The sequence below is a fragment of the Carassius auratus genome, chromosome 41, assembly GCF_003368295.1.
Source record: "Carassius auratus strain Wakin chromosome 41, ASM336829v1, whole genome shotgun sequence".
Taxonomy (NCBI): domain Eukaryota; kingdom Metazoa; phylum Chordata; class Actinopteri; order Cypriniformes; family Cyprinidae; genus Carassius; species Carassius auratus.
In genome coordinates this window covers 13,658,513-13,720,129 of record NC_039283.1, presented here as the reverse complement: position 1 = coordinate 13,720,129, position 61,617 = coordinate 13,658,513, and the positions used below count along the sequence as shown (strand labels likewise).

Genomic DNA, 61,617 nt, shown 5'->3' with positions numbered 1-61,617 from the left:
GACAGAGATGCATTATTATACACACTCCTAAAGCCTGGGAAACAAATTCGACTCAGAAGCAGGGCGTGTTTGCATATTCAAATTTGAAATCAATTGGGACTTTAAAATTCAGTTCTCTGAAATTCAGGGACGGGATTATTAACATAAACCCGCTATTTAGCAAATGTAGGGACATACAGGTGCTGGTCATATAATTAGAATATCATCAAAAAGTTCATTTATTTCACTAATTCCATTCAAAAAGTGAAACTTGTATATTATATTTATTCATCACACACAAACTGATACATTTCAAATGTTTATTTCTTTTAATTTTGATGATAATAACTGACAACTAAGGACAATCCCAAATTAAGTATCTCGGAAAATTAGAATATTGTGAAAAGGTTCAGTTTGAAGACAGCTGGAGCCACACTCTAATCAGCTAATTAACTCAAAACACCTGCAAAGGCCTTTAAATGATCTCTCAGTCTAGTTCTGTAGGCTACACAATCATGGGGAAGACTGCTGACTTGACAGTTGTCCAAAAGACGATCATTGACACCTTGCACAAGGAGGGCAAGACACAAGAGGTCATTGCAAAAGAGGCTGGCTGTTCACAGAGCTCTGTGTCCAAGCACATTAATAGAGAGGCGAAGGGAAGGAAAGGATGTGGTAGAAAAAAAAGTGTACAAGCAATAGGGATAACCGCTCCCTGGAGAGGATTGTGAAACAAAACCCATTCAAAAATGTGGGGGAGATTCACAAAGAGTTGACTGCAGCTGGAGTCAGTGCTTCAAGAACCAGCTGTCGCATTCCTTGTGTCAAGCCACTCTTGAACAACAGACAGCGTCAGAAGCATCTCGCTTCAAGAAGGACTGGACTGCTGCTGAGGTCCAAAGTTATGTTCTCTGAAGAAAGTAAATTTTGCATTTCCTTTGGAAATCAGGGTCCCAGAGTCATGAAGGAGGAGAGGAGAGGCACACAATCCACGTTGCTCGAGGTCCAGTGTAAAGTTTCCACAGTCAGTGATGGTTTGGGGTGCCATGTCATCTGCTGATGTTGGTGCACTGTGTTTTCTGAGGTCCAAGGTCAACACAGCTGTATACCAGGAAGTTTTAGAGCACTTCATGCTTCCTGCTGCTGACCAACTTTATGGAGATGCAGATTTCATTTTCCGACAGGACTTGGCCCCAGTACACAGTGCCAAAGCTACCAGTACCTGGTTTAAGGACCATGGTATCCCTGTTCTTAATTGGCCAGCAAACTCACCTAAACTCACCATGGTCTATGGGGTATTGTGAAGAGGAAGATGCAATATGCCAGACCAAGAATGCAGAAGAGCTGAAGGCCTCTATCAGAGCAACCTGGGCTCTCATAACACCTGAGCAGTGCCACAGACTGACCGACTCCATGCCACGCCGCATTGCAGCAGTAATTCAGGCAAAAGGAGCCCCAACTAAGTATTGAGTGCTGTACACGCTCATACTTTTCATGTTCATACTTTTCAGTTGGCCAATATTTCTAAAAATCCTTTCTTTGTATGGGTCTTAAGTAATATTCTAATTTTCTGAGAAACTGACTTTAGGATTTTCCTTGGTTGTCAGTTATAATCATCAGAATTAAAAGAAATCAACATTTGAAATACCAGTCTGTGTGTAATGAATAAATATAATATACAAGTTTAACTTTTTGAATGGAAATAGTGATATAAATCATCTTTTTGATGATTTTCAAATTATATGACCAGCACCTGTATACATATATTTAATGCAAATTTCAAACAAATAATAAAACAGCTAATAGCAAATTTTTAAAAATAAACAATTTACTTCAAGTTCACCATTAAATATTACAATATTTAAAAAAAAAAAGGGGGTTTTAAAATGTTTTTGAAAGAAGTCTCTTCTGTTCGCAAAGGCTGTGTTTATTTGATCAAAAATAGAGTCAAATACAGCAATATTTTGAAATATTATTACAATAATGGTTAAATATATTTTCAAATAATTTATTCCTGTGCTGGCAAAGCTGAATTTTCGTTCTTGTGTCACATGATCCTTTATTCCTATTCAGAAATCATTCTAAAATGCTGATTTAATGCTCAAGCAACATTTCTTAGTATATTGAAAACAGTTCTTAATATTATGTTTTGTGTGAAAGTTCCTTTTGTTGCAGGTTTACTATGTGACTGAAACTTCAAAGACAGTGAAGATTATTTTGATTTTGTTTATTAAACTGATAAAATAAAACCATAAAAAGTATGTACAAGGTGTTTAAACAAAAAACATCAAAACATCAACATACAACACGATGAGGAAAATGTGTAAACTATACATTCATATAACACAAAAGGTAAAGAGTACAATGTAGCATTTGGGCCATTCTTCAGTGTATGCTATTTGTTGTGCATGCACAACAGTTTTCCTAGAATAAGAGTGTCTATATTGATCTCTGTGATGTTCAAATATTAACCAAGAACTGATACAGGAAAAGACAAAGCATGCAAAAGTCTGGTAATTTTTTATAGGGCTTCACACTGTTGGCCTCAAGGGGGAGACAGCACCTCAAAGAAAAAAGCCATTCAACCTGACTGGCGTATAATAGTGCTTTGATAGAGCATTTTATGTGTTGTTCAGACTGTCCATCATCAAGTTTATTTAAACAAGTTAAATGCACTCAAGTGCATTCCCAAGTCCACGACTTCCGAAAGCAGTTTCCTCTCCTAATACAGAGCTCATAGGAACCAAACAGATGCACAGAATGAATTGTGTGCTGCTTCAGGGCAACTAAAGTCCTCCCAATAGAAGTGTGTTATTGTGACGCTTAAAATCATTTAGATTTCAGTGAGAGTGACCCGGAAATAGTCTGCCTGATGATCAATGGAAAGGATGAAAGTGTCCTCGTTGCAGTAGTGCTCAATGATGTTGTCGTCCATGTTGACCAGGATACTAGTGGTTGAATGAAAATGACATTTTAATTCAAAATCATTTAATACTTTCATTACAAAATTCATTTTAGCACTGTTTACTCACCCTTTCTTGCTCTTCTTGTAGATTTTAGTCATCTTCTCCATAGGAACGGAATATTTGCCTGATATCTTGAAAAAAAAAAAAAAAATTCCTTAATCCAAACAGCAGTTTAAACAGAAAATCATCTGACAAGCCTCCATGGATAGCAGCTTGTTTCTAACTCTAGTGTTGTATTCCATGGAAAGTAATCTGATCTGCTATTAAATGCAGTGTAATACCTAATCACTTTTGTCTGTTGCGAATCAAAATGTAAATCCCATGTGCTGCATGGCACAGTACTCACTGCCTCAAGCAAACTTCTCAGTGTTGGAGACCTTAGCATCAGTGCATCAAAAACCTCATCGGTTTCTCTCCTTACGTACAGCAGGACTGCTGAAAAATATCATTAGAAATGTATAAGAAGATTGGGACATTCTGTTGACATGTAAATCTCACAGCTATGCAGTAAAGCATACCTCTCTTTTCCTCTCTGCTGTATTTGGCGGGTGGAGAAACATCATCCTCTGATGACCGGAACGGTCTTTTCATGACCACCCTGCATGAGCAACAGATAAACAAATTTACCATTAGAATAATGCCTTTCAATGCAAAAATAAATAAATACATAAAATACATTTAAAACACACTTAAAGCCAATAAATGGCTGAAAATTTAAATGTTACATTAATGTTTTATTTTAATTTATTTAGACAAAATAAACATCTAAAACAGAGCTGCTTTACAGCAGAGTTTAATTTCATTCGCACTACCGACACTGTTTTTGCATTTAACCTAGTAAAGCTACTTTGACACAATCTGTATTGTATAAAGCGCTGTATAAATAAAGGTGACTTGACTTTTATAATTAAACCAGGATATTCACAGTGAATGCACTGACCCATCACTCTCCATTTCTTCAACGCCAACACTGAACACCTGTAAAACAAAGAGAGAGAAAACAGGGTACAGAGACTTAAAACTGCACATGCTTTCACATGGTGCTCAAAAGTGTGAACAGAGCTTTTGAGAATTCAGTTCACATCCATTTGAATAGTTTAAGGAACTCACTATGGTCTAGTCATTATTATCACTACACATCAACATCCAACAATTTAGCATCACTCTGAGAACTGCATTCCTCCTCCTCCTCCTCCTCCTCCTCACCTGACCAGCTCTCTGGAGGTTGTTCAAATGGACATCAGGGATGAAGAGGACAGGCTGGGACTCCAGGTCTGCCATAGTTTTGAAGAGCGTAATATCCGGCCTCTTTTGAGTTAAAGTGGCGAAACTTCCCCTCTTACCTAACAGAGTGAAAGAAAACCAATGACAAGTCAAAACCAGCAAGCTGACGCCGAGAACCCTCATAGTCATGTTTCACAGACCACAGGCTCATAGTCGTCACATATAAGGTCAAAACTTGCAATGCAAAATAGTTTTAGTCACTCTTATTCATCACAAAATTCCTACTGTACATGCATTTGATCCATAATCAGAGTCAAGTGATAGACACGACATCTATGGATAAATGGCGCTATATTATATAAATGAACGTTTGGTTGATTGACAGAACTCTCACCGTTATGACCCTGGTTGCCAGCCGCCTGACCTTTGACCTTCTTCCGAAGCTGCTTTTTCTCCTCATCACGAATTTTTCGCTCAGCTCCCTGTACAGAAGAAATGTTTGCGTGATCATACTGGCTAATGTTATTGTTACATAGATTTTTAAGTAGTTCATTCCAGTGCCAAATGAACTGCAATACAAAAGCAATGACACCACGCGAAGGTCACATCAGTACAGTTACTCCAAGAAATGAAGATGGCAAACACAGATTTCCACTGAACAAATTTCAACTGCAATTCTTGTGCAAATAAAACGATTCATGCCCTTGACTCAAATAACCCACAACAATGGCACTGACGCAGCACCAACCTTGTCACAGAAGACCTTGATCTGTGAGCAGGCTCTGTGAATGGGTCTGTTACTCCGGTTGTTGTAACTGAAGGTGTCAATCTGGATCATGAGTGGAAGACCTTTGACTCCCTTTTGTGAGGAGAAATCGGTGCTCAGACAGTTCACCGTAATGAAAACCTGGGGGGAAAAAAAACAAAACAAGACGCATACGCAAATCAGCTTGACAAAACATGCATTTCTGAGTCTGGAAAAGGTCAAGTATGGCCAGGTAATCATGTCTTATTATCTTATGACAAAAGAGCCAGGGGCAGTTTTTCCACCAAGCAGCTCCGCTATAAGGAGCCGTTCACGTATAACCCGTTTAGATTTAAAAACAGGAAACAGTACTGTAACGGTCCTTTACACAGAACATGTTTTTGCATTTAAAACTAAGGGGCTGTTCACACAATGTGCTTTTGCATTTAAAACTAGAAAAAAGGGAAGTAAGCAGCCAGTCACACAGAACACTTTGTGCATTTAAACTGAAATACAGCACAATAAGGGGATGTTCAAAGAGGATTTTGTACAATTTATATGTAGAAAACAGTGCATCAAGGGCAACGCAAGTTAAAAACTTCGCTCTTTCTCATTCCACTGCCCTGCACCCCTTGTTTTTGTGCACCTACGAGTGTTTTTTTTTTTTACACTTCTTTCGAATGAAATGCTAGGTCAAATACATCCACCTTGCACATTTACCAAAAAAAAAAAAAAAAAAACGTGTCCTGTGACAGTCAGCCCTAAACTTATAACAACTTATCACAGCATTTTGAAAATGCAAGCTGCCTATAAAAGATGAAAAAATGCGCTGCTATGCTCTAATATTAGCCTCACTTTTTCGACCAATTGCATACTATTGGGGGTAGGTGTGTCTATCTGTTCGACCAATGGCAGACATAGGTCGCTTTTGGGGAAACCTGTTTGAAAATCATTATTTTTGCAAATCTGTTTGGTGATGCTAGTGATGATATTAGTGAAACCACACACCTCATTGTGTGACCCATTGTTTAATAGTCTAGGCCTAAATAAAAAGCTATTATTGGATGGCCTCCCAGACTTTGGGAAAATGGTGAATAAAGCACAGCAGCACGTTAAAAATCGTTTTAGCACAAGTCTAGCTTTAATCTCAAAAACACCCATCAAAAACAAACCTTCGATCACTTGTGTCCTTCAATAGTGAAAAGTACACCTTTCCCAATCTTACACATTCACAATCTCCAAATCTCTAAAAGGCAGCTCTAAACAAAAACCACACAAGCGCTCTATCATTGGTTTATTCAAATAGTAAGCAAAACTAAATTGATGTGAAATATCCCCAACTGTAACCTGTCTTATGCCAATACATCAAGAGACACTGGAAAAACGACTGTTGAGGGATGAAAGGCAGCGAATCATTCAGCCCGAGGTGAAAATAGTTTCCCACTGACGCTCTCCCGTGCTTTCATGTCTGTGCCTGTAGCTGTTGTTTCATAGAGGCGCTTGTTGTTCGCTGTTATGAGAACCACTTGCTTTCTCAGGGTCACGTGATCAATTCTGAGAAGAATCAGTTAGCAACTGCAACTCTGGCCTTTTGGGTGCATGTGGGTGCATGTGCGCAAACGATGGATGAACAAACACAAAGTAACGCTCAAATCTTACAACATCCTTCTCCATTATCAAACCATCATCAGTTGGCTCTTAAATTGAAGGCATGCAAATGTTTAGATTTCTGCAACCCTTTAGAATTCCCATGAAACACTGTGTCTTTTATATACATGAACTCAATTAGAAAACAAGCAAACATAATCCAATAAAATCAAATAAAATTTCTAGAGGAAGGGGATTTGCAATTAAGTCTTACTTGCAATTACACATCAGGTTACTTCAAAAGTCTAGTTTTAAAGACAAATATTGACCGTGAGCCCTGGGTGGACCTCCTCCCTTAAGTAAACTTGTTAAGTACTGGAACTAAGAAGGAAAAATGCTCCTGACAGTGAATAGCATGCTGCAGGGAAGAGGAGGAGAAAGGAACTGATGTCTCCTCAGGCTCAATGGCTGTTATCAAACAACTTCAGCCTGACCTGCACACAGCAAACTCAGTATCCAGGTGAGACCTCTGAGAATCGAAGCTGAAGTCTCACCTTTGCCTCCTCATTGATGTCCCAGGTGAAGGACACTGCATTGTAAGCGATTTCTTCAATGTTGCCAATGGTACTGAAGCTCTCTTTATAGTCAGCTGAAGGGTGAAAAATGACATTATTATTATCTTTATCTAATCGACAATATCTGGCATTACATATAATCTTTTCTTTAAGCCCTCAATACCCATAGACACACACACACACACACACACACACATACATATATATATATATATATATATATATATATATATATATTTATCTATTATTCCATTTTATTTTCTTAGAATTAATAATTTAATTATAATATTTATTTTAATCAGTTTACAAAATTTGTGTGTGTGTGTATATATATATATATATATACACACATATACATACGTGTATACATACACATAATTATATATATATATATATATATATATATATATATACACACATATACATACGTGTATACATACACATAATTATATATATATATATATATATATATATATATATACACACACACACACACACACAAAATAAAATTTTGGAAACTGATTAAAATAAATATTATAATGAAATTATTAATTCTAAGAAAATAAAATGGAATAATAGATAAATATTTTGTATACATAAAAAAATACTATATTAAAATGAATAAAATAATCTAAAAACAATTTATATAAAAAGATAGTTGATGCAAGATTGTATTTAGATAAATAAAATACTTAATTAACATTGAGATATATTGAATAAAAAACGGTTCACTTTTAAATAAAATAATAATTTGAATGAAATAAAATGCATATAATTTAATTTATATAAAATAATCTTAAACTTTATCTCATTGTGAATTGCATGTATTGTTGCAAAGTGAATAAGAAATACTTAAGATTCTACATCAGGTACGTGTCCCTTTGAAATCCCTTGATTTCACAGCTTTCACTGAAGCACTAGATCCTGTTGTGTTTGATTCTCAGATCATGCTGGATAACATGATCATCAGGTTTGACCAGCTCAAATGCTGCTCGTGTTAATGCAAAGGCTGGACATACCAAATACTGACAAATTCATATCAGTTTTCAAGTTCAACTTGTCACTCAAATTGTTATGCTGATAATATTAGCTGAAACAAAAGCTAGACTTTACACCCCACTGTATTTTCAAACAACATCAAGAAAGGATAAATGTAGCAAAGAGACAAATCTCTTGTTTTGCCCTGAGTAAATATGTATATTATATGCAAAGCTGCAAACAAATTTGAGTACTTCAGTTAAAAAACAAAACAAAAAAAAAAACAGCAGGCGAATCTTGACCTTAGACGCAGGCGTTCTGTTACATGCTTCACGTCTATGACACGGTACCTGCCTGCTGTGGGAATACAATGCTGTGCTTAAGTGTATGGCAGATGTTACCCAAGCCTTCCATTTACAAAAGAGCAGGACCCTTTCCCAAGCCCCCGCTTGTCTGAGGATCCAGCCTCCCCCCAAAACGGTTAACACTCCCATTCAGACCCTGATCTTCTGCCTCAGGCACTATGAAAATCCCTGGATACTGTTATTCAAATCAGGACAACATCAGCATCAGCAGATCGGGTTTCGGTCTTCCCAAATCATACCCAAACCACGTCAGGCTGCCAGCTGCCACAGAGAAGACCATCTCAGCGCCCCTCAGGTGTCAAAACCCCCCTTCCTTTAACCTGACCCCTCATTGTCCTTGCGTTTCCAAACTGGGAGTTACGATGGAATACTTTGCCCTGAGCATTGTGCTAGACACTGACCAACAGAAAACGGCTTGGTCTGAAAGTGAAGGTTTCAATGCTGCACTACTGATACAGACTTTTTGCCTGCAGCTATTGTGCACCTTTAATGATGTTAAAGATATGTGAAGCAGATTCCCACCTATGTCCAGGACTCTCTGTTTGACCGTGTGCTGGCGGGAGTGCCAGTACTTCCAGTGCTTTAACTGCTCATCTCGGCATTTCTCCTGTCCAAACACCACCATCACTACACTCTGAGAGAGCGAGAGAGGTGTTACAATGGTCCCGGCCCTTAATATCAACTATAGTACAGAATTAGGAGTGGTTGTGATGGGAACAGCAATACTCACCCGCACTTTGCTGATGGAATGGCGGAGGCCCTTGTTGGCCCCGCTCTCACTGAGAGTGATGGCGTAGAACTGGCCCTTGTTCAAATAGATCATCGGCCCCTCGCCGGCCTTCTCGCGGACTGAACGACTCGCTTCTATACTGTACTGAAACATGTCTCTAGGAGAGGAAGAAATCAAATGTATTCATAAATGCAGCTTTGGTCAGCATAAAGAGTCAGATTTTTGTCTTTTTAAATAAATCTTAAAGGGATACTCCACCCCAAAATGAAAATTGTGTCATTGATCACTTGCCCCCATGTCGTTCCAAACACGTTAAAGGTTCGTTCGTCTTCGGAACACAATTTAAGATATTTTGGATGAAAACCGGGAGGCTTGTGACTGTCCCATAGATTGCCAAGTAACTTATACTGTCAAAGTTCAGAAAAGTTTGAAAAGCATCGTCAGAATAGTCCATCTGCCATCACTGTTAAAACTGTAATGTTATGAAGCGACGAGAATACTGTTTGTAAGCGAAGAAAACAAAAATAACTGACAACTTGGCAGTCTATGGGACAGTCACAAGCCTCCCGGTTTTCATCCAAAATATCTTAAATTGTGTTCCAAAGACGAACAAAGCTTTTATGGGTTTGGCATTAATGACAACATTTCCATTTTGGGTTGGAGAATCCCTTTAAGCTTACCCAAACTTTTTAACTATAGTGTAAATGAAGATCAAGGGTTTGGCATGTTGTACTTACATCCCTGAATGCTTCTGGGAGAAATCTTCGGCCCCGAGTGTGGTGGGCACCCTGTACTTCTGAAAAACATTGTATGAAAGAAGTGTGAATCTACTGAAGAAACAAACTGACAAGTAGCTACCAGTGATTGCCGTAAACCGACAGAAAGCTCACCATAGTCTCCTCAGGGTAGGAGTCCTCAAAGGTGCTGTCTGGTGTACTGCACTGTTCATCCTTCATGTATCTGTCATGGCTGACGCTCGCTGGATCCTGTAAAGGCTGGTGGTAGGGCATGCACTGATACTGAACCCCCTGATGCTGGTGATGGTTGGAGAATGCCTGAGCATAAACCTCAGCCTTCACAGTGGCCACAACGCCCTCCTCAGTCGGCACTGAACCGAACAGGTCTTGTTTAGTTTCTGCACTGTGCACATCAGTATTCAATGAAAGGTTGACAGGAAGTGACTTCAGGACCTGGATACGATTCTCTGTGGAGTCAAGGCTATCTTGACAGATACGACTGAAAGAAAGTGGTTAGTCCAAATGGGTTAGTCCAAATTAACATGAACATTAATTCATTCATTCATTCCCTGGAAATGATGTTGAACATTAAAACAGGAAATTTATGGCATGAAATAAAGAAATATATAAGATTCAACATTCCTGCTGAATAACATGGATCACAAACACAAACACATATATATATTCTGAAGTTTGTTCATTGTTCAGTTCAACCTTTCACTCAAACTATTATGCTTTTAATAAGAAATTAACAAAAAAATGTTCTCAGACTTTTGGAATCACTTGTGTGTTGGACTGACCTTTTTTCATGATCATCTGGAAGTTTGGGTACTGGTAAGAGCCTCTTCTCTTTAGGAACCTAAAGGAAAAGAAATTGTATAACTTCCTGACAATATATTTTCATATACATTGGTGGTCAGAATTGTTGGTACCCTTGGTAAATATGATCAATAAAGGATATGAAAATAAATCTGCATTGTTAATACTACTGATTTTTTTATTTTAAAACTGTAAAAATATCAAACATTTAATTAAAGAACAAGAATAAAAAATGGAGGGAAATCTCATTATGAAATAATTGTTTTCTTTTTAATACACGTTGGCCAAAGTTAACGGTACCCTTAGAAAGTCGTGTGAGTAAAATATCTCTGAAGTATATTCCCATTCATATTTAACATTTTTAGCCCACCAGGATGATTATGAACATGAAATTATCCAGCCATGGCTTCCTGTTTCACAGGAATAAATATGAGGAGAAACAAAGGCCAAATTCACAATGAGTAAAACCAATGAATATAATTCTGATGTGCTGAACAAGATTGTTGAGCTTCACAAAATAGAAAGTGTCTTTCTCATTTCCACCATCAGGGCAATACTTAAGAATTTCCAAGCAACTGAAGTTATAAATCAGGTGTCAATGTCATCCTAATGCACAGTGAGAAGGAGAGTTTGAGTATCTTAAGGCTCTCCAAGGACCGTAGCTGCAGAATAGCAGAGATTATTAATAGGGATTAACAATGCAGATTTATTTTCACAGCCTTTTTTGATCATATTTGCCAAGGGTACCAACAATTCTGACCACCACTGTATATTCACCAGGGTTACATTTGTTTTCTTCTAACTGCGTGACAGAAGATCTCTGACCTTATAGTAATCATAAAGGATTCCCAGGGCAGCCACACTGTCCTCATCTCCATTAATACTCATCATGGCTTTGGTGGCAGCAGTCAATGGATTCTCCAAATAAGATTTCCATGCCTCATCTTCACTTGTGTAGGCACGGCGTGATGGAATATTCATCTCATTAGGGACCACCACCACCATACGCTTACTGAAAATATTAATCAAAGTTAATTAGGAAACACACACACACACACACACACATACATACATACATACATACATATACATATATGACAAATAACACAAAAATAATAATACTGTAAAAAACTATACATACATATATATATATATATATATATATATATATATATATATATATATATATATATATATATAAAGCTTAATCCCAATAAAACCACCTCTCTCTATACCTTAGGGTTTATGGAGTTTACAAAGGGTTGGAGCATACAACTGAAATTCCCAGCACTATCCTTTTACATTTTCCACACAATTGCTTTTTTTCCTGTCGTACAATGAACTATATCCTGCTGGATATTGATACTACAGTGAGGAAGGGTTGCATGGGAGGGGCCGTAAAAGGATGTTAGCCAATATAAGCCACCTGCCCAGGCCCACCGTTATAGATGTAATACAGCAAACAAACACAAACCAGAAGAGAAAAAGGTCATGAAAAAAAAAAATCAGTCTTTCACATTTATTCTTTAATATTGCTATTTACTGTATAGTTTACAGTTTAGAAATCCTTACACTGGTGATCATCTAAATAAATATTTAGGGAAAAAAACATTAAGAATTATAGTAAAATATAATGGAGTTCCTCAAGGTTCTATTCTAGGACTTCTATTAAGAACCATGGGATCAAAGCATGCTGAAACATTTACTCAAACAAAACGACCTGCTGCAATGAAGTAACATAGAAAGATAAACGTCGTGAAATTCAAACAACTCGTTGCTATATAACTGACTTAAATTTGCCATTTCTTATAAATTGCATTAGTGTTTACATAAGCGACTTACTTCTCCTCCTGAGCCATGTGCACTGCTGGGCTCCCACGGTGAAACTGGACTTTCAGGTCGGTGAAGATGCGGCAGGTGAGTAGCAGGGAACGGCTGGAAGAAAACTCGGACTACAGGTCAAACAACTTCTCGCATCCGACTCTCATTACAGCATCCTCCGTCTGTCCGCACAAAGAAGAGCAGCCAAAAATGTAATTTAAAGCGGAAAATTTGTGTTAATTCTGGGAAGTCTCAAGGTGACTGTTATTGTGAGCAAGCAAAGGTGCGCTCTCATTACCTGGAAGAGGGCACGAGCCAGCCAATCCCCGCACAGCGGCTTTGATTCGGCGACGGCGATTGGCTGTAAAGCAAAAAGAAGGCGTGGCAGCCACCTGCGCGCTTATAATGTTAAAACATGCATCTGAAATAGAAAATCACTTTCTGTTCATGGGAGGTTTTTATTGATTGCGCAAAGAGATACTCGAGAGGCGTGTTTTATGGGAAATGTTTAAATACTGTTTAATCTCCAAATAAGCTTTACATATATATATATAGCCTATATAAAAGAGGTTTTGTTTGTAAATGATTGATTGGAAAAGATACTGAGGAGCAAGATGTTTACGTATGTGCATTACATTGCATCTGGCAGAGCAGTTTACTATATCAACCAACGGAGTAACCTATAATAATATGGTTTTAGTTTCCATTGAGTTTTTCTTGTTGGGAAAAGGAATGTTTGTTCACTTTACCCTGTCTGAGCCTATCCAAATACAGGTATTGTTGACTAGCAGACTGCTATTTGTTTGTTAGGGCTGCAAATAAAATGTCTGTTAGACTAACAGGTGTGGCTCTATTTTAAAAGCTTCAAATGTGCTCTTTCTTTTATCGCATCTGGGATTTGGCTGGTCTAGGATGAGCTTCTGTACCAATTGTGCTTTTAATGAGTAGAATAGTAAAAAAAGACAAAAAGACAAAAAAAAAGACAAAAAAGAAAAGAAAAGAAAAGAAAATCCTGTTTGTCTTTCTTATGAAAAACCTCATGATTTCAGTGAGTACTAATGTAGCTAATAGTGTGGTCAAGTGAAATCATTAATGACCTGCATTTATCAGTCATGGGAACAGAAACTGACACCAGAGTGCAGAAAAATACATAATTTGACCCATAATTTATTTTTATTTTTTTGTAGTTTTAGATTGCTTGTCTTGTTCCATCATGATGTTCTTTTTTTTTTTTTTTTTTTTAAACCCATTCGGTTCTTACTTGATCCGCATCTTTATCTGACTTCATGGGAAATTTCACAAGAGGTGTGGCATGCCTGAGTACTCAAAAGAAAACGAACCTGTTTTGACCTGGAGAAGGGCTTCAGCTTCTACCCGTCTGACAGGTAACGATTCTGCATTGTTAGCAAAATGTTACATACACATACACACACTGAATTGACACATTTTACCAGGTTTACCAATCCAATAAAGGCTCAGCCCTCTGGAGAAGGTGTCCTCTGATAACTTAAGTATGCTCGTGTTGGGAACCTATTCATTTTTAGGAAATTCAAATAAAGCTGCACCACTTTTTAAAAGAGTTTATGGTTGCGAATGCTCAGTCACTTGCACATATAACATATTGAATGCAGTCTGATGGGAAAATATCAGCAAGCAATTCTGGACTAATCCCGCTAACTCAGATGATTCCCATGATGTCATGTCTTCCATGAGCATAAGAACAAAGCATAAGAACAATATATATATATAGTATATTAGTACTGTCCTGAGTAAGATAATGTACATAAAAGATATTAACATTTAGTCCACAAGACAAAAAAATTGCTGAAATTATTAAAATAACCCCACTCAAAAGTTTGGGAACCCTTGGTTCTTAGTACTGTGTTCTATTACCTGATGATCCTCGACTGTCTTTCTGTTTTGTGATGGTTGTGCATGAGTCTCTTGTTTGTTCTGAACAGTTAAACTGAGCACCATTCTTCAGAAAAATCTTTAAGGTCCTGCAGATTCTTCAGTTTCCCAGCATCTTAGCATATTTGAACCCTTTCCAGCAGTGACTGTATGATTTTGAGATACATCTTTTCACACTAAGGACAATTGAGGGACTCAAACAAAACTATTTAAAAAGATTCAAACATTCACTGATGCTCCAGAAAGAAACAAGATGCATTAAGAGCTATGTACAATATCCTACTCAGGACAGTAATAAATAAAAAATAACATGCATTTAGTATGATCTCTCTTATTTTTTGAAAATTACTCATATTTTCACAGATTCTGCAAAGGGTGCCCAAACTTTCGATCCCCACTGTTTATATATATATATACACAATTTTTTTTTTTTTTTTTACAAGCAAAACCACTATGCAAGTCAATGGGGACCAGCAACTGAACAATCCCTTTAAATGCTGTAATTACACAATGGTTATACTTTTCAGGAATGCTTCTCATGTGGTGGGTAGGAGTGGAAATTTCTAATTTGTTTCCCCACCCATCTAATCTCACATCAACTCAAAGACAGTGATATAGAGTTGCCCAGAGTACCACCGAGAGTGTCAGACATGTGGAAGAGTTCCTCATTGAACTGGACAAGACCTTCAAAGAGCACTCACAACACTGGGAAGAATAAAACGCTTTCGAAGTGATGGGGATTATAAATTAATATTGCTTTAGGAGATGCACTTTCAGGAAACATTTATTGGGAATAAAAGTAACACACTAATATCCAGGGAAATAAATATTTTAGAATACACATCTACACTAAAGTCAGATTCTTTGAAGTCTAAACTGGCTTTTTATTCATTCAGATTTTATGCTAGATCTCAAGCATGTAAACAATTAATCCACCTCAAATAATTCAACATACATTAACGTAAGCTGACATCCTGTGGCCAAAGCAGGTACTACTACATTTCAACCCATTTTGAGTGAGTTTCTATTAGTGGCTGCCACCGAAGACAACAAAAGCAAAAAGGATGACTCTCAGAGTAAATGAATGCTACGCAACAACGCGCTGTTCTCTCCAGATTTAATTTCTGCTCAATGTGATAACCAAAACAAATCTCTAGGTCTCAAATCTCTACAGCCACAAAATACAGATTACCATACAAAATCTACAAAATGCAAGAATTACAAACAATTTGTTTGACAAATAACAATTGTACAGTATAAATTTCCACAATACTGCTTTCATATTTTTGGCACACGACTGCATGATATTATTGTCATACAGAAATGTAATGTCAGATGTTTAAAAAGAAAACGGGGGGGGGGGGGGGACATAAAATATGCATAAACCATGAAATAACAGAACAAATTTTGATCTGCCTCTGTTTTAATATTTTTACAAAAACAGCAGTTGTTCAACGAGTAAGATAAAAAGTAAAATAACAGAATAGCAGAACCGAATGCACTGTGGTGAGGCATTTGGCATTAACAGGGACATTCAAGAACACTGAACATCAGTAGAAGCAGTTGGCACGTTTGATAAAAGCAGGGCAGAGGGTGATGCGGAAACTACTAGAAGCTACTAAATGCTCTCTACCTATCGTTGAATTAAATTTGTGCCGCAAGTGCAATGGATACAGGTGTGAATACAACATGAATGCAAGGGGCATTTGAAAAGCAATGGGTCCTATTTCCTCTTACACTCTTGATGTTATTTAGGAAATGAGCGTGTTCGACAAATTAATATATTAAGCAAATGGCCGTCAACATAATTACATCTGCTAAAGGAGTGAACGGGAAGAGCATAGCGGCTAAACTCACCAACAGATGGATCATTTTCATTTCGAGTTCAAGCAAATTTACTGCAACTGAGGCTTGATTTAAAAAAAAAAAAAAAAACTTACACAGGAACGCTTTGGAGTGTGTTTAAGGCAATTCAGTAACTTGATGATGCTCATGTGTACAATCCAGGGTTAAAGACTGCCTATAAAGCAGATTAAAGTGAGTCTAAAATTATATTAGCTTTGAATGAATAAAGCTTTATTACTTCTTCAATAAAAATGTTCTGCAATAATGCAAACAATGCAACACAACATCTAGAACCAGGGTGAGCAAACAGGGCTGTAACTGATATTAACCAAACACACACACACACACACACAACACGTGCATACAAATTACACAAATACTCTCCTGTCCACAAATGCAGATTAATTTATTAACATGCTTTTGCTAAAAATAAAACTGATCGCTGCATCCTAAGATGGAACTCTGAGTACAGTTTGGCATGCGTGTCTGATATTTCACATTTATATACAAGCCTACAGTTACTAGAGTACAAACATTAGAAAACTGGAAAAAGAGAATGCAGTTCAGTTCAGTTCAGGTCTTTTGAATGGCAGTCTTTCTGATTCAAACCAAACGAATCCACACGAAACTGGATGTGCGCTTCCAGCAGTAAGTAATAAGGCTCTGTAGATTGTAAGCACAACGTGGGGAATCATACAACTAGAAAATCTGCATGCCTGTTTTATTGGTCCCACTGAATAATAATACTGTGATCTGCCGATAATAAAGCTGGCCTAATTATGAATTGAGAGAAACTACATAGTCTAAAAGTTAAAAATAAGCCAAATACTGAAATCACTAAGGCTGAGTTGTTTACACACTATTGTCACCCGTTTGATCTAGGATTCAGGCATCAGATATTAAAAAAAATAATAATAAAGGACACAACTGTGTTTTATTGAGTGCATAAACTATTTCCCATCTTATATTCCGGTCTTGGTCATGCTTAAACTGCCTCAGCTAATAGAATTGTATTTTTTACCCCAACATGAAACCTCTTTTCTAATCAGGAAGTGATTGGAGTTCAGATAAATACTCTAGTAACCCTAATTCACTCCATCACAGGCCTCTTGCAGACCCGGTGTGGCTCCCTACAGAGAAAACACAGCCAATAACTCTGTGCGCGCATGTGTGTGTTTCTATATCTGGCCAAGCTCAGTCTGATGAGACCCAGATGCCCTAGTCTGGGAAAATAGAAAGAAAAGAAAAAAAAACCTGACCCTCCATCATTTCCCTGTGACTGGAAGGAGCGACTATATCAAAAAACGAAATTAAAACCCATAAATAAATAAAAGGTTGAAGCACGAGACGCTGATCTCAGAACTGTCCTGCACTGCTGGGGTCACACTGTAGCAGACGCACAATGGACGGGTCGCTCTTCGCCCCTTTGATGAACTCCTCCAGAGACAGTTTTCCTAGAATAAAATGTAAAATATTATGTTATGGAAACAATGGAAAAGATTTGAGTATTTCTATTAAATCAAATAAAATGGGTTAAAAAAGGGCAAGTATAATCTAACAGAAGCTAAACAAAATTGTGCCTGTTAATTTTCCCCTTTTTACCAAGGTTTTTTCGTCACTGATGGAGTTTTATTTATTTTGGTATAGGGCTATATTTTACTATAGGGACATCCCTAAAAAAACAAAAACATGCAGTAGTGCAAGAACCACAAAAGTGGCAAGTACCATATTGGTCAGTAGGTGGCACTGCAGTCTCCTTGCATTTAAAAGTAAGAGGTGGTGTAGGAATGCTAAGAAACGTTTGATATTCAGGAGTGTACAGGCAATGTTACCCAAAATGGCACAAGAACAGGTCCTCTCACTCATAGATGTGACTAACATTAGCATTCAACACACACCTCATTTTAGTCTGCATGGTATAATTTGATCAGAGGTTTTTGTACTTCAATTTCCTCACTGTGATTATTAAAGTATCTGTTTAAGAAACACACTTAAGCTGCGTCTGATCCGTCAAATACGCAAACATGCACACAGTCTCCATCCCTTGTGACTCTAGTCTTTCTGTATACTCCATCGTTTGGTTTTTGATCATCAATTGCATGCACACTCATTCACGCTGAAGTAGACAGTCCTAAACCTTGTTTTAGTGCTAATGGGGCTCTTCAAATCACTCAACTAGTTTATATTAGAGAGCAAAAAACAAGCACAGACTTCACAAAGAATGCACAGATTGCACACACCCAGATTTATATATATATATTTTTTGTAATAAATGTAATGTAAGAGTAAAAGGGTAAAAATTTTGAACTGTAGAATGTTATATTTAACGCACTGATTGATGCCTTTTAGTGACATCTTTCCACGACTGAAACAATGATTGAGTGATAAAACGAGACACCGTGACATCAGAGAAGCGCTGTTAAACTTCAATGTTTCTGTCATGATTTTATTCATGACCATCATATACGACTGCTTAAGAAGCTTTATGTTAAAGGGAGAAAAAGGCTTTACCATCCCGGTTGGTGTCCATTTGTCTGAAGATCTTTTCTGTTCTCTTCTCAGGTGTGGACTCATCCTCCGGCATCTTCATTACGGAGGACACCATCTTATAAATCGCCTGAGGGAGAGGACACACAAAAGATTCCCGTCATTCAAACATCTCCTCATAATTGTTGCTGATCACACTTATATATGTGATATATATTCGATAGGCTCTCAAGAGGTGATGCTAAAATTACTCTTATCAGCAAGAAAGCTGCAAAAGATAAATCAGGCAAATTGCAATGACAGCAAACATAACCATGTGAAGGAAAACCTGTTTTAGAGACTTGGGCTCTCTTTACAGTATGGAGCTTCCTGACAGTCTAACACCACGGCTATCCTTGCTGTTAACGCAAGTGAGAAATAACAACATATGCGATGTGATAATTAGGTAGCAGGACTGGGTTGGGTTCTCTTTTGTGTCTCCTTAAGTGATATCTGATTCTATTTCAGACTTCCGCAGTCATGGTGATGATTAAAACAGGATTTCAAGAGTGAAAAGATTAGGTTGATTCATAAAAGCTTTTGACATACCTGCACGATCTCTAGCATCTCTGCTTTGCTGATGTATCCGTTTCCATCCAGATCATACATGCTAAACGCCCACTTGAGCTTCTGTTCCAGCTTCCCTCGTGACGTGACGCTCAATGCAATTATGAACTCCCGAAAGTCTATTGTGCCGTCGCCGTTTGCGTCAAAAGTACGGAACACATGCTCCGCAAACTTTGAGGCGTCTCCATAAGGGAAGAAGTTTCCGTAGATTTTCTTAAACTCCTCCATGGAGAGGTTGCCGCTGGGACAGTCCCGTAGAAAGCCCTTGTACCATTCCTGGATTTCATGCTCTGTAAAGTCTGTGCTCTCCAGCAGGTCCTGCATCACCTCAGGGCGGAGCTTGCTGTTCTGCTTCCCCATGGTTTCGTTTCACGACACAGCACTGGAAAAAGGAGGCAAGTGAAAAAGCATGGTAAGTTTGGCAGACACAAGTCATAATGGTATACTGTGGTACCATATGCTGCCATGATCCTTATGTAAAATGTACACCTAATGACTATAATATGAAGCACAGTTAAGAACAAAATAACAGCCCTATTTTGAACTGCTGTCATCTACCTTTGAATTTTGTTCATACAATACCATAAGATATATCCATGAAGCCTGAAGGTTTTTGAGCTAAAGCTTTCCATGTGTTTGTCCATCTAGAGTTGCATACAATGGCTCTGCTTGCAGATTTTTTCCAAACGGAGACATGCCCTTGCCAATCAAATACATCTTGATAACAAATAAAGCGATAGATGAAATAAAGCCATGTACTGTAGTAACACCATGATGTCATTCTCAATGAAAGCTGGTGATTTACAGTAACATGAGAGTTTAGCGACTGAGTGTCAAGCGTGTCCATTCATGCAAGTTGATAAGTTTATCTTTAACTATGTCAAGGAGTAATGCAGCGACTACTGATAAGGACAGATACTGTAGTGTTATGTAGGCAACACAAAAGATAAAATTGGTATTACTGTTACTAGTGATTCCACTAGTAGCATGGTTCATCTCTGCCAACATGCATTGATACGTTTAAATGTGGAAGCATACTAGATGAGATTGATTCGTGCACTTAATTGCTCTTTTTTAGCAGCAGGAACACCCGCAGTGACCAATAATACAGTGGCTGAGCGGCCTGCAGCGGTAAAATCACTGTATGTCTGATTTCCCACAATTCCCATTTAAGCCAGTCACAGAAATAGTTACGGTGTCAAGCCATGAAACCTACTGGCTTTAAATGTTTTAATTCAGAGAAATGTGTTCTGACAGTGCGGCTGTTTTGCGTCTTATGTCCTCATTAGAAGTATATGACAAAGTCTGAGCAGCAATCCAAAACTGCATTAACTTTTGAAAAAAAAAAACTTTTCAAAACACTATCAACAACAGAATTAAAAAACAAAAAGCCATACAGACATCCTCTGCTCAATAATTCACTTTGTATAGCAGCTGCATCATCATCTGAAGACAGTGATGTAAGGCTCCAGAGCGATACCAGAAAGCATACTACATGGGAACATGAGGCAGTTTTAAAAGAAAGGATGGCTTTTATCATGCAAACAAATATCCCTAAAGATGCTCCCTTTCTGCAGAAGAATATTCCTAAAAATACTGATAATTAAATAAAAAACAGGACAGCTTTCCTATCTTCCTAATGACTAGATCTAAACACTGAGCCTTCGGAAGCAGTTTGAGTCCAAATTTCAGTATTACATAAGATAAATCATAAAAGACTTCCACCTCCATATCTCAAAAGACTTGACGCTTTTCCCTTGAAAAAAGGTGCAACCGCTAACTACTAACACATGTCAGGATTTACTAGGAGTAAATGAGCCAGAATATCAATAAAAAAACTTGTCAAAACAAAACCAACAAAAACATTCTGAGAAATCTCAAGACGACAAAACATGTCTAGACCTAAATGCCTAGCAATCAATAAAAATGGCAAAACAAAAATGAAAAATGTGTCCATGTGATGGGTCATTAACTGTCCCCAGCTGTAGAGTATCTACTCGGGCCGGACGGTCTGGACAGGATCAGCTGTTACGTGACATCTGATGCGTCTCTCTGCAGGAAGTGACTCCCGTTTCTCAGATGGGCCATGGATCTTTGTACTAATCAGACAACCGTCTTACTAAAGTTCTAGGCAAACATTTAGACGCAAACACGCACGCACCAATATAGTCACAGCATAAAATGTTTTAAATGAGCCGAATGAATCATGTGCATTAGAGCTGTGTGGTGAAGGTTAGGGCTGAAGAGGAGACACTACTCACTCTTTGATTAGAACTGGAGTGTAGCTCTTCAAACTAAAAGGAAAAACAGGAAAACAAACAAAAACAGAAACTGCGTATGCTGTTCTGTGTCAGCTGTGCCACGCGAATACTTTTTCTAAAACAACATATCCGTGTGTCGCAGCTGACACAAAACAGCATACACTGTTTGCGTTCAGTGGATACTCTCCAAAATGGCACTAGGGTGATGAGGTGGAAACAAATTGAATAAAGGGGTTGTTTTTGTTTTCTATGCAAATAAAAAGTATTCTTGTAGCTTCGTAAAATGAGTTGGACCCTGATGATTACTTTACAGATTTCTGGACCTTGATCGTGGTAGTGCCCTTGCGGTCTATGGGAGGGTCAGAGAGCGCTCTCTGCTGTTTAAACTATCATTTATTAACTTTTGCACACCAATCTATTATTTGGTAACACAATGACATGTAACAACAAATATTGTTTGATTATTTTACATAAATGCATAACCATATTCAACTGTGATCCCAAAGACTGGAGTAAAGCAACAGGAATAAATAACATTTTAAAACATTATAAACAGTATTAAGAAAATAGTTATTTGAAAATGTAAAAAACACTGTATCCGTGTGTGACCCTGCACCACAAGACAAGTCTTAAGTGTCAATTAATTTTTTTTTTTTTTAATGAGATTTATACATCATAAATAAGCTTTACATTGATATATGGTTTATTACGATCGAACAATATTTGGATGAGATACTATTTGAAAATCTGGAATCTGAGGGTACAAAAAAAAAAAGAAAAAAAAGAAAGAAAAAAAACCCCACTTTGAATTTGTCCAAATTAATACTTACAAATGTATATTACTAATCAAAAATTAGATTACAAAATGGAACATGATCTTCACTTAATATCCTAATGATTTTTAGCATAAAATAATAATAAATATTTTCGATCATTTTGACCCACACCATGTTTTTTTTTTCTTTTTTTTTGGCTATTGCTAAAAATATATCTTGACGATTAAGACTGGTTTTGTGGTCCAGGGTCACACACACACACACACACGTATTATAATTATGATTTTCACAGTATTGAAAATCATAAATCAGAAATAAATGCCAGGTACTAACATTTACGACAGGGAACAAAAGGATGCGGTGTAAAATACATCACTAACCCCTTCAGGAAAAACTCAGACTCACATTTTCATTTGACATGCAATATTTGAACTTCATGCTATTTAAACATAGAAGGAGATTAAAAGCAAATGGAAGAACTGGAACCAGATGAGGATAGAATCAGAATAACCAATGCGTTCTTTGACTACATATAACCGCAGACAAGAACCAAATCCCGTATTGGCCCAGGAAACTGGCCATTCAGTCTGATGACAGAAGCCATTAGCAGTAAACACAGAACAACAACTAAAGTGCTTCTTCTTTGGTCTCTGCGCTCTGAACTATTTCATATGACAAGACTGAAATGCTTGACTGTTTCTCTGCAACTGAATATTTATAGTGCCACATGTGTTTAATCTATCTTTAACTGCAAATTGACAAGGAAAGCAGTTGTTGAGGTCACATTGTATTAGCGGTGAACTACATTTACAACATTCTTTTATATGTCATGTGCTGAGAAATAGTTCTCAGCTAAGAGGTGTCATGGCCGACAGGCATGTATTAAGTATTCAGCATTAACCCTCCTGATTAAACTGAACATCAATTTAAACACGGAGGACAGACTGGGGCTTAATTACAATGCAGTTAGCAATGCTGTCTTCATGTACAATAATGAATCTCTGTGACCTCTTGCCATGTTGCTATGGAAACAGACACTCCAAGCAGCATTGGTTGGCAGAGAGAACACAATAAATCAATGTTTGCATCTCTAGACCGAACACTGCTGCACTAAACGGATTTCCTTAAAATATCTGGATTTCAGCCATTTGGAAAGATGACTAATTGCACAGTGACAGTGGGAAACTACTGCATTTCTGATTGTTCCAGCCCACAGTTCACTTTGCTTGTGATCAAGCTCAAGCAAACGTAATCTACAAATCATTAGCCAGTAAAATGTTCAAGACGACGACATCTCAGGCAGCTTGTTACTTCGCCTTTATCACACCTCAACCTTTCACTTCCACAGTTAAGCAGAAACAGATCTTAGCTGACAATAATAAGCCAAGAAAAGGCAAAAATATCTAGCAGGGCACTAGTGTTTTTATTTTTAATTAAAAATGTATTTAAAATAGTTTTGAAAAAAGATATATATGTATCTATACAGGTGCATCTCAATAAATTGGAATGTCATTGAAAAGTTCATTTCACTAATTCAACTCAAGTAGAAGTGAAGTAGTTTAAGTCTTTGGTTCTTCTAATTGTGATGAATTTGGCTCACATTTAACAAAAACCCACCAATTCACTATCTCAACAAATTAAAATATGGTGACATGCCAATCAGCTAATCAACTTAAAGCACCTGCAAAGGTTTTCTGAGCATTCAAAACTACAAAACTCAGGAAAGTCTCTTGGTTTGGTTCACCTGAAGCGACACCTGGAGCCTCATCACTGACGCTGTTAAAATGTTGAGTGTGCCTCTCCTCAAGAGACCGGTCTCTTCCCACGTGCATCCATGTTGGTGTCCTCGTGGGTCCAGGAAGGGATTGTTTAGGCATCTCTGTGCCGCTGAAGAGGTCCGGATGAGAATCACACCTGTTACATGCCCGTTGGGCCAGTATGTCAGGCCGTCTAGTCCCTTCGAGCACTGTGGTCAAAGAAAAGGTGCCCCAGACCAGAGAGGGGAGCCAATGCGGCCTCCGGACTCGCCCGTTACCTGCACCCATCTTCCCTACCTTCACGAACACCACAGCATGACAAACACAGCAGACCCCCCATTTAATTTTAACACACTCACCCTTTGGACACTTTTACTCTTTTTTACACTTTTACTTTTTTGAACTTTATGTAGATTTCTGTTAATAAACGCCTGACGCCATACCCACTATATACACACACTTCTAAAACAACCCTGCAGGCCACTGGGGGGAACAACATCCTGTTTTCCCTTCTTGAAACTGTGTATACTGACTACAATCATTCATATCGGCAGCATGAAAGCAGAGCTTTAAAAAAAAGAAAAAAAGGCCTTTAATTTGGGTGGTAATTTGCTAACGACAGACAGAATCTAATTAAGCTCTTGCGGAGCACTTTGTAAGAGGCTGATCTTTGATGTCCACACTGATTGCTGCTTTGGCCAGTGAATCCATGGCATTTCCAGTTGTTCTTGATTAGTGGATGAGGCAAAATCCAAATAAATATTTCAACAAAACTAGAAAACTTGACATTCATAATGATATTTCCAATCTTCCTTGATAATTTCTGAATTTCCATGACTGTGCGGACCTTATGGAGGTATGGAGAATGATATTTCAGCCGACTAAAATTATTGGAAATGGCATTTTCAGTTTTCGTTCTGTTTAACTCACTGGAAAAACAAAGTCTGGTCAAATAACGTGCCAATAGGAAATTTCTATGTAGAATACATGTTCCTGTTTGCAATAATGCTTCTGTGCTGTAACATGGCAACGGTAAAATGATGGTCCGTGTTGACATCACACTTACGTTCCCATTCGTATTTAAACAATTTTGCGCAAGAACGATTCTGATTTCAATTGCATTCAGTGTAAATGGCAATTGATAATATATTTACGTCCTGCCAGATGAAGCTCGCGCAACAGCACACACACAAAGTAACTTGTGTTACAGATGAAGTTACAGATGCATACTGGGATAGGAAAAAAATATCTAAAATATGATTTAGGTGAGCAACATTACACGACCAAGATTTTCCCCGAACATCAATATCAACATGATTGCAATGTGACACTGATATAGAAGTTCAATAAAGGAAGTTAAAATTAAGTCACTTATATTTTATACAATATTGACTTTTTGCTCAATTTCGCTGATAAAATTTTTTCCAATCAAAGCCATCGCAAAATTGTAGTGTGTCTCCGAGTCAATGATTCCGTATTCCACTCATAAACACAGTCGCTTGCCACATTTCTGAATCAGCCGTTAGAAAGAATTGACTACTAAATGACTCACTCATTAAAACATTAGTTTGCCACCACCTACTGGTGGTTTGGTCATATTTAAAATTATCACTGCATTTTTCACAACATATATTTTTAGGTTTAAAAAAAAAAAAAAAAAAGTAAAACAATCTTATACAATTATTTATGCATTTGGTTCACAGGGCAAATTACAAATGGAAGTGATCATCCCTATCCCCTTGAGAAGGGAACTTTGAGGGAGTAGGGCACGTGCGTGCCGTTATGTATTCAGTTGGAATGCACTTGGCAAAGCGAGCGACGTAATTTCCTTGTCTTCAGCTGGAATGTTTCATATTAGTTTTTATACATTATGAATGTTTATTTGCAACAGTTATGCTAACAGAAAAAGATTTATGACAGTAAAATAGCGACATCTGCTGACGGACACCATGCTGCTTTGTCACAGAAACATGCCAGATAAAGACAACTATAAAAAAATGTATTGATCAAGGTCAGATTTTCAGAAATAAGAGTGTGTGAGATCATACTTAAGAAAAGTGAACTGAAACCAAGGAACTGGCCTAAAGAATTACTAATATAATATCAGGGATTTCATGTTGGCATGCCAACAAATAAACAACAGTGCAGGGATAAACAGTTTCCCACAGAGAGAGGAGAACCAAGGAAACAAACAGAATGACTTTTAACATTTCCAACACATCAGAGATAGTGCAATCTAAGGAGGAATGCAACAGTATCGGTTTCCAAGTTTTCTAAAAACTGTATTTTTAGCAATGGGAATGCATTTGATGTGAGAAGTACCAGAAATAAGGCATTAATATAAGCAGAGTTTAATAATTTCAGTTTTCTCTAGGTTAGGCCCTTCTATCTTTGAGGGCAATACAAATAAAAACCTGTCTAGCAACATTAAAGCTATACACATTTCTATAAATTAAAGCATCTCTAACAGAAATGTACAAAATGGGAGAAAAAAGCAAGAGCGTAACAAAACAAGAACAGCTGTGTCCAGCTCTCAGCATGGTGAAGGATATTTTCTGACATGAGTGTGCCCTGCAGAGAATGAGCCGGACACAAACAGGGCAAAAAATGACTCCCATTTATTTCAAACTGAGAGCAAATGCATACTATCTGACAGTTTTTTTCCCCCCACTTTGTGTAACTGAAGGGGAATTAAAATGGAAACAGTAGACATACTAACAAAGTTTATCATGTCTACTCAAAGACACGGACATTTAAAAAACCTAAAGATCACTGATAAAAATGATTCTTTGTTTAAGTAAATATTACAGAAAAACAAATGCAATTTCTACATTAATTTATTTCATGCAAGAATAAAAAGTAAATTCTATATTAGTACCCAATTCAAGCTTGTAGAAATAAAAGTTTGATTTTGTTTTGGAATTGTTTGTTTACAAGGATTCTCTGAGTAAATCATTTTCGTATTGTGTACCAAGAATTGAGGTCTCTGCACTCATTTGGCTAGTGAGGACTGGGGTGTTAAGATTGTATATAATAAACCCCCTAAAATTCAACTCATTATATACAGTGCCAGAGACTGACATGTTTTAGAGGGATGAATACTGTTAAAATTACACCATATTTATTGCATCAAAATACATCTTCCGTTGGACACCACTCGCAAGGGAAAGTATTATGTGATATTTTGCTTTGCTAATACATTATATAAAGGTGCTGGTCATATAATTAGAATATCATCAAAAAGCTAATTTATTTCACCAATTCCCTTCAAAAAGTGAAATTTTTATATTATATTTATTCATTAAACACAGACTGATATATTTTCAAATGTTTATTTCTTTTAATTTTGATGATTATAACTGACAACTAAAGGAAAATCCCAATTCAGTATCTCAGAAAATTAGAATATTGTGAAAAGGTTCAATATTGAAGACAGCTGGAGCCACACTCTAATCGGCTAATTAACTCAAAACACCTGCAAATGCCTTTAAATGATCTCTCAGTCTAGTTCTGTAGGCTACACAATCATGGGGAAGACTGCCAACTTGACAGTTGTCCAAAAGACGATCATTGACACCTTGCACAAGGAGGGCAAGACACAAAAGGTCATTGCAAAAGAGGCTGGCTGTTCACAGAGCTCTGTAACCAAGCACATTAATAGAGAGGCGAAGGGAAGGAAAAGATGTGGTAGAAAAAAGTGTACAAGCAATAGGGATAACCGCAGCCTGTAGAGGATTGTGAAACAAAACCCATTCAAAAATGTGGGGGAGATTCACAAAGAGTGGACTGCAGCTGGAGTCAGTGCTTCAAGAACCACTACATACAGATGTATGCAAGACATGGGTTTCAGCTGTCGCATTCCTTGTGTCAAGCCACTCTTGAACAACAGACAGCGTCAGAAGCATCTCGCTTCAAGAAGGACTGGACTGCTGCTGAGGTCCAAAGTTATGTTCTCTGAAGAAAGTAAATTTAGTATTTCCTTTGGAAATCAGGGTCCCAGAGTCTGGAGGAAGAGAGGAGAGGCACACAATCCACGTTGCTTGAGGTCCAGTGTAAAGTTTCCACAGTCAGTGATGGTTTGGGGTGACATGTCATCTGCTGCTGTTGGTCCACTGTGTTTTCTGAGGTCCAAGGTCAACACAGCCGTATACCAGGAAGTTTTAGAGCACTTCATGCTACTTGCTGCTGACCAACTTTATGGAGATGCAGATTTCATTTTCCAACAGGACTTGGCACCTGCACACAGTGCCAAAGCTACCAGTACCTGGTTTAAGGACCATGGTATCCCTGTTCTTAATCGGCCAGCAAACTCCCCTGACCTTAACCACATAGAAAATCTAAGCATTGAGTGCTTTACATGCTCATAGTTTTTATTTTAATACTTTTTATTTGGCCAATATTTCTAAAAATCCTTCTTTGTATTGGTCTTAAGTTATATTCTACTTTTCTGAGATATTGAATTTGGGATTTTCCTTAGCTGTCAGTTATAATCATCAAAATTAAAAGAAATAAACATTTGAAATATATAAGTCTGTGTGTAATGAATGAATATAATATACAAGTTTCACTTTTTGAATGGAATTAGTGAAAAAAATCCTAATTATATGACCAGAAATTTTATATACAGGGCTCTTCTCTGGCATTCATATGTAAAAAAAATTTCAGTAATGACAGTTTATAAAGGTAACTGATCTCATACATATAAGTGCTACTTTATACATTTTAAATCACTTCATTATAGGGCTGCACAAACAACTGGAAAATAAATGTGACTGAGACTAGAGGTCGACCGATATATCGGTCGGGTGATATATCGAACCGATACTTGTCTTTTTTTTATATATATATATATATATATCGGCATCGACTGATATCCGTGTTAGTAGCGCCGATTTAAAGTCAGGCACGTCAGCGGGGCAGCCCTGTGTTATTTGTGCGGTGGAAAGTGCTGCTGCCACATGTCAAGGACCCCAAGCCAAAACTTTTGGAAGATTCAACAACACTCCTGGGAGATAAAGGTTAGTCAGAGAATTACACACTGTAAATGGGGTGGAGAAGTTGGCAGCTCTCACAAACACTGCAGCGTGATTGAGGGCTCCGTTACTATGCCCCGCTCACAGACAGCACTGCGCTCAGAGAGACCGCTGTCCTGGAGCTGCCCAGAATGGTGAATGACATTTGTTCGGAAGCATGGTTTGATGCAGACAATATCCAGGTTTCCATCCAACTCATTTGCAAATAGGGAAGTCAATATTCTATAATTTCTATGATCGATCGTCGTTTAAATGAACGATCAATTAATAACCTTAATGCTGCAAAAATGCGTCTGCAGCGGTATTATTATTATTATGTACAAAAGAACAAAAAAAAGCTTTCTCATCCTAGACGGAAAAGATCATCCTCTTCACATGAGCAAAAACGTCCTTGGCATAACAGCAGAGTGAACTGGTATATAAACTGACCAGTGTAACCTTGTATATGTTTGGTTGACTGTATTTTAATAATGAACAGACTGCGAGTGTGCTGGTTTGCTAGTGTTTGCAGCCCTACTATTTTTTTTTTATATATATATATTTTATTTTTTATACTTTTCAAGTTTAATTGATTTTTATTTATAAAATTGTATTTATTTTATTTAAATGTATATTTAAGTTTACATTTATATTTCAACAAACTTGAAAAATCCTGCTTGATAAATGCTCAAAGTTTTATGTAAATGACTGACTTGTTTTATATATTTAATACTTGGTCAGTTTATTGATTTGTTTGGTTAACTTTTGATTTTTTTTTTATTTTAATACCTTGCAGTGCGCAAAATTAAGATTCGAGATGATGATTAATTTAGGCATTTTGTTAATTCCCGTATTAGTGTGACATCTCAGCATGCAAATGAAGGGGAAAACGTCAAGATATCAGCCCTAAAAATCGGCAGCACATATCAGCCATCGGCTGACCCTGACCTCTAAACATCTATAGAAAAACCCATATCGGTCGATCTCTACACCTGCTGTGATCGCCTGATCTTGAAACCACAGACATGTTTGTTGAGTGGATAAACATTATAGCCACTCAAAGGCATTTAATTCATTGAAGCTTACAGAGTTCTGCACTTTTGCAAAGTGTAGACAAAATGTATATAAGATATTTATTGAAGTGTAGTCAGCTTCACTGTAATAATCCCTTGAATACAAGTGAACAAGAAACACTGAACAAGAAAATCGTGTAGCAGAAACATTAGCCTAACACAAGTCTAAACTTCTCCCATTGTTATTGCCTCTTATCTAAGCAACAACTTTAGCACAGACATATGAGGAACTTTCTTAGGTTACAAATTCACACCAGTATGGTATAATAGTACAAAAGGTTATACTATTTCTTTTTATAAAAAATTAAAGATTACACTAACCTGTGATAGCAGAACTTCTACACTGGTAAAATTTTGGATGATTCCTTAATAGTCAAGATTGTTTCAGTGCCAGTGCTGCCTCCTCCCTCAATTTTACATTTTAAGAATGAATAACAACCTTTTAACCAGTTCCTTAAAAAGCCTGTGAATGGTCCGAACTAAAATAAAACTTCCCCGCATGTTTAAATAAGCTGCATCTTCTGCATAAAAGTTGCATAAGAATAATATTACTCAAGTCATATGCGTGGCAGAAATTACCAATCATTAAAACACTAGATAGTCTCTAACAGCGAGTGGTTGTGAAAGAGCCTTTCACAGACAACACAGCTGGTTTTTCAACCCTACAATTAATGTTCAACAAGTAGAGGTCTGCCACCAAGCCTAAGCTTGACAGGATCAGACAAATATTAAAATTAGGCTTAGGTCAGTTTTTCATTTTAGATTAGTCATAATCAATAGGTCAGGTTTAATACAAATAAAATATTATTATTATTAATATTCATTTAAACAATCACACTCTCACACGCTGACAAAGAAATGAAAAGTAAGTTAGTGACTTTTTTTTGTGTGAAGGAATTGATTGGTTCAGGTGACCAGATGTCATTTTAGAGCCAGGTTGAAGTTACTGCAGACTAGAGCAGATCTCTAATTGAATGTCATTTTGGATGAAAAGTACCTGCTAAAAAAAAAGTAAAGGCTTGTTCACATCCAGACGAATGTTCAATGCAAACATTTAGCGTGATAAACATTTAAGTTTTAAGGAACAGTTGTTAATGCATCTGTTCAGACTTAACACAAACATCCGCATGCCATCAGATCAAGTGATTTATTTATTTTTATGGAGAAGCGTTCTAATAAATTCCATATTTCAATGTAATATATTCCATTGGATCTCACTTAAAACTGGTTAACCAATAAGATCTGCGCTTTTGCATGAAATCACTAGTTCATAAAACTATAACTTTGTGGTGATGCAAACAGAATTTGGCAGTGACCGTGAATAGGTGAAGAATACAGATTGCATGTCTTTGTATGAATAGGCCTTAAAGCGATAGTTCACCCAAAACTTTTTAATTCTGTCATTATTTACTCACCCTCAAGTTGGTTCTAAACCTGTATAAGTTCTTTCTTATGCTGAACACAAAAGTAGGGATGTCCCGATACCACTTTTTCACTTCCAATACCGATGCAGCAGCTTTGGCTATTTGCCGATTCCGATATCAATCCGATATTTTTTTTTATTCTTGAACTAATACTACTACTACTAATAATAAAATGAAATGGAAGCACTTTGCTCAATTTGCCTCCTAAAAACAAAAATAAAACCAAGATACACATTACAAATACACATAACACAAATGAAAATAAACTGTGTTTTGCAGGTACAATCAGGGATGTAGTGGAGGCTAAACGCACGTAAACACCGTTTACGCACCTCCCAAAATTCAGAAATAGCGTTTACCCACCTCCAAGGTGCGTTTATCCACCTCTAAATTGAGTTATCCCTAATGTTCCACCTCTAAATAGCCTACAGTTCCTATGACCTTTTAAATTAAGCTTATGTCGTTTTAGTTTCATATTGTTCATTATTAGTTTCATAGGTTGTCTGTTGTTAAAATTAAGTCTTTCATACTGCGCTGCAACTTGTCAGTGTTGACCAATTGCTTGAGGTGTTGCCAGTAGAGGGAAGTTCGGATCATTTAACTGACTCGGATCTTTGAGTCCCGTTCAGCAAAATGACTTATCTATTCTCTTCTCGTGGGACTGACATGAAGAATAAAAGACTCAGACCTCACCTGTCGATTCAGAACCCATTTGTTGTGTAATCCGCATGTGTGGTCAACACAAAATGAAAGAATCACTCTCTGAGACAACTCGGTAGTCCTGAGTCATATTAAAGATTCGTTCAAAATGAACGACACGCAACAGACTGCATCAAGATTCAAAAATGGATATCCGGCAATTAATAATAATAATAAATAATAATAATAATAATAACGTTCGTTATTTTGAATAGAAATCATCACTCATACAGCAGCCATTCATCTCATCTCCGGTTTTTGTGTTCGTATACATACAATATCCACGATCCGCCAGGGCTATAGTCCAATGGTGCGCACATTTGAAGAGATAATAATTTTATGACATGTTTGTAAAATTTTGTCATACAGAATAACATTTCTATTCATTTTACACTGATTTATGCGATTTGAAGAGCTAAAACAGCTAACAGAGCTAGCGATTACTCTCCTCTTATTGATTCGCGTCAGCTATGACATCAGTGCGATATCATTAGTTTGTAAAGCTGTCAATCATCTCATGTGAACCACGTGACCAAAAGGATGTCCTTCTGCAATGAAGCTGTCTGTGTCATTGCAGTCTGTGTCATTGATAAAATATATGAAAGACAAAAGTAAAAAAAAATATTTGATTCCCGCTTGTTAAATGTGAATATGTTCTAGTGTCTTCTCTCCTCTGTGACAGTCAACTGAATATCTTTGAGGTTGTGGACAAAACGAGACATTTGAGGACCATTCCTGAGCTTTTGGGGAAACACTAATCCACATTTTTCTGACATATTATAGACCAAACAACTAACCGATTAATTGAGAAAATATTCAACAGATTAATCGACTATTAAAATAATCCCAAATCCCTAATCATTGCGTACAAGTGCATTGCATTGGAACCCCTGGATATAAGCCTCCCTCTCTATTGCTCTTAAAGAAAATTGTTCTCTCTGTTTTGTCATTTAGTAAACTTTATAGATTTCAACCTTATTATTCTTTCTTGAGTCTCTTTAACAAGTACTTAGATTAATGTATTAATTGAATAGTGATTGTGTGACCTATATGAGGGAACAACCAGTGATACCCTTGGTAGTAATATCAAATGATAGCCTATAGCGATGTCATCAGGATACACATACACCGGTAGGCAGTGGCCCACCTTACCGTGACCACGATGTGGTCATCCAGAATTTATAGTTTACCCACCTCTTTTTTTACCACTACACCTCTGGGTACAATAGGATTCAGCAGTAGCATTTTAAAAAATTAATGAACAAGTAAAAATAAAACTATCATTTACAAATTAATTCATCATAATTAAATCAAGCAAACATGAGGTGAGAGCGAGCCCGGCCGCGGGAATGGCACATCACGTGTGCTTCATCTGTCTACTGTCTTCACTGTGAAATGCATTTTTCATAATTATGTTTACATTTTTGTTTACGTACGTATACGTTAATATACACATAAAACAATTTTTTTTTTTTTCATACAATGGAAGTCAAAGGCTACAGTCAACTATTTGGTTACCAGCATTCTTCAAAATATCTTTTGTGTTTAACAGAAGAAATAAATAGATACAGGCTGGGCGAGTAAATTATTTTTATTTTTGAGTGAACTATCCCTCTCCCATTTTTACAACATAAAAATGCAACATTTATTTATTAAACGGGAAAATGTATTTTACTTCTTGAAAATGAAAGAGCACTTTAGTAAACACTAGTAGCGTGCGTAGGTTTGAGATGCATACAGTATGCCATTAAGTGGTTATCAGAGTGATACTGAATTTGAGAATGCTTTTAAAACAGCACTTAAGAGGTCAGATAATGAAAAAATAAAATAAAATAAAATAAAAAGTTAATTTGGCACTCTGTGATTTTAAGCTATTTAATAGATACACACAACACTCAAGCACTACCTACACACTGCACGCGAACACACAAAAACACAGGCTGTATTAACAGACAAGGCAGATAACACACAATAGCAGTGGTAGCGGTGAGGATAATCTCCTCCCACACAGGTGGGAACTGTGCCGAACAAGCTGCCAGCAGTGTCTCTCATCCCTACAGCCAGCAGGCCTCTATCGCAGGAGTGTGTTTGCCTTTGGTGCCATGTGTTTCTGAACTACCAGTAGGCCATGTGTGCATGAGTGTGTCATCTAATAACCAATATGTTCTACAACAGTCAATCCGAGCACGGAGTCGCTTCGGGTCTGCTCCTCAAGTAGGTTGTTGCATTAACTTAACTGTTGGTAAATGACCTAGTGATGTATATTATGACCCTTCCTTTAAAAGTGGAAAGTATCTTTTGCTAAAGTGCAAAATGCACAGTCTTCTAGAAATCTCTCTGACAGGACATCTTCTTGGGTTTAAAATGATAACACAACTAGCTTTCAAAACATTCAAGCAATTAGCAATAAATGTTTTCTTCCTGCAACAGATCGCCCTCCACCCACATGCAATGCGACAAAGGGGATGGGGCTATTCTGGTATTCAGTGCAAGTGTGTCTCCTCAGAGAGAGCATTCTTAACACACGCTCACTCACATGTACGAGTTAAGCGAGGAGTGAAAGTGTGGGGGAAGGTGAAAAAGAAAAGTTGGGAAAGAGTAGAATTTGAACAGATTATGCCAGCTCCCTCATCTCTCATCCTTTCCCACGAGGCTTTCTAAAGCCCCTTTCACACAGTGCGTTGATCACGGAAAATTGCCGGAGTGCCTTCTGTTTGAACACAAACATGTCTCAGGATTGATCCCGGGATGAGTACCTAGAAACATTGACCCGATCAGTCCCGGTATGAGCCCTGTGTCAACAAAATGCAGGACATAAAGGGTGTGTCGTAATGATGATGCATGTTATCGTTCAACTCGATCACCGGGTGTTTTGAAGGCAGATCAACATTCATGACAAAAATGTGTACAAACTGGAATGAAGCAGAGATCAGGAAGCTTCTCACTATCTGCCCTGAAGCGGAGATCGTTCACCAGCTTAGAGAAATGGTGCGCGGTCACATTGTCACATGTCTCTACGGGATCCTTAATGGGATGTATGTGAACGCATGCACAGATTGCGGAAAATCACTGGCAGTGTGAATGAACCAAAATTGAACGATCCTGGGAGAAATCACGGTACACATTATCTGTGTATTATCCGGAATCTCTGTGTGAAAGAGGCTTAAATGTAGCCGTTTCCACTATGACTAAATTCAGAGCTGGTGGTGGAGATAGCTGGACTCTCTTAATCCAATTCATTCAGCCCATCTACAAAGCAACTGATAACAAGAGATGGATAGGACCTGAAAGGGCAGGGAAACACTGACAGGGGAGTTTATCAAGTAAAAGAATGCTTAACTACATCCTTTCTCATGTTCACAGAACCCCAGTGTGCTGATCTCGTGTGACGGAGCGAGAGAGCATGCAACAGCTGTGCACAAATAATCACACGGACATCTTGGATAGCCGAACCAATTCAATCTCACCACTTCGAAGATATCACATACTGAAAAAAAAAAAAAAAAAACATTCCTACAGAAGAAAAATAAGTATGACTTACCTCTTTTTTCTAGTTCTATTTTCCCTGCAATCCACTGCCTTCAACTGTCCATAACCCAGCTATATACCCGAGGACGAGGCTGGTAGCTAACAGAAATATATCAAGACTAAGACTAACGGTTTCTATTCAACAAGTCCTCAAGATTCCTCGAAGCCCTTTGCAGTAAAGAGTGGACGAAACTCTGGCAGCGTCCCTCCCCCGATGACGTCAACCCCCAGTCACGTGAGCGCATGAAAAGAGAAGTGATCTAGTGTTGCCCTGGCAACAGGCACAGAGTTCTATAGTGATTTCAATAGTCATCTGTCAGAGCTGCGCTGAAAGAGACCCTCACAAAAACAGTCTAATCCGCAGAAAATGAGTGTTTTTTTTTAAAGAAAAGCTTCAGTGTAGACAGGAAGCTGCATTCAATGATGAAAAGGAAACTAGAAAATGAGAAATGTGAATACACAACAGTCATCAGATTGCTGCAGTTTAATGTGCTGCATGAAGAAGCATTGAGGTATGAAAAGCAGTGTTATGTGCAGGGATAGGCAATGTTGGTCCTGGAGTGCCGCTGTCCTGCAGAGTTTTGCTCTAACCCTTATCAAACACACCTGAACAAGCTAATTAAGGTCTTCAGAATTACTCGGGCTACAGGCAGGTGAGGGTTTCTTTCGAGGTTGGAGGTAAACTCTGCAGAACATTGGCAATCCAGGAGCGATGCTGCCTATCCCGGTGTTAAAGAGTTTCCAGCATTTTCAGACACACTTCCCTCAATCATGGCAAGAACAGGGCCGGTCTGGTGCTGAGTCAATGGTTCCCATGAGACTTTGGACACAGATTATGAACATTCTTTGGTAATCAGAACCACATAGGAAGCAGAACATAAACAGACTTCAGCTTCATGAGGTCTACATTACAATCACAATCCAATTCCCTGGAAAAAATCTTTTAGCTTTTTGTGTGATGCAATGACAGTTGGTATGTCATCAAATTCCTTAAACTAAAAGTGAACCTTTAATGGTCACAATCCAGTTCGAAATCAGATACAAGTTACAAGCCTGTTTTGTCACAACATGCCGTGTGCCTTTAAGGTGAATAGCTGTATCTTTTCCAGTATCTTTTCTTTACACTTTTTTTTTCATTAATGGTTAGAACCACAAATAACAAATAAAAAGATGAGCTCTGAATAATGACCAAACGACAAAGTGAAAACCACAAATAAAGCAGCAATTTATACACTTCTGAATGACAGAACCAATGACAAATGGTATTGCATCTGTTTGCATTTTTTTTTTATATAATTTTTTTTTCACATTGCTGGTTTTCAATGGTTTATCTTCTACTTACTTTTGCTATTAGTTCAAGAAGCACTGTCAGCAGTGAGACATGTTGCTGTATATATACTCAATCCACCTTAAAGGGCACCTATTATGCTGAATCCACCTTTAGATGGTGTTTGGACAAATGTGTGCTGGGAGTGTGTGAACACAACCACCCTACAATGATATCCACTTCTTATTTTTGAATCCCTATTAAACTAAATCAGTCTCATTAGACCTGTCATTTTGATTCTCTGAGCAATGTGACTGAGTGAGCATTTGAAAAGCAGCATTTAAGTAATATATGTCTTCTTATTAAAGCCATAGAAGTTATTCAGTCAAAAGCAGTGAGAGATTTTCTGTTTTTATTTATTGTTTGGGTCATTATTGCTTTTCAGTATTCCTTTTTCAATGTAATCATTCAGGCATGAGAATCCCAATTAAACAATAACATTAGGTTTTTCAGCAGCTGTGTGGTTAAACATAACTTTGAAAAACAGACATTGCATTTGATTTTTCTTTCAGAAACACACAATTTTCTTTGGGTTGCACTGGACCAGCAGCCCATGGGGTGATTCCTAGTCTCTGGATTCTTTTAAAGACACTGAAAGAGAAGCACAGGGGGCCTCTGGGTCACTATTTCAGGGTAAACCACCCCTCTCTCCAGCCTAAGAGCGTGGAAAAACTCTGCTATAGTGCAAGGGGTCTAATTTGAATACCATCTGGTGGCTAGATGAATAGAGGTAACCAAGCCTCTAAAATGAGGCAAGAAAGGAAGACAACAGAAAAAGGGCAAGGTCAGAAAATAAGAGCATCACGGGGGGAGAGTTTTGGACCGGGGGGTGGGGGGGGGGCTGGGGGGCATCCCCCAAAGAGTTGATGGGTAGAGAAGGGGGAGAGGATGCTTCTGAGAAACATGAATGTTTGTTCAAGACCATACAAGGAATACAGCTTGGTCTCATTGTTTGTACATAGGTATTAGTACGTACATACTTTTTTGTATGTTTTGAGTGATGATGAAACATACAATTTAGACATGTTACAACACTTAAAACCTAAAATTGATACATATTTACAGCTAAAAAAAATCTTCATATCATTAAAATATTTTTGAAGCGCTAAAACCTGTCAAACAGAGCCTGATTATTGAAGTTTACTTTTGCGCTCATAATGTCATAACAAACAAGGTTTACTTGTACACTCAAGTTGGTTATGTCTAAAATTAAAGTAAACAGTTGAGAACAAAAACGTATACGTGCCTTACTTCCTTTATATTATATGCATGCAGGTCTTAAAGGGACAGTAGCTCTATTAAACATGCAGCCTACTGTCAATTGCTGCCAAAGGATAGATCACCCTAAAATTTAATTTCTGTCATTATCTACTCACTGTCACGTTGTCCCAAACCTGTATTAATTTCTTTCTTGGGCTGAACACAAAAGATATTTTGAAGAATGCCTTCTTTGGTCTAAATGTCTTTTTTTATATATACCTTGAAAGGCTTTGTCTTTATAATAGTAAAATGAGTTTAGCTGTAATGCTTAGACAACTTGCAAAATAGTAAAACCAACATGACAAAGAATTGGGATAAAACTGTGAATCGTGATTTCAAAAAAAAAAGAAAGAAAGGAAAAAAAAAGAAAAGAATTACAAGTATTTGCATTTTGCGGTGGTGGATCGTATCCAAGTTGTAAGTACTTCAGTACTAAATACTAAAGAACAATAGCCAGCTGCCGTTTGATGCCCCTGCACAACCTGAAGCTCAATTTTCCCACTGAAGGAAAAAGCACCCCAGATCATGGGGCCTCTTCACGGACCGTCGGATCCTTCAGCTCAGTGCAGGTGAATTTTTTTTTCTCCCATAATGCTCAGGATTTTTTTTTTTTTTTTTAAGAAAAGTACAATTATTGTCTCACTGCGTCCAACCTCTGCAGAGATGGCCCATTGCAAGAGCCCTTACTTGAGCAGCTCAACAATCCTGCCATATTCAAAGATAAAGTCTTCTTCCCTCTGCCATCAGGAGCTCATAATAGTGTGACTCCCTGAAGGGCAATGACATGAAAGCACAGCACATTTTTGCACAGATTAAAACTTTTTAAGGCTATGTTCTTAAAACTTTTGATCAGCTGATGAACCGCTTGTTTGTGTTTAAATGCAGTTTTTAAAAATTGCCAACAGTCTATTTTTTTCTCTTGCTCCTGTTTCTTCTTTTAGCATTTTGAAGCAGTAATTACAACTTGGATACAATCATGCCAACACAAAATGCAAATACTTGTAATGTCACCGCTGGTCTTAAGATATTGTTCAGAAGTGTATGCAGGGTAATGAAAATTGTATTAATAATATAGCATTAAAAAGTGCAAAATCAAAAAATAAGTGCAATCACAATAATTTATTTGTGGCAAAAATGTCAAAAGCAATATCAAAAGTAATCCAAATGACTATAAGTCACTGTCCTATCTGGCGGTATAAAATAGTTTTGTGTGAAGTACAGAGTTAAATTTCATTTGTTAATCACTAAAAACATAATCCAGATTATTATCTCGAATCCACTCGGTGAAGGTTCGCATTTCTGATTTAAACACACCTCACCAGAAACAAAGCAGGTGACAGACAATGAGCATTTCAATTTTCCTGCTGTAAAACTTTATAAGCAGTAAGCTTATAAAGCAGCGTTTTAAGTCTAATGCACCTAATGCCGTCTGCTGGACATAGCGAGCTCATTCTTGCATGTACATATAATTTTATTTTCACCACCTGCAAACTCACAAGGATCTCATAAAAGGCACTTTACCTCATGGTTGCTCCACGTTTCCCCTCTGCTCATTTTGTTTTGGTTACACCACGTAATCTAATCATGTTGCAAAGATTGCATCTTGACATTACTTCCTGTTTTTGGTTTGTTTAGAAGTATTTTATGATGATTATACTCCGCTCTATATTTCTTCGCGGCCCGGTGAAACACACCAATTTGAAAAACTAATGGAATGCATAGTCAATATAAAAAAACAGGATGACGAGTAACTTCTTACTGCTAAATGGTGTTAATTATAGAACCTACTCTGCTTGTAATAACCTAGAACACTGTCTAAGACTTGATGGCTGCTCTGTCAATTCTTCGTCATCAGTTATGAACCTAGGTGTACTATTTGATCGCAATCTTTCCTAATAAAAGCCACGTTTCTAGCATTTGTAAAACTGCATTTTTCCATCTCAAAAATATATATCTAAATTACGGCCTATGCTCTCATGTCAAATGCAGAAATGTTAATCCATGCATTTATGAACACTAAGTTAGATTATTGTAATGCTTTATTGGGTGGTTGTTCTGCACACTTAGTAAACAAACTACAGCTAGTCCAAAATGCAGCAGCAAGAGTTCTTACTAGAACCAGGAAGTATGACCATATTAGCCCGGTCCTGTCAACGCTGCACTGGCTCCCTATCAAACATCGTATAGATTTGTAAATATTGCTTATTACTTATGAAGCCCTGAATGGTTTAGCACCTCAGTATTTGAATGAGCTCCTTTTACATTATAATCCTCTACGTCCGCTACGTTCTCAAAACTCAGGCAATTTGATAATACCTAGAATATCAAAATCAACTGCGGGCGGCAGATCCTTTTCCTATTTGGTGCCTAAACTCTGGAATAACCTACCTAACATTGTTCAGGAGGCAGACACACTCTTGCAGTTTAAATCGAGATTAAAGACCCATCTTAATATGCTTCTAATATCCAAATCCGTTAAAGGATTTTTAGGCTGCATTAATTAGGTAAACCGGAACCGGGAACACTTCCCATAACACCCAATGTACTTGCTACATCATTAGAAGAATGGCATCTACGCTAATATTAGTCTGTTTCTCTCTTATTCCGAGGTCACCGTAGCTACCAGATCCAGTACGTCTCCAGACCAGATGGTGGATCAGCACCGATAAAGGCACAGCCCTAGCTCAGACAGCCCGCTGTCAAAATCAAAGTCCAGCCTCGAATGCATCGGCCAAACAGGAAAAACTTGAATGATGCTAAATTTCGGCCTATAATATAGATATTTGTAGGTTTTAGGTACTTAAAAGTAAAGTAATTAGTAATTGGCTTACTTTTTGCAGTAATCAGTAATCAAATTACAGTTTTAAAGTAATAATAAGTCATTTGTTATCAGTTACTTTTTTTTGAGTAACTTACCCAACACTGTTCAGTAACGGTTTGCACATAGCCTTAATAATAGGTTTTCTGTTTCAGTGATACATTTTCAAGGTTAGTTCAGTAACTTCTGGTTGGAGCATGTGTCCTTTTGAGTGGTGTTGAACACATCACTCATGCTCTAAAGCAGGGTGCCCAGTCCTGCTCCTGGAGGGCCAAAGCCAGATCTTGGGAACAGGTTTGGACACCCCTGCTCTAAAGTCTTCAGCTGTAACCTATGTACTTTGTCCCATTTCTCACTCCTTAAAAGAGGATGTCTTATCACATACAGTATGAAGACGAGAAGAAGAGGAACCAATAAAATAATTTGGGGCCTAACATGGAGAGTGTAAGTCCCCTCTTTAAGTCAAAAGACCCAGTTTAGATTTTAATAGATCCATTGTCTATTTGCTTTCTTCTAGATTGTGAAGGCACATTCCGTGAACCAGTCAAAACAAAACATCAATTTGTTTTTGAGATTTTCACTACAGAATCAAGCTTTATGGTGGCCAAGCCCTACTTTGTTTGCACCTATTTCTACCTTCCTGTTTAACTTCCTGGATGCTTATATCCTTTTCACCATTTATTTTAATATGAAAATGATCATATACAGTATGTAACTTCTCAAGGTGTCATCTCACCCTCTGTATCTGTTACAGTAACATTTGCCAGTGTATGAAAATCAAATGTTTAGGGCTGGATGATGCCTAAAAACTTTCCATTAACAGTTTTTTTTTTTGTCATAAAGTTTAGTCATGTTTACAGATAAGACTGCTATCAGAAGGGTAAAGTTCATTCAGGATTTCAAACATTCACTGTGTCTTGTACATTTGCACTGTGCAAAAGCTGAATGCTAGTTCCTGTGCTAGCTGCTCTTTCCCAAAGTTCACTGGGCCACCCCAAGAGGGGGTGAGGGGAGATGTTCCCATTAGTGATGTGCGGGTCGTATCATAACCCGCGGTTAGGCCGCGGGTTGGGTTGGGGTTAAGAAATTGGCACTTTATTGCGGGGCAGGTTGGGGCAGGTCACTAAAAACAAAATTTTTAAAAATCCATTTATGTTGCATGGAATTTAGTGAAAAAAAAGTTGGTATGCGGTGATCCGTAGCCTACTGTATTTATTTTTTATTTTTAACTTTAACTGACAGATTCCAGACAAAAAATATTTTCCCCCCAGTTTTTTCGTGAAATTGGGACGGGACAGGTTTTTTTTTTTTTGCAGGAGTGGGACGGGACATTTGAAAATCCACTCCCGTGTCACCCTCTAATGCAGTGCTCACATTTTTTCAATGACATCATTGCCTTTTAAAGTTTAATCCAGCCATATTGTGACTCTTGTATTTCCGTCCCCAACTGTAAGACCTCTTGAAACTATAATCAAGACATTTCTTATATCATTTAACATATGTAAAACTTTTTGTGGCCTTAAGTTTGATACTACTCACTTTAGGAGTTTAAGGACCCGTGGGAGATCTGTATTTTAAGATAGTCAGCCAGAGTGGTAATACATTTTTGTAGCCAGACTGGAAAACACAATAGCCCCGGGAAGTCAGGCTAGCAATTTTGTGAGCCCAGTAGATTAATATATGTATTTTACTAAGAATAAGAAAAAGTTGGGCACTGTAGGGGAGACAGAAAGTGCATGAGACCATCAAAAATACAAAGAATATATATATATATTAGGGCCGGGACTTTAACACGTTAATTGAGATTAATTAATTACACAAAAAATAACGCGTTAACTAAGATTAATTAATTACAGAAAAAACAATTCCTGCATTTTTTATAACGTATTTTTGCACTGCGGAACGCTTCTCACTGGATGAGTTTCGGCGGGACCGATTATACTGGAGCACCAACTAGCGTTCGCACATCACCGCAGCACACATCGAGCCTCAAGTATCACCTCAACGCAAAACATTTAGCAGCTAGCGTGGACTTTACACTTTATGTTGAACTATGTATTATTTTGTTGGTGCAACTGGCAGTTTATGTTGAACTCTTTATTGATTTGGCCAAGGTCATTGAGAGTTGGACTTGTTATGTATGTTATGGCCTCTGAAGCAACAGAGAGATGTTTTCTAATAGTCAGTGTTTCCAATGTTGTGAATGTAATTGACAGTATTGTGTTTTACTTAAAAAACACTTTACAGAAGGTTCCAGCACCTATAAGCTTCCTGAATTTCTGAAATGTACTATTTCTAAATTGTTTCTAAATATGCTATTGCTACACTTAATGGCAAAAATTGCACTGGTCTGCTAGACTTGGTTGAACAAAAATAAACAATATTTTGTTGCTTAAGCTTATGTATTCAGTCATTATTCAATGGTTTACTATAAATCCATGTGAAAAAAAAAAACTTCTCACTGTTCTCAGGTCAAATATTTATATGCGATTAAAATGCGATTAATTTCGATTAATTAATTACAAAGCCTCTAATTAATTAGATTAATTTTTTTAATCGAGTCCCGGCCCTAATATATATATAAAAAAAACTGCCTACACTTCTGCTAGTTATGCCACAAATCCATCTTCAGAGTGCAACTGAAGGTGCAGGACCAACCAAGATGCCACACTGTTACATAAAGTATGTTACAAAAAGTCTAAACGGTATAAATTAACATGCAAACATTTGCGCTAGAACTATTTCCATTACTATAAAGAGCAAATTGCATAATATTTGCACAAACATTTGGCCTACAAGCAAGCAAGCATAACCACAACAGACGCGTATGCATGCAGTGTTAAAGAATAAACCATTGTGTGCCCATCTCCTTGGACATCTGCTATGGAGATGTGGGTGACTATTGAGGTATTCAGGTTGTACAGTTGTGGATGCATGCAGGTTTATATGAATGTGTGTGGGCAGCTGCACTCCTACGAGTGTTGCAGTTTTCTTCCTCACGGCAGAGACGACTGTCACGACTTTGCCCACTCTCACAGCAAAAACTCCCATTTCATATAGACAGGCAGGGAAGGAAGCAAAAATGCACTAGATGTATTTGTTACAGTGTTGCTGTTCAGTATGTGGAGTCTAACAAACCCCCCTCCACCACTGTACCTTACCCAGAGTGCAACTTGTCATGAAACAATGAAAGAATGAGTGATTCATCCCTCTGCAGCGGTTCTGTTCTGTCAACAGAGCCGCGTGGGTAATGCCTCTTATGATTCAATTTACATAAATGCACACAGCTGGCATTAAAAACTACAAATGACTTCTGGATTTGAACATTATGGGTGTTTGTCAATCCACCTTAAACTATGCCCGCATGTGGCAAATCATATTGAGAGAATTTTTTTCAGTGTCATTTGCCTCTGTAATTGCAGTACTGGACTTCGTTTGCAGTACATATACAGTGCAGAATCGGCACACACCATTGTCCTTTCACATAAGATGCATTTGCAGAGTGCTACTGATCCTTCTGTGTGCCATAAATTCAACAATTGATAAACAATTACTTGTCAGATTTTAAGAGTAAGTGGGATATAGGCAATAAAACAGCAAAACATGTTTATGGAGGTTTGATATTTGAGAGATCTCTCTCAAACTTAGAGAAGAATGTGATTTTTTTAAATATAATTTAGGTCTCTCCTGCCAATAGAGTGGGGGAACTATGACGTCACTTTGTAGATGGATCGGCTATTATCATTACACTGTGTGATGAGTGGGGTGGGGCCGAGGGCCGTGGGAACGAGAAGCGAGGCCGGTGGAGTGATTGGAGATGAGCGACACCTGCTCGACCCACCGGTTTCAAGTCCCACGGAGGAGTCCTCTTTTCAGATTGAAAGGAAATTTAGCATTTTATTTGGAAATCAAGGTCTGGAGTCTGGAAGACTGGAGAGGCACAGAATCCAAAGTCCAGTGTGAAGTTTCCGAAGTCAGAGATTATTTGGGGTGCCGTGACATCTTCTGGTGTTGGTCCATTGTGTTTTATCAATGCAGCCATCTACCAGGAGATTTTGGAGCACTTTATGCTTCCATCTGCTGACAAGCTTTATGGAGATGCTGATTTCCTTTTGCAACAGGACTTTAGCACCTGTCTACAGTGCCAAAACAACTTCCAAGTGCTTGATTGGCCAGCCAACATGCCTGACCTGAACTTCAAAGAGAATCTATGGGGTATTGTGAAGATAAGCAAGATAAGTAACATCTCAAAAACAAAACAGAGGAGCTGAAGGCTGCTATCAAAGCAATCTGGGCTTCAGTAACGCCTCAGCAGTGCCACAGTTTGACCGCCTCCATGCCACGCTGCACTGAAGCAGTAATTCCTGCAAAAGGACAAACAAAGTATTGACTGCATCATGAAAGTGAAAGTGACGTGATATACATCCAAGTATGGTGACCCCATACTCGGAATTTGTGCTCTGCGTTTAACCCATCCAAAGTGCACACACACAGGAGTGAACACACACACACACACCGTGAACACACACACACACCCGCAGCAGTGGGCAGCCATCTATGCTGCGGCGCCCGGGGAGCAGTTTGGGGTTCGGTGCCTTGCTCAAGGACACCTCAGTCATGGTATTGAGGGTGGAGAGAGAGCTGTACATTCACTCCCCCCACCCACAATTCCTGCCAGCCAATACCGTTAGGCCACAACTTCCTCCAAATACATAATTTAATTAAACCTGCTTTGGAGATCTTGAACATTTCTGTTTTGTAAATATTTTTGTATTATTTATCTTTCAGAAAATATTCAAATGTTCTGAGATACTGAATTTTTTATTTTGCTAAACTAAGTCGTAAACATCAGAATTAAAGCAAAAAAACTCTTGAAATATTTCAGTGTGTGTGCAATGAATCTAAAATATAAGAAAGTTAGCTTTTTGAATTAAATTACAAAAAATAAATAACTTGTCCATGATTACAAATTTTTTGAGATCAGCTATGGATCTAATCTGTCCCCATTTCTGCAAGCATCTTCTTTGGCCTGACGGAGCTGTCTGAGGTTTGGAGTGAACCATGGTTTGTCATTGTTGTAAGTTAAATAAGTCCTGGTAGGAATGCACATATCTTCACAAAAACTGATATATGACGTTACAATCTCTGTAAGCTCATTCAACAGCTTAAAATAAAAACTTTAACAAATGTAATAGATAAAATGCTAACTTGCTTTCAGGTTCTCGCTTACAAAGGGACATCATAGTTCCAACACTCTGTTGCTTTTTTTCAAAAAAATAATTTCTCACTATAGGAAAAAAAAAATGACTACATTCATGATGTATTATGAAAAAATGAAGTTTGAGTGTAAAAGGGGGTGTGATTTTGTGAGCTAATGTATTTGGCATTAATGGAGGAATAGCATCAAGTACTTTTAAAATGTGGGAGTAAAGTAAAAGCTGTGGTTTTCTCATAATGGACAAGGTTGGTGTTTTTACATCGCTGGCCTGTGTTGCAGGGCAGCGTTTCTTTGTCAGGTCTTACATAACTGCTCTGCAGATTTAAAAGATACTCTAAACAATTCTTCAAACAAGACCTATAAGATATTTGATAGTATTAGATATATGATAGTATCCAAAACTGGTTTAACAGGTTGATCTCACACAACTAGATTACATTTTGTCTTATTCCAGAAACATTTTAGAAATAAGCCCATGGTTTGCTGCCACCTACTACAAGAAACCAAAGGGTGCTCCTGCATTTTAGAGTAAAATCAGTGTAGCTAATGTTTTAGTAACAGACTCTGATACTCCGTGTCATCTGAGTGCAATGACCTAAAACATGTCTGTTATGCCCCAGGACTCTTTCGCCAGCTCAGGAGGGTAAAGCTAGAACCTGTCATATGTGAAGCTAGGGCTGTCAGCACCACTTAGTTACCCTTCTCAACTCTGTCTCAACAGTATGTCACGCTCGCTGTCACCACGCTTCATCCATTCTAGAGTAACAGTGAAAAGGCCAACATGAATCACCTCCACTGTAAATCAACCTGATGTTACACTTTAGCAAACTTTTCATGAAACTGACAAAAAAAAACAAAAAACAACAACACTTAAAACATTTTAAGGGAGAGTTGCCAAACCTATTAACATTTCATACCACAGACTGATTTAAATCAGCTCAGTTTCACAAAACACAACTTTTCACTGAATTAATTCTGATTCATGAAATATACAACAGGAATGATCAAAATATGAAACAGGACCACATTCTAATCCAAAACAATGTCTACAAAACTCTTTTTTTGGACCTGGAGACAAAGTAGGTGTACAAGGACTGCATCATCAGTTTACACAATAAATCACAATTATGCTGTTTTGATTAACTAATGCAAAAACAACATACATACTAGGGCTGTGCAATTAAATCGCATGCGATTATCATGCGCATCTCATCAGTAAAACCGGTTCTTTCAGATGGAGCGGTATTTAATACACAGAGCTTTAGTTCACTGACAAGCTAGGCATTATCATGTTCATAATCGAATGTGATTCATCTGTGATTATAAACATGATATTGCCTAGCTTGTCTGTGAACTATGGCTCTGTGTAGTAAATGTCACCCCATTTGAATGCAGGTGATGGTGGTTTACTACCAACCATGGAAATGGCTTAACTGAGAAGATGCACATGATAATCGCATGCGATTAATTGCACAGCCCTAAGACATACAGCACTGTAAATGGCACTTTGCATCTACTCCCAATCCATTAATGGTAAATTTGTGATTTTTTTAAGGGTATAGTTCACCCCAAAATCTAAATTCTGTCATAATTTACTCATAACAATGTTATTCAACGAATGGGCAACAATTATGGAGGAATATAAAAAATATCTTAATTTGTCAAATAACATAGGTCTTGCTGAATAATTGTAATTGAGTAAAGTGAGCACATTTTTTTAATGACTCCATAAGTCAATTAGTAACATCCAATACTGAGAGAAGGTTAAACTGTCTCACCTGTCTCACTGTCTCACAAAAAAAGCATTACCTTATGTGTCCACTGGTAAAAATAATGTCTTCACTGTGGTACAATTACCTCTTACCTCAATATATCAAAAGAAATTAATGTAATAACCATAATATAACCCTTCTACAATTATTTAAAAGATGTAGCTACCCAAGACATTTCCACAGACACACAGCCATTAAACCTTTGTAGACATTAAATACTAGGGTTGGCCCTCATATATTAGTGCTGGTTCTGAGAGAGAGCATAGGTACAAATTGTTTCTTTGTCTTTCGACACCCGAAGCACCAGCTCAGAATCAGGAAGAGTAGCACCAAAACATTGCTGGTCAATATCAGGGCTTGGACAGGGCACCTCTAATGGATCAGCAGTCTGTGTATCCTGTGTGCTCATAACATTATACAACGCTCAGGAATGTAGGAATGAAAAAAAAAACACAGCACAGATTGTCGTTTGTGGTTAGAGGATACAGCTACTGCTGAAAGATAACAATAAATAAAACCTTTTACTTATTAGATTGTGCTTTATTAACATCTACTTACCCCCAACCCTAAACCTAACCCAACAGTAATGCAAATACAGTAGTTCATTGTTCAGCAAGACAAAAATGACACAATATTGATGTGCACATGCCCAGTAGGACAATCTGGCACTAGCGGTTTCCCTTCTACCTAACCCACAATGCCTCCTCCGTCATGCTGCCATCAAATAAAACACTTGCCATGATTGCTATTGTAAATATAAGCTTGCAACGTTCGCCCTGCCTCTGTGGTCTTTTGACTGGTCCACTGTTTTGGAACTGACATTGACGAGCGGTGCTGTGTGTAAAAGCTTCAATTCTTTTAATTTGACACGGCGTCTTAAACGCAGCACTCATTCGAAATGCTGCAAAAGACATGAGCATGAATGAATAGTATGAAAACGTGTCAGTGCTAAAAGTGTTCCACCACACATTCCATCCACACAATATCCAAAGACATCAAGCCCAGATTCTGCCAATAGTCAACATCATACGTTGCAGTGATTGATTAGTTTTAGTGTGTAGGCAGAGCTCTGGTGGCATGTGTCTGCTCACAGAGTTTGTGCTTAGGCTGAGTCATCTGTTATTGATTTCCTTTCAGCAGACCACCTTGAAAATAATGACATCTACAGACATCATTATTCATTCAATGACGGCATCAGCTCAGGTTTTGATGAAACATTATCGATGGATGTATGTGTCTGTATGCCTCCTACAGAGCTTGGTACTATCAGACTCAGAGTGCAGTCTCACGCTTGATTAATTGTTCTCTGCAACCGTTCATGATGAGCAGAAGAAGACCGCTTTCTTATAGTGGATCGAAACATTTCTACCCTTAAATCCTACTAATTATTTAACACCAATTTTATTTTTCCAACCACCAAAAACACTTTTTGTCATGTTGCATTTGAGTTTTCATTGATTCCACACAGCTGGTTTGAGATGACATTTGAATGTGTGAATGGCTCAAAGCTTAATTCATGTAAACATCCTCAGAGAGACTATTGTCGATAGCCAACAAATAATAATTTTATTTAATAACGGAGATGACTGGACCAATGGAAACCACATGCCTATCAAGGACTAATAACCATGTCCTAACAAGGGATGACAAGGCCAGATTCCAGCGACAAACAATTTGTCTGTTCAAACAAAACAAGAAAGATGGGTCATGATGCAAGATCAATCATTCACAAAACACAGTCGATTAGAACAGTTTCTTCCATTTGGGTCTCTCATCCTCACAATGCACTGCAGCTGAGAAGCAGAATCGAAGAGAATATGACTGGATAAATGTCTGTAAAGTTACAGTTCCACTATAAAACTGCAGACTGATTTTTCTTAGAATAAATTGCAAACTTCTTTGTGACCCTTCTGGTCACACACTCTTAGGACCCCCAATGATTTAAAGCAGGGATGTAAAACTTAAGTTTCTGGAGGACCATAGCCCTGCAGTTTAGCTCCAACTCTAATTAAACAGATTTACCTGAAAACTAAAGGCCTGTTTACTCCCGGTCATTTCATGCGATTTCTCTGATCGGATATCTATCTAAAACGGATATAAAGTCGATATTCAATTCCTGCACTATATTTAAGTTTAACGGAGTTCATGTCAACGAAATCAAAAGATAAGGGCTGCATTTTATTAATTATCAGCTCATTTCTAGATCAAAGCTCAAAAATGGAGAGCGCGCGGCATCAGCACCGGAGAAAAAGTTTAGTCACACTACTTTTAATAAAAATGATTGTGTGTTTGGCATCTGAGTCTTATTTCCAGTTTAGATGCTCCGCTACTTGTCTGCGGCAATGCGGGTTGCGTTAGCACAGCCATATCTGACTAATGTCATATAGTCTATAACACGCTCTCACTATTTTAACGTTTTGGGAGGAGTAAAGTTTGCATTTGTGGTTTCAACAACCAGATACATTTACACTTGTCCAGTATTATCTGGAATGTGTCCCAGACCACCTCCTGAAATGGTTTGAGCAATCGGATTTATATCAGTCTCGAATGCATTTCAGAGGGCATTTACACCTGGTCTTTTCAGTGACCAGGTGTAAACAGGCCCTATAGGTAGGTCAGTTTGAGCAGGTTGAAGCTAAACTTTGCAGGACTGTGGCCCTCCAGGAACTGAGTTTGACACCCCTGATTTAGATTCATTAAATTTATGAAGTATTAAAGTCAGCAAAATTACAACATTCAAAAATGTATTCGCAAATTTTTTCAAAAACAAAACATCAGGTTACCGCGAGTTGTTGTCATGCCTATTAAACCTGACCCACACAGAAAAGGACAGGAATTCGGAATAGGCCTTGAGCTAATATTTTCCACATATTTGAGGTGAACAAAAACTGATTTTTTTATACTTGCATGATTGTTTCTCTACTATGATATTTTGATTAACCAATTTTGCATGGATGCATTTGATCAACTTTTATATTAAAATATCAATCTCAATGACAAGACTTCTATTATTTACAAGGACTGAAATGAAAAAACCTTAAAATGTTAAATGAAAAAAAAATCATCAAGACAAATATTACAGTACAAGCAGGCGCATTTAACACTATCCTGGGCATCAGTGCAATACTGGGATTCAATTATGACAATGAAGTACCCGCAGCAACAAAACGTGTTGCATTTTCAGTTTGAAATTACCTGAGGCTTGTTGACTGAGCCAAGTATTTTAAACCTGGACAGAAAAACAATGTTTCACTGCCTTAGCAAAACAACCTTTTCAACCAGCGCACTGGGCAGAGATAGTGTTGTGTGGGCTAGATCAGTGATGCGATAACACAACCACGGAGTTAAATGAGATCAGCTATAGAGTTGAGCCAAGTTTTGAATACCTCTGTCCTGCTGAGACAAAGTTGAAAAAAAAAGATCGGGTTTAAGATTATTTATAGAATGCCTTAAGCTATTTCTCATCTTAGATTACAGAATGCAAAATCTAGCTAAATACCTCTTGACAAACCACTGTTTGCACCGCATTTTTACTATGAGCAATGTATCTGCAATACAAGATGCAAAAAAATCTAATTTTTCATGTCAAGAGTGATTTTTAATGATTAGTCAGAACACTGAGTATTAACATAACATCTCACTTGTGAAATAAAGGCATTTTATTTATTAAAGATAACCGTTTAAGTAGAGACGTTCTGGAAGCTGTGTAGTTTTCATTAATATGGTTCATGCTGCGATAATGTTTCACGTCATTGTTATCTATTTTTTTATTCAGCCAAAACTTTTTGAAAGCTTCTTTACATCACAAATTTTTTTATAAAAATCAAACTGTTTTTTTTCTTCTTTCTACTGGATGTACTGTGTTAAAAGTCTGGAAAATAAGTCACCCAAACCACATGTTCTGAGACTCTAATGCAGGGTATTGGAGGCAAAAATAGGTAAAAAGATTGGATGCAAACAGGAGTTCAGTCATGCAACAAGTGAAAATACAGCAGACGTGAGACTTCAAGCTCTCCAGGCATTTAGGATTACATATATGAATGTCAGTAGGCGTATTCATTCAGGCATAGCAGTACGATTTGTGCAGCGGCATGCCGGCACTACAATGGTTTTCAGAAGAAAATTCCTGTGAAAGTCACCTGATCTTCACTGGTTTTGAGAACATGAAATAAGACACAGTAAGGATTAGCCAATAATTGTCCACTATTCACAATTTCAAGATCTGCATATAAATCAGCATGCCAATGAATTTTTGTCAGCTTAAATCTGGATGTTCTTGAGACATTCTTGGTTATGACTTTGTCATATTAAATGAATACTGCTTCACATCATAACCTGTCAATTCAGTGCTCTCAAACGACAGTCACCATGCTAGAAATGTACTGATTTGAGTGACACAGGTGGGCTTTTATTTCCTCTCTGTAACTAGGCAACAGCAGCTTATAGAAAGTTCTAAGTTTTGTTCTTGAAAGAGTCATTACTAGTGGGTTTTGACAAAAATCTATCTTTTTCTTTTATGATTCTGGCAGTTTCATGGTTTATCCCTGACTTTCATATGATTCAGAATGCATGAACAAGAGAACCACTGAATAACTATAAAAAAAAAGCTACATGAAACATGAGCAGTTTTATATTTAAATTAAAGTTTAATTTAAATATCAATGCTGAAGTCGTAAATCTATCTAATGACCAGGGCCGTAGCTGGGGTTAGCGGTGCAGGCTGTACGAGTGGGCCCTGTTTGAAATAGTTTCATTTGTACTGTACGTTCATTCTATTTATTTATTTGTGCCCTTTAAACAATATGTATTTGTTCATCAGGTGCAGGAGGACGCGAACTTCCTGAAAGAGATCTCATCAGTCCGGTGTTGGTGTCTGTAAGAAGCGGCTCTCTGCGTGCGCACCGAACACAGCGCGCGAGTAGCATAATCAGTCGAGCTTTCCCACGTCTTGTGTTTGAATGCTTTAAACTCATTTAAATTTTTTAATTGGCAAGGTTTAAAAACACATGAAAATGATAATCTTTCGTGGCGGTGCGCGGCAGTGGCGAGTCAACTGTCTTGAGTGATTTTTATGCTGGCCTCAGTCAGTCGGTTGAGATCGTCGGGACCCCCCCCGGACCCTATAATCGTCACCACCTTCACCCCACTAGCGACGGCCCTGCTGATGACACCCAGTTTGTCAAGATCAAGTAAGAGTGTGATGTTGTAATGTGCTGTGAATGTGAAAGAACGCCCATTGTCATTACTCACTCACACAAAAAAAAATGCTACCGTTGAAGTAATTCAGCAACATAAACCTCAAGGTCACTTCCTTCCTTTTTTTTGATGACGACCCGTCTGCAAACCCACCAAATGTTCTGTAATACATTTACCATGAAAGCTATTCTTAAAGAAACAGATCCTCACCGAGTGCCAGAAGAAAACAACAGACTTGACCAGCTGCTATCTTAAGCTGCCGTCCAGGGAACTCTACACACCTGAAAAGACAACAGAGAATTCCATTAGTGATGCCATTTGTTTTATGCAAGACATTTCTATCAATCTTTGAATTATATAAATGAAACCAGAAAGAGACCAAACATTTTATTGAAAGGATGGGTTAATGGGTTTAAAAAAACAAAAAAGGAGTCTGGTGTCTTCTGGGTGGGTGCTCTTGTTTCCAAGCAACAGAAAGCTTGACTCATCCCCTCATTGTTCTTATGCGGTTTAACCGATACAAAAAATAAAACCACAGAACATACAGCTCTGGCTGCTTTTGTATGTACATCTGCCATCAGTTCTTCATCAGCCCTTTGATGTTTACTGAACCTGGCTCAATGAACACCTCAAATACAGAAGCTGTGAAAATCAATATATTGAAGGAATAGTTCACTCAAAAGTTAAAACTCGCTTTACTTACCATCAGGCCATCCAAGATGTAGATAATGTTTCTTCATCTTAACAGATTTGGAGAAATTTAGCATTACATCACTTGCTCAGTGTCATCAGAATGAGAAGTTCAAACAGCTGATAAAAACAATCATAATAAGTTATCCACATGCCTCCAGGCCATCATTTAACATCCTATCCATAATATTTGTTTCTCCCTTGAAAAAGTAGTCTTGCCTGAATCGGGAAAAAATGCACGTTTACAAGTGAAAACAGTCCAAAATGGATATGTTGGTGTGAGAGGACAACAGGGGATGGACTGAAGGAAGTATTATTATGGATCATAGACTGGTATTTTGTCCAGAAGTTAAAAAGCCTTAATGGCGGATTTATTACAAACACAGCTTTTCAATTCACGAGATGTTAATTGATGGACTGGAGTTGTGTGGATTATTGTGATGCTTTTATCAGCTGTTTGGACTCTCATTCTGATGGCACCCACTGAGCAAGTGATGTAATTCTAAATTTCTCAAAATCTATTCCAATGAAGAAACAAACTACTCTACATCTTGGATTGTCTAAAGTAAGTCAGTTTTCAAAATCAAATCCCCATCATTTAAGACTGATTTGATGTTAAAATAGGAACACTGCTGTCAATTTTTAGGAGGCCTCACATTTGCATGTCATTGACCATAATCTGCATTTTTTCAAGCATGCTTCAAGGTGAAGCTTCATGTCCGCAAGATTTCCACACCTCCACAACATATTACACATGTTCTAAGTGGTTCTTCTTCACATGAATTGACAGCAGGACGGTCAGCCGGCTTGGATCCTGTATGCCAACTCCCTCTCTCACTGAAAATGATATGCGTTAGTGAAATTGGCCAACAGATAGCACAGACGTGCATGTTTGTTTGGGGGTGCTATCTGGCATGGGAACACACGGTTGTGAGTATTATCTCTTGGCTTGCATCAGTGGCTCTAATTTCCATCTGGTCTGAATTAGTGGAAAATGAGGGAGGAGGAAGATCTGGACTCCTCAACAGTCATGAAAGTACACAGACCAAAGGACTTCATCTTTTTAAGGAACTGTAATGGGCATGGATAAACTCTTTCAATTTTGGTAGAAAAAAAAATGTTGAATGAATCAAAAATATTTCACATACAATACATCCTAGGGTTTTTCATAAACAAAACTGGTTTAGGCAGCATCCTTGGCATTCTCAAACAAAGACGAAAACAATGACTCTTTCAGTTCATGACACTTGAGAGCTATTTAAACGTGGTCACTGTGATTTTGCCAAGCAAGACATGTTCCTGGATCAACATCTTTTGTTGATCCTGGATTAAACATTCCTATTCAAAAATATAGGCCTAACCCCTAAACCTCACCCTTCCAATAATTCATTCCTAAAATCAGAGTGAAATGATAAGTGAATAACAAGGATGTAAGGCATCAAACCCTGACTGAAAAAAACGTAAATTTGTTTAAAATGTATCCCTCCATTCTGATTGGTTGATGGGTATGTTATTCTGGAACATTTTGTAGAGCAGGGACATGTGTGCATTTTATTTTGTAATTTCACCAGAACTAATAGTCTGCACAACAGTTAGCAACAGATGGAAGCTCTCGTCTGTTTAACACAAACGAACGAAATGAACACTCGGGGAGTCAAATAGAGACGTTTAATTTGTAATAGATGTATCTTGCGAGATGTTTCAAAAACATTTGACATCCAACAGTTTGCCATTAACAGTGCAATAACCGCTCTGACCGTTTACAACATGGCAGGCGCAAATGCACGTAACCAATCCATATCAGATTTATTTCCACATATGGACATATCCACATATAGGTTTGAAACCGATCAGAGAATATTGGAAGCCTTGTGCTTTTGTTCCTTCTTAAAAGTTCATGGGGTCATTTCCTATCTGTTCCACACGGGAGGAAAACATCTGAAATTAGGCCAATGAGAGTACTAGAGAAATCCAAGACGCAATTGAATTAAAACGAACTAAACTCATAATGTGTCAAAATCCATAAACAAGCATGTTTAAATAAGCAAACTTCAGCAGACTCTTCAAGTGAGGAGCTCACAAGAGGAACTGCCATTTATGATTTCACGTAACGTTAACGCAGTAAGTTAAAGATAACAGAGGTCCTAAGAAACACTCCGGATCATCTGGTCTTGTTGGTGTCTAACGGTTAACGTATTCATGACAAACTAATCGCTCTCCGAGTCAGTCAAAATCTTTGACTCAGGAGTTAAACAGAGTGTAATTAGTTAGCCCTCGGTTTAGCGTTAAGTTTACAAGCTGAAGTTTAAAGAGACTTCCTACTATCAAGCTAACTGGCTAAAAACACACGTTATGTCAGTTTAAAAAGAACCGAGATGTGTTAAGAAACCACGGTTATTGATGAGAAGAAACGCTGTCGTTTGTCATCCTCTTCAGATAGTTTTACGTTGTTTATCATAGACAACAAAACACAGTCCAGAGTTGAACAATAAAACAAACACAGAGTTCAAAGTTAGAACGACAAACAACGGCAAACTTTAAGAAACTATAACGTTACTCACTGCAACAAACTTTCAGCAGACGACTGGAGGAAGCCAAGGAACAAAACAAGCCGTAGGGTCCTACGCAACAACGCAGAACAGAACGAGAAGAAGAGTGGAGGAATTAAACCGAAAACGCGTGCTTTCTCTCAACCGTGGCGCCGCTGGGGGAATGTGGCAGTGGCACGAGAACTGTTTGAAGACGTCATCTGCGCGCGGCACGCCTTCCCCCTGCCTGAGAGAGGAGTATCAAGACTGTGGATGTTATTGTAATCATTATATATACTTATGCTTATTGGTGCGTCTTCAATGGCGGTAAAGTTAGTTTGATGTTTGACATTTATTAAACATTGGTTCAGATAGTCATAAATACAGGTGCTGATCATATAATTAGAATATCATCAAAAAGTTGATTTATTTCACTAATTCCATTCAAAAAGATAAACGTGTATATTATATTCTTTCATTATACACAGACTGGTATTTCTAGTGTTTATTTCTTTTAATTTTGATGATTATAACTGACAACTAAGGAAAATCCCAAATTCAGTATCTCAGAAAATTAGAATATAACTTTTTTATAAATCTTGGCCAACTAAAAAGTATGAAAATGAAAAGTATGAGCATGTACAGCACTCAATACTTAGTTGGGGCTCCTTTTGCCTGAATTACTGCAGCAATGCGGCGTGGCATGGAGTCGATCAGTCTGTGGCACTGCTCAGGTGTTATGAGAGCCCAGGTTACTCTGATAGAGGTCTTCAGCTCTTCTGCATGTTTGGGTCTGGCATATCGCATCTTCTTCTTCATAATACCCCATACATTTTCTATGTGGTTAAGGTCAGGCGAGTTTGCTGGCCAATTAAGAACAGGGATACCATGGTCCTTAAACCAGGTACTGGTAGCTTTGGCACTGTGTGCAGGTGCCAAGTCCTGTTGGAAAATGAAATCTGCATCTCCATAAAGTTGGTCAGCAGCAGGAAACATGAAGTGCTCTAAAACTTCCTGGTATACGGCTGTGTTGACCTTGGACCTCAGAAAACACAGTGGACCAACACCAGCAGATGACATGGCACCCCAAACCATCACTGACTGTGAAAACTTTACACTGGACCTCAAGCAACGTGTATTGTGTGCCTCTCCTCTCCTCCTCCAAACTCTGGGACCCTGATTTCCAAAGGAAAAGCAAAACTTACTTTCTTCAGAGAACATAACTTTGGACCACTCAGCAGCAGTCCAGTCCTTTTTGAAGCGAGATGTCTGTTGTTCATATAAATCCATAAAACCAACTGTAAAATATTCAGAATATTATTCCTTATAATGCACAAGGCTTAGTTTTTCGATTGTGCCTGTAATGTTTTTATATACAATCCATATTTTTCATATGTTTATTATACTGTACCCACTTAAATTAATTAATCTCTGATGCCGTTTGAGATAAAGGTATCAAACCAATTGTAAAATATTCGGAATATTCTCTATTATGCACAAGGCTTTGTTTTTCATTTTATAGCTTTATTGTTTTTATATACAGTACTGAATCCATATTTTTTTTTATGTTTTAATACTGTACCCACTTAAATTGATTAAACTCTGACACTATTTGAGATAAAGTTATCAGACCAACTGTACAATATTGAGAATATTATTCCCTATGATGCACAAGGCATGTTTTTTTTTAGATTATGCCTTTATTATTTTTGTATACAGTACTGAATCCATATTTTTTCATATGTATATTATACTGTACCCACTTAAATTAATTAAACTCTAATGTCGTTTGTGATATAGATATCAAACCAAATGTAAAATATTCTGAATATTATGATGCACAAGGCTTGGTTTTTCAGATTATGCCTTTATTATTTTTATATACAGTAATGAATCCATCTTTTTCATGTTTATTACACTGTATCCACTTAAATTAATTAAACTGACACTGTTTGAGATAAAGGTATCAAACCAACTGTGAAATATTCAAAATATTATTCCCTATGATGTACAAGGTTCTGTTTTCAGATTATTAATCCGTTTTTTTTTTGTTTTTTTTTTACAGTACTGAACACATTTATATCCATGAAATTTGAACACCATTTAAACTAAAGATATCACACCAACTGTATATTTTTCAGTTCATTAACCTTTATATATGTAATCTGCAATGCAGATTAATTTTCACAGCCTTCTATGATCATATTTACCATGGATGCCGATATTTTTGACCACGACTGTAAATCTTAATTAGTTATAAATCTGAATATATAGAGTTAATATGAATATAGATATAAATCTGAATGTATTGAATTAATGTGAATATATAAATGCAAATCTGAATATATAGAATAATCTGAATATATAGATATGAATCTAAATATATAGAATTAATCTGAATATATAGTTATAAATCTGAATATATAGTTAAAAATCTGAATATATAGTTAAAAATCTGAATATATAGAATTAATTTGAATATATATATACAGTACAGACCAAAAGTTTGGACACACCTTCTCATTCAAAGAGTTTTCTTTATTTTCATGACTATGAAAATTGTAGAGTCACACTGAAGGCATCAAGGGCTATTTGACCAAGAAGGAGAGTGATGGGGTGCTGCTCCAGATGACCTGGCCTCCACAGCCACCGGACCTGAACCCAATCGAATAGTTTAGGGGTGAGCTGGACCGCAGACAGAAGGCAAAAGGACCAACAAGTGCTAAGCATCTCTCAGGGAACTCATTCAAGACTGTTGGAAGACCATTTCAAGTGACTACCTCTTGAAGCTCATCAAGAGAATGCCAAGAGCAAAAGGTGGCTACTTTGAAGAACCTAGAACATTACATATTTTCAGTTGTTTCACACTTTTTTGTTATGTATATAATTCCATATATAATTCCACATGTGTTAATTCATAGTTTTGATGCCTTCAGTGTGAATCTACAATTTTCATAGTCATGAAAATAAAGAAAACTCTTTGAATAAGAAGGTGTGTTCAAACTTTTGGTCTGTACTGTATGTATGTATATATATATATATATATATGAATATATAGAGTTAATCTGAATATATAGTTATAGATCTGAATTTATAAATGTAATTCTGAATATATAGTTATAACTTATAACTATATATTCAGATTTACATTTATATATTCAGATTTATAAATTATAAGTCTGAATATATAAATGTAAATCTGTATATATAGTTATAAATCTGAATATAGAAATGTAAATCTGAATATAGATATAAATCTGAATATAGAAATGTAAATTTGAATATATAGATATAAATCTGAATATATAGAGTTAATCTGAATATATGGTTAGAAATCTGTATATTTAAATGTAAATCTAAATATATAGTTATAAGTCTGAATATATTAATGTAAATCTGAATATATATTTATATATCTGAATATATAGAATTAATTTGAATATATAGTTATAAGTCTGAATATAAAAATGTAAATCTGAACATATAGATATAAATCTGAATATATAGAGTTAATCTGAATATATAGTTATAAGTCTGAATATATAGTTATAAATCTGAATATAGAAATGTAAATCTGTATATATAGTTATAAATGTGAATATATAGAATTAATCTGAATATATAGTTATAAGTCTGAATATAATGTAAATCTAAATATATAGTTATAAGTCTGAATATATAGAAGTAGATCTGAATATATAGTTTATTCTGAATATACAGTTATAAATCTGAATATATAAATGTAATTCTGAATATATAGTTATAAGTCTGAATGTAAAAATGTGAATTTGTATATATATATAGTTATAAATGTGAATATATAGTTATAAGTCTGAATATATAAATGTAAATCTGTATAATAGTATAATAAACATTTGAAAAATATGGATTCAGGATAAAAACAATAAAGGCATAATCAAAAAAAAAAAAAAAAAAAAAAAAACTAAGCCTTGTGCATTACAGGGAATAATATTCTGAATATTTTACAGTTGGTTTGATACCTTTAGATCAAATGGTGTTGTCGTTCTATTTATTTATATTATTGCATACATTAAAAATAATACAATTATTATATAACACATAAAATGGTAATTCAAAAAGTTCAAGAATTTTTTTTTTTTTTTTTTTTTTTTTGCAATAACAAGGATGTTTTTCTGAACATTTTAATATTGGTTTTATATTATAATGTCACGTAGTTAAATTATGTAATTAATTAAAATGATTGTTTTTTTTCCTCTAGAAATTAAGCCTTGTGCAACGTGAAGGACATACCGACTATTTTGAGTTAGTTTGGGCTCAAAACATAACAGCCACAAAGAGTTTATTATTATTTTTTAAATATGAATGTCTAATGAATTTCAAACATCTTAATATCTACCGCCTTGCATCTTCGCTGATCTATTGTTTTCTAATGTTTTTAGATTTCCATAACAAGTTTTAGTATTACTCATTAGGTGTGTTGGAATTTACTTATAGGCTAGTATTTAATACGACAACAAAGATTAAATATGCAGTTTGTAAGAAGGAGCCGATTGATTTGACATTATGCATGTTTTGGATATAATATAGCCTGCATTCTGCCCGACATAGCCAGAGTCAAACGTTAAACGTTGAGAAATATTTTCAAATCTACGCTTTTACTGACATCTAGTGATGTTACAGTAACAACATAGAACAGTTCCCGGTCTGCAGTGGTCATTATCTACCAAAAGTGGACCAAGGAAGGAACAGTACTGAACAGGCGACAGGGTCACTGATGCACGTGGGGAGCTACTGTAGCTCAAACTGCTCAATAAGTTAATGCTGGTTCTGATGGAAAGGTGTCAGAATATCAGAATACACAGTGCATCAGTTTGTTGCGTATGGAGCTGCACAGCCACAGACCAGTCAGGGTGCCCATGCT

General features: G+C 37.2%; 2 protein-coding genes across 5 annotated transcripts; both read right to left on the bottom strand.

Moving 5' to 3' along the window:
• Window positions 1-2,290: 2,290 nt before the first annotated feature.
• On the bottom strand, window positions 2,291-12,813 carry LOC113060122 (grainyhead-like protein 2 homolog). 3 transcript variants are annotated; one of them, XM_026228965.1, is made up of 16 exons: window positions 12,548-12,813; window positions 11,531-11,717; window positions 10,687-10,745; window positions 10,040-10,385; window positions 9,887-9,945; window positions 9,150-9,306; window positions 8,942-9,053; window positions 7,056-7,150; window positions 4,918-5,076; window positions 4,564-4,651; window positions 4,152-4,288; window positions 3,886-3,923; window positions 3,464-3,543; window positions 3,292-3,377; window positions 3,012-3,076; window positions 2,291-2,927 (listed from the first exon to the last, which is right to left on the bottom strand). In XM_026228965.1, the coding sequence occupies exons 1-16, from the start codon at window positions 12,562-12,564 to the stop codon at window positions 2,813-2,815; spliced, it is 1,800 nt and encodes a 599-aa protein (XP_026084750.1). In that variant the 5' UTR covers window positions 12,565-12,813; the 3' UTR covers window positions 2,291-2,812. The 3 variants fall into 3 exon arrangements, with proteins under 3 accessions (XP_026084750.1, XP_026084751.1, XP_026084749.1); XM_026228966.1 differs by lacking the exon at window positions 12,548-12,813 and adding an exon at window positions 11,941-12,037 and having other exon boundaries at window positions 3,292-3,380; XM_026228964.1 differs by having other exon boundaries at window positions 2,292-2,927; window positions 3,292-3,380; window positions 12,548-12,812.
• Window positions 12,814-15,537: 2,724 nt separating this feature from the next.
• LOC113060121 (neurocalcin-delta A) lies at window positions 15,538-56,913 on the bottom strand. Of its 2 annotated transcripts, XM_026228963.1 has the most exons (5): window positions 56,748-56,913; window positions 53,707-53,777; window positions 19,358-19,757; window positions 18,794-18,899; window positions 15,538-17,736 (listed from the first exon to the last, which is right to left on the bottom strand). In XM_026228963.1, the coding sequence occupies exons 3-5, from the start codon at window positions 19,733-19,735 to the stop codon at window positions 17,639-17,641; spliced, it is 582 nt and encodes a 193-aa protein (XP_026084748.1). In that variant the 5' UTR covers window positions 19,736-19,757; window positions 53,707-53,777; window positions 56,748-56,913; the 3' UTR covers window positions 15,538-17,638. The 2 variants fall into 2 exon arrangements, with proteins under 2 accessions (XP_026084748.1, XP_026084747.1); XM_026228962.1 differs by lacking the exons at window positions 53,707-53,777; window positions 56,748-56,913 and adding an exon at window positions 35,919-36,127 and having other exon boundaries at window positions 17,545-17,736.
• Window positions 56,914-61,617: the final 4,704 nt, after the last annotated feature.

What these genes read in the sequence shown, in the direction of transcription:
- LOC113060122 (XM_026228964.1), bottom strand. An exon ending in TCCTTTATGATTACTATAAG is followed by an intron (nt 10,746 to 11,530) that starts GTCAGAGATCTT and finishes CTTTTCCTTTAG; the next exon opens with GTTCCTAAAGAGAAGAGGCT. An exon ending in TGAGAAGTTTGCTTGAGGCA is followed by an intron (nt 3,077 to 3,291) that starts GTGAGTACTGTG and finishes TTTTTTTTCAAG; the next exon opens with ATATCAGGCAAATATTCCGT.
- LOC113060121 (XM_026228963.1), bottom strand. Translation starts at nt 19,735, where the DNA reads ATGGGGAAGCAGAACAGCAAGCTCCGCCCTGAGGTGATGCAGGACCTG. An exon ending in AGATGCTAGAGATCGTGCAG is followed by an intron (nt 18,900 to 19,357) that starts GTATGTCAAAAG and finishes CCTCTCCCTCAG; the next exon opens with GCGATTTATAAGATGGTGTC. An exon ending in AATGGACACCAACCGGGATG is followed by an intron (nt 17,737 to 18,793) that starts GTAAAGCCTTTT and finishes ATTTTATTCTAG; the next exon opens with GAAAACTGTCTCTGGAGGAG.